Source organism: Molossus molossus, unplaced genomic scaffold, assembly GCF_014108415.1.
Source record: "Molossus molossus isolate mMolMol1 unplaced genomic scaffold, mMolMol1.p scaffold_m16_p_1, whole genome shotgun sequence".
Classification (NCBI taxonomy): domain Eukaryota; kingdom Metazoa; phylum Chordata; class Mammalia; order Chiroptera; family Molossidae; genus Molossus; species Molossus molossus.
In genome coordinates this window covers 157,931,873-158,001,824 of record NW_023425344.1, presented here as the reverse complement: position 1 = coordinate 158,001,824, position 69,952 = coordinate 157,931,873, and the positions used below count along the sequence as shown (strand labels likewise).

Sequence of the window (69,952 nt, the reverse complement as noted above, 5' to 3'; positions counted from 1 at the left end):
ACCTGCTGACACCTTGGTCTCAGACTTCCAGTCTCCAGAATGAGAGAATAAATTTCTGTTGTTTTAAGCACCTAGTTTGTGGTACTTATTTTCTCCCTCTATCCTCTCCCCAAATATGGTTAGATAGAAGCACTACTGAACACTCCCCAAGTGATACTTGGAAGGTCGGCCCTACCCTGTACTGCTGAAACTCTACACCTCCTGTCTCATTAGTCTCACATAATTTGCCCCTTCACTCTCCCCCAACAGCCTTACCAAAGTCCTATCTGCAGTTGGGCAGTATTTTCCATTCAATAAACAAAGGCATTTCCTTGCAACCAAGAATATAGAATGTGGAGAAAAGCCTACACAGATGAGACATCCTTATAAGACCTCCACATAATAAAGCAATCCCGGTAGAAGGAGAATATCAGGTCATTCTAGAGCTACTGGAAGATAAGTCACTCCCAATCCAGGAACTACACCCTGACAGGAAGCAAGAGTGGAGACTGAGGAGCAGGATTGAGCCTACAAGCACTCACTTCACCACTGGCAGCAACCACACATTAAACACGCATCACATGAACCCCTGAAATGGAAATAACAGTTGTTGTCTCTCCCGCAGCCTACCTGGAAAAGATAAGACTATCAAGGCTACGATGCTAGTTCTGAGGTGCACAAGATGATGGCCCAAGGAGTGGGCCAAACTAACAGATATTAGAGCAGTGGAGTGGTAGCCTCACCAAGTCAACAGGAGAAACTGTGCTGTGTCAAACTAATGAGAAGGGGCACTCTAGGACTTTCCCTCATCAAATACTAGCCTGGCATAGGAACGGTAAATGGAAACTAGAAATATCAGGGGGCTTCCAGTCAAGATGGCACAGTAGGTAAACACTGTACTCACCTCCTCCCATGACCACATCAAAATGACAACTAAACTACAGAACAACCATCATTGAGACCTGACTTTAGTCTAGCTGAATAGAACTCCTATAACTAAGAAGAAAGTACACAGAGACTGGTAGGAGGGGTAGAGACACAGAATGGTCTGGTCCCACACCCATGTGTGGTGGTTAAACATCAGGAGGGATATCTCAACTGTGGAGGTTCCCCTTGAGAAGCCAGGAGTCCCAGCCCCACACCAGGCTTCCACCCCTAGGTTCCAGTGCCAGAAAGAAAAGTCTCCATAACTTTTGGCTGTGAAATCCAGCTACATTGTGGCTGAGTGAGAGGGAGGGCTCCTGGAGTCCCAGGCAGTTCCTCTTAAAGAGCCAGCACACAAACTTACTCGCTGATGGACTCACTCACTCTGTACTCCAGTGCTAGGGTGGCAGCTCAAAAGGCACCAGGGAACAAAAATAAGTTAATAAAAATTGGAGAAAAGAAAGAAAGATAGCTAAAAAGATTTTTTAAAAAAAGGGCACCAGGGATACTCAGAAAGGAACTGAATTGTCTGGCTTCAGGGTGAGGGCTGGAGGGGCAGCTTTCTCCCAGACAAAAAGTGCTGGCAGGGGCCATAGTTCTTTGCTGAGCCCTCCCACTGCAGCCACAGGCAGACGCCATATCTCAGTCTCCAACAACCTGGCTAGCATTGTCCTGCCCACCATAGTTATTCTCTGGCACCCTGCATAGTTGAACTTACAGATCCACTCAAGTCACTTCCAGTGGTTTTTCCATACAAACAGCCTTTGGCTCATGCTGTGGACTTGCCTAAAATCTCAAAGTTTCATCTAAAAAAATGGTGGCAGAGTGAATGGAAGCTACACAGACCATCTCCCAGGACCAAACTGGAATTACAACAAAAATAAAGACAAATCATCAGGAAGGGGCAACCGAAAGGCATCTTGGAGGATCACATAACCAGGGACACTGACTCAATCCTGGTAGGCTTGCAAGGACGCGAGAGGGGGCTGGGAGCCCACGGTCTGCATTGGCCTGGGCTGGACCTGCTGCGACCTCAGCTGGGACCAGCGGCCTCAGCTGGAAGCTGCACCCTCGGCTGGGTCCTGTGGCCTTGGCTGGGTCCTGTGGCCTCGGCTGGGTCCTGGGACCTCGGCTAGGTGCTACACCCTCGGCTGGGTCCTGAGACCTCAGCTGGGTGCTACACCTTCGGCTGGGAGTTGCCCCAGCTTCTGCCGCCCTTAGCTGGGAGCAGTGCCCTCGGGTTTAAGTACCAGATGGCTCCACAGTGCAGAACCAGGACAGAGGCTAAATTGGCAGCAGCCACTCACCTTGGGCTCCGGCAGAGGGAGAGCAGCCCCTCTTTCAGAAATTCAACCACACCTGTGACCATTGAAATGCTAATTGAGGCCCATTAACAACCAGCATCTGCCCCAACCTATGGAAATCCTCTTACACTGACACCTGAGGGAGTTTTTCAGTCAACTCAGAAACCAAGGTTCTTCAGGTGACCGCTACTAATAGCCTCCGGGCAAAAAGCTAGAGTATAACTACCATTCCCTGGGCTAGCAACTCTAACCAGGAAAGTTAAGACTTGACAGTGGTGTTTCAAGTGGGTCCTCCCTGCCCAGGAGAGGGAGCCACAAACAGCAGAACACCAACACTCAAAGGGAAAATTAGGCAGACTCCAAAACCCACTGTGATAGCCAAAATGGTGAAAAACAGAAACAAAAGCTAAATGAAAGAACAAGAGACCTCTATCAAAGATGAGATAAATGAGGTGCAGTTAAGCAAGTAAACAGAACTAGAATTCAGAGCCATAATCTTGAGGAAGCTAAAGAGCATGTGTAAGGACACGAGCACCATGAGTAAAGACATAGAAATGTTGAAAAGCAACCAGTTCGAAATTAAAAACCACCAAGAAGAAATGAAGAATGACGTATCAGAAATAAAAAACACATTGGAAAGTCTAAATAGCAGAGTAGAGGAAGCTGAAGACTGGATTAGTGAATTAGAAGATAAGGTAGAAAAAAATCAACCAATCAGAAAACAAAAAGGAAAAAATAATTAAAAAACAGGAAAACAGCTTAAGAGAACTGTGGGACAACTGGAAACGTAATAACATTCGCATCACAGGAGTCCCCAAAGAAGAAGAAAATGAACAAGGGTTAGAGAATATATTTGAAGAAATAGTGACAGAAAACTTCCCTAATTTGGTGAAGGAAAAGGTATTCAAGTTCAAGAAGCACAGAGAGCCCCAGGTAAGAAGAACCCAAACAGGCCCACACCAAGACACATAGTAATCAAAGTGCCAAAAATTAAAGACAAAGAGAGAATCCTAAAGGCAGCAAGAGAGAAGCAACAGGTTACTTACAAAGGAAACCCCATAAGGCTCTCAGCTGACTTCTCAACAGAAACACTACAGGCCATAATGGAATGGCTTGAGGTAATCAAGGTCATGAAAAACAAGGATCTGAATCCAAGACTACTCTACCCAGCAAGGCTATCATTCAAAATAGAAGGTCAAATAAAGAGCTTATCAGACAAAAAAAAAAAAAAGGCTAAGGGAATACATTAGCACCAAACCAGCACTGCAAGAAATGTTAAAAGGACTGCTGTAATTAGCAGGAGAAATAGGAAGAAAAATATAACCACACTAAACAAAAATGGCAATAAATAAGTACAAATCAATAATCACCTTAAATGTAAATGGACTGAATGTTCCCATAAAAAGACACAGAGTGGCTGACTAGATAAGAAAGCATGACTCATCTATATGTTGTTTACAAGAGACCCACCTCAGAACAAAAGACTCACATAGGTTGAAAGTGAAGGGATGGAAAAAAATCGTCCAAGCAAACGGAAAGGAAAAAGAACCTAGGTTAGCAATACTCATATCTGATAAAATAGATTTCAAAATGAAGGCCATAACTAGAGACAAAGAAAGCGACTACATAATATCGAAAGGATCTATCCAACAGGAAGATATAACCTTGATAAACATATATGCACCCAATATAGGAGCACCAAAATATATTAAAAATCTTCTGGAGGAATTCAAATGAGAAATCGATAGCAATATAATCATAGCAGGGGACTTGAACACCCCACTGACATCACTGGATAGATTCTCTAGACAGAAAATTAGCAAGGAAACAGAAACTCTAAATGAAGCACTAGACCAAATGGATTTAATAGATATCTACAGAGAATTACACCCCAAAAATACAGAATTCACATTCTTCTCAAGTGCACATGGAACATTCTCAAAGATAGACCACATGTTAGGACACAAACTAAGTCTCTACAAGTTCAAGAAGACTGAAATCATATCAAGCATCTTCTCAGATCACAATGGCATGAAACTAGAAATCAGTTGCAACAAGAACATGGAAAGACATTTGAAAACATGGAAGCTAAATAGCATGTTATTAAACAATAAATGGGTTACCGAGAAGATCAAGGAAGAAATTAAAAACTTCCTGGAAACCAATGAAAATGAAGACACAACAACACAAAATCTATAGGATGCAGCAAAAGCAGTTCTGAGAGGGAAGTTCATAGCACTACAGGCCTACCTCAAGAAACAAGAAAAATCTCTAATAGACTATCGAACCTCATAACTTAAAGAACTAGAACGCAAACAAAAAGAAAACCCCAGAACAAGTAGAAGGAAGGAAATAGTAAAGATCAGAGCAGAAATAAATGACAGGAAGACCAAAAAAAAACAATTCAAAGGATCCATGAAACAAAGAGCTTGTTTTTGGAAAAAATTAACAAGATTAATGGACCCTTAGCTAGATCCATCAAGAAACAAAGAGAGAGAACCCAAATACACAAAATCAGAAATGAAAGAGGAGAAGTAACAACTGACACCACAGAAATACAAAAGATCGTTAACAACTACTATGAACAATTATATGGCATCAAATTCGACAATCTAATCGAAATGAACAAATTTCTAGAAACACAGTCTCCCAAAACTGGACCAGAAAGAGATAGAAAACTTGAACAGACCAATAACAACAGAAGAAATTGAAGATGTAATCAAGACACTCCCAGCAAACAAAAGCCCAGGCCTGGTTGGCTTCACGGGGAGTTTTACTGAACATTCAAAGAACTAACACCCATTCTCCTTGAATATTTCAAAAAAATTCAAAAAGAAGGAAGACTTCCAAACTCGTTTTATGAAGCCAGCATAATTCTAATTCCAAAACCAGAAAAAGACACTACAAAGAAAGAAAACTACAGGCCAATATCCCTGATGAACATAGATGCCAAAATCCTGAACAAAATACTAGCAAATCGGATCCAGCAATACACCAAAAAAATTATCCACCCTGACCAAGTGGGATTCATTCCAGGGATGCAAGGCTGGTACAATATTCACAAATCAATAAACATGATACACCACATAAATAAAATGAAGAAAAACCACATGATCATATCAATAGATGCCAAAAAAGCCTTCACAAAATCCAGCATCCTTTTCTGATAAAAACGCTCGGCAATGTGGGAATAGAGGAATCATATCTAGACATAATAAAGGCTATATGAAAGACCTACAGCCAACATCATACTCAATGAGCAAAAACTAAAAGCATTTTCCTTAAGAACAGGAACAAGACAGGGATGCCCACTTTCACCACTCTTATTTAACATAGTACTGGAAGTCTTAGCCACAGCAATCAGACAGGAAGAAAAATAAAAGTGATCCAAATTGGAAAGGAGGAAGTGAAACTGTCATTATTCCCAGATGACATGATACTGTATGTAGAAAACCCCAAAGACTCCATCAAAAATTTACTAGACTTAATAAATGAATTTGGAAAAGTAGCAGGATACAAAATTAACATCAAGAAATCAATGGCATTCTTATACACCAATGATGAACTCACAGAAAGAGAAACTAAGAAAACAATTTCACTTATCATCACGGCAAAAAAATTAAGATACCTAGGAATAAACTTAACAGAAGAAATAAAGGACCTATTTGCAGAAAACTACAGGTTATTGAAAAAAGTAATAGAGGAAGATATAAAAAAGTGGAAGCCCATACCCTGTCCATGGATTGGGAGTATTAACATCATTAAAATGTCCATATTACCCAAAGCAATCTATAGATTCAATGCAATCCCCATCAAAATACCAATAGCATACTTCACAGAATTAGAACAATTATTTCAAAAGTTCATATGGAGCCAAAAAAGGCCTCAAATAGCCACAGCAATCTTGAAAAAGAAGAACAAAGTTGGAGGGATAACAATACCAGATTTCAGGTTATACTACAAAGCCACTGTAATCAAAACAGCCTGGTACTGGCACAAGAACAGGCATATAGACCAGTGGAACAGAACAGAGAACCCAGAAATGGACCCAAGGCAATATGCTCAATTAATATTTGACAAAGGAGGCAAGAGCATACAGTGGAGTATGGACAGCCTCTTTAATAAATGGTGTTGGGAAAATTGGATAGCTACATGCCAAAAAAATGAAACTAGACCATCAACTTACACCCTACACGAGAATAAACTCAAAATGGATAAAAGACTTAAGTGACTTATGAATTCATAAATATCCTAAAAGAAACTGTAGGCAACAAAATTTCAGACATCATACGCAGCAGAATTTTCACTGATACATCACCTAACGCAACAGAAACAAAGGAGAAAATGAACACATGGGACTACATCAAACTCAAAAGCTTCTGCACAGCGAAAGATACAATCATCAAAACGGAAAGGCTACCCACTGTATGGGAGAGCATAATTGCCAAAGATATATCAGATAAGGGGTTAATTTCCAATATATACAGAGTGCTCATATAACTCCACGAAAGGAAGACAAAGAATCCAATTAAAAAATGGGCAGAGGAACTAAATAGACACCTCTCCAAACAGGGCATACAAATGGCTAAGAGACATATGAAGAAATGCTCAACATCACTAATCATCAGAGAGATGCAAATTAAAGCAACAATGAGGTATCACCTCACACCTGTCAGAATGGCCGCCATCAACAAATCATCAAACAACAAGTGTTGGTGAGGGTGTGGAGAAAAGGGGACTCTAGTACACTGCTGGTGGGAATGCAGACTGGTGCAGCCACTATGGAAAACAATATGGTGTTACCTCAAAAAATTAAAAATGGTACTTCCATTTGACCCAGTGATCCCACTTCTAGGAATATACCCTAAGAAGTCTGAGACACCAATCAAAAAGAATATATGTACCCCCATGTTTGTAGCAGCACTATTTACAATAGCTAAGATCTGGAAACAGCCCAAATGTCCATCAGTAGACGAATGGATAAAAAAGCTGTGGTACGCATACACAATGGAGTATTACACAGCTGTAAGAAAGAAAGATCTCTTATCCTTTGAGACTACATGGAGGGACCTGGAAAGTATCATCCTAAGTGAAACAAGCCAAACAGAAAAAGACAAGTATCATATGTTCTCACTTATTTGTGGAATATAATGAACATAACAGTCCGAAGAATGGGGTAGTCCCAGAGATGTGGAAGTGGGGTACAGACTGACAATCCCAAGAAGAGGGGATGGTGGGGAAGAGATAAACCACAGAACTTATATGCATGTATGCATGAACAGTGGACATGGACAACAAACTAGGGACAGGGCAGGGAGGGAGAGGGGAGGGGGGAATCAGTGGGGGAAAAGGAGAAACATCTGTAACAAAAATTAATTAATAAAAAATAAATAAATTTTAAAAAAATACATGTTCATAGAAAAAAACATGAATAATAAAATGGTAATAACTATGTATCTATCAACAATTACTTTAAATGTAAACAGATTCAGTGCTCCAAACAAAAGACATAGGGTGGCTGAATGGATAAGAAAACAAGACTGTTACATATACTGTCTACAAGAGACTCACTTCAAATGGAAAGACACACAGAGACTGAAAATAAAGGGACAAAAAAAGATATTTCATAATGAAAAAAAAAAAAAAAAAAAAAAACCTCAGGTAGCAATACTTATGTCTGACAAAATGGTAAAATACACTTTAAAATAACGGCTTTAAAAAGAGACAAAGAAGGACCCAGCAATTCCACTTCTGGATATTTCTTTCTTTATTTATTTATTTTAATCCTCACCCGAGGGCATTTTTTTCCATTCTTTGTTCAGATGGAGTGGGAGGGAGAGAGAGAGAAACATCATTGTGAAAGGGACACATCAAGCGGCTGCCACCCGCATGACACAACCAGGGCCGGGGACAAACTGCAATTGAGGTACGTGCCCTTAGCAGGAACCGAACGCAGGTCTCTCTGGACCATAGGCCGATGCTCTAACCGCTGAGCCAAACCAGTCAAGGCTACTTCTGGGTATTTAACTAAAGAAACCCAAAATTGAAAAAGACATATACATCCACATGTTCATTGCAGCATTATTTACAACAGCTAAGATATGGAAGTAACCTACAATGGAATAAGACTCAGCCATGAAAAAAAGATAAAATCTTGCCAGCTGCACCACTATGGATGGACCTACAGGGTATTGTGCTGAGTAAAATAAGTCAGACAGAGAAAAATGAATGCAATATGATTTCACTTATATGTGGAGTCCAAAAAGCCAAATAAACAAACAAAACAGAAACAAATTCATAGATACAGAGAATATTTTGATGGTTGCCAGATGGGGAGAGGGTTGGGGGAGTGGGTGAAAAAGGGGAAGGGATTAAAAAGTACAAATTGGTAGTTACAAAATAGTCATGGGAATGTAAAGTACAGCATAGGGAATATAGTCAATAACATTGTAATAACAATGTATGGGTCACACGGGTACTAGATTTATCAGGGTATTCACTTCATAGGATATATAAATGTCTAATCACTATGTTGCATACCTGAAACTAATAAATATTGTATGTCAACTGTAATTAAAAAATAAAAAACTATTTTTCAAGTGTTATTTGATTTCAGGTAAATGTTTTTAAAAATGAAATTAGAAATATCAGAAAGAAACCAAAAAAGCAAGATTGGGGGGTGAAGGGTGTTGCTTAAAAGCCTAGGATAGAAATGATGACACACAACCATGAGGCATCTTGTTCCCAAGCCAAAACTTGGGGTAATCACCTAGGACCTCTCCTCGGGATCCTCTGTCCACTGAGGGAACTGTGCAGAGCGCAGTAGTTCAAGAAACCAGTGTGTTCAGAGTTGAGGCAAGAGCAGAGTAAAATAAATCAGCTTATATCCTTGAAAATTACTTTACAGATGCTGAATGTAAGGTAGTAGCAGTTAAATTTAGGCTTTAAATTTAGAAAAACTCATTCAGGAACATCAACTACAGAAACAAGTAGAGGTCATCGCAAAGGCAAGCACAGAGTGAGCTCCAGCCTGCTTCAGGAAAACACGGCTGAGCCCATAGAGATGACCTATTCCTGCTCCATTGCACTGCTGTCTCAATCTGAAGCAAGGAGGTTTGAGCCTATGCCATCAATTGTCCCTTATCAGTGTATCTCTTACATGAGACTTTAACATTTACAAAAGCTTGTAGGTATTGCATCTCTACATGGCAACTTAAAGGTTAAAACAATTGTTATACACATGCTCCATCAAAAAAGACACAGGCTGTCCTGGCTGGGTTGGAGCATCATCCCATACACTGAAAGGCTGTAGGTTTGATTCTGGGTCAGGGCACATACCTAGGTTTCAGGTTCGATCCCCTGTTGGTGCATGGACGAGAGGCAACCAATTGATATTTCCCTTTCTCTCTCCCACCCCTCCTTTCTTTTCTCTAAAATTGGTAACCACATCCTTAGGGGAAGATTAAAACACACACACACAACCATTAATAAAAGATAAACTAAAGAAACAACCTCGCAACCTAAAGTTAAACGAATAGAAACAAGATGCTGTTCAAAGCAGGGCATAACTGAAGTCTATAAATCTGACTGATCAGTAATGTGCTTAGGGAAGTTTAGAGAATGTATAATCTCTCAGCACAAACAAATATATAACCTCAGTGTTAAATGGTCATATGGTAGCACAAGCTACAACACAATTAAAGGAATAAAACCAACGTTTATTAAGGACCAACCATATGGCATTTCACATTTAGCACCATACTCAATTCTCCAGAAACCCTATTTCATATCACTCTTCATATTTTACAGATGCTGAGAACTTAAGGAACTGTCCTAAGTCACACAGATAGTCAAGTGGCAGAAGCAGGATATAAGCTTGCCCCATCTAATGGCAAAGGTGGCTGCATGCCTCAAATATCAAAGTGAATAATGACACAGATAATAAATGGCTCAGGAACTCAGAAAAGGGATGATCCCTCTGCATTACGGTAGCTAAGGAAACATCATCATCATTAAAATGTTGGTTCTTTTACATCAAGTCCAATCCTTTCCTTTCCACTAACTGTGAATCCTCAACAAGACTCTATGCAACATCTACTTGAAGTATCTCAGCAAATAGGAAATCACTTAACTCCCCTGATCACACATTCATGTTGTAACAACTGATTCTTAGTAAATAATTCTTTATACAGACTCAACATCTGTTTGCCAAGATGCTATAGAACCCAATCTAGAGGCAACCTGGCCACAAACAATGTCTGAACTACATCACAAGACTGTTCAGCAAAGGTCTTACAGCCCATTGGCTTGGACCAGACACTGAGGCAACACCAGACACCTGAACCACGACTAACATCTTCCTCAAAACCAGATCCCTCTGCGACTCACCTTCACCAGGAAAATTAATTCCACATAATGCCTGCTACCTCATGTTACCCCTTCCAAATCAAATGTTACACTCATTCATCTGATTGGCAAAGTCTCGTTCACATGGCCCTTGACACAATAAAATCAGGGAAAGGAAATTTGTGGATTCTACCTTAGGAAGACAACAACCATAAGTGAGAATTCTCCTAGTACAGCAAGGGTGTTCAAAAGACTCTAAGGATCCACCACATACATGGCAAATGTCCACTGCAATCTATCATTTGGCTGCCCAACATAAGCATGCGCTCCTTTTCCATACTTAACATTTCCCAAAACAAAATTCTACATCTGTAAAGTGAATGGTATTTCCCAAGGTTGTTATGGCAAAGAAAACCTCAGATACTGATATCTGTGTGTACATATTCTTTGTCAGTAAAATCAGCCCGCTGCCAGAAGCAAACGTTTTTCTACATCTACATCCCCGTTGGCAACTTCTCTATTTCCCTTTGGTGGTAGAGCATAAAAGGTCCTTATCTTGAAATCAAGAAAGTCTAATTCTGAACCATCAGCCTGGATAGCAGATACATAAAATTGAAAAAATAATACCTACTTCACAGGATTGTGATGATGAACTATATCAAAGAGTTATGACAATAAATGATATGCATAGGCTCTTTAAAAAATGCTAATTCCAATCCCATTTGCTCTTGTGATAATGTGTATAAAGCCTTAAAATAGGGTATGTTCCCTTCCCCCTTTGCTCTCCTTGGATCTCTTCTTCTGCCAATGAACATTTGATTCAGAGGAAGCAAGAGGTCCAGATCAACATTTTTCAAATTACAGGCAATAATTCTTTTTTTTTTCTTTATTGATTTTTATAAAGGGAGAGAGAGAGAGAGAGAGAGAGAGAGAGAGAGAGAGAGAGAGAGAGAGAGAGAGAAACATTGATGAAAGAGAACATCGATTGGCTGCCTCCCACATGCCCCCCACTGGGGATCAGGCCCACATCCTGGGCGTGTGCCCTGACCAGGAATCAAACTGGCGAACTCTTGGTGCATGGGTCGACGCTCAACAACTGAGTCACACCAGCCAGGTCAGGTAATAATTCTTAAAGTGGATGCTGCTCACATTTTAACATGGAATGGAACTGTACACCATAAAGATATTGGTTTCTGAAATTTGTGACTCATTTGTATGTGTGTATGTTTGTGCTAATGTACACACACACATAACATGTACGGCATTGAGTCTCTTTGCAAAATAAATTTCCTACTATGAGCTATAGGCATAAAAGTGCATATGTTTCTGATGCTCAGTGTAACAAATCGCCCCTACCTATGTTTCTGATGGGCCTCTAACAAACTGCCCTCACTGGGAAAGACTTGATCCCCCGCCGCCCCATTCCAGATAAGGCACTCTGGTGGAGAGTTCATCCTGGAATCCAGGACTTCAGAGTTCTGGCCTCAACTTTACATCTAGCAAAACAAAGAGGAACTCTGGGGAAAACTGATCAAAAAGAGAGCCAGCTTAGAATGAGAGAAAAAAAACATGACCACTCAGTTCCTATGGTTACCAGCCCTGCCTTTTCCTCTCTTGCTGGGGTTATAAAGCCCAAGACTAGAAGGCAGAAGCAGCACCTGCTGTGAGCTGCCTCTCTGAGAAGATGGATCATCTTCCTCTTCCCCTGCTGTTCTTCCTCCTATGCTCCACATCTGAAGCTGGTGAGTCACAGGGTGCTTCCCTCTGGAAGTTTCAGGATTAGTTCCTAAAACAAATTTTTGTCTGAATATATCTGACTCTTAAACAGGAGAGGGGCAGGATCTCTCTTCAAGAGTCCAGAGTGACATTTCCACTTGCGATGTGCCCACCCATTTTCTGCAGCCTATGGTAGTTCCTAGGAACAAGGGACCCCATGTTGATTGGGGAAAAGTCCAGAGTAGTGGGAGGAAAAGGGGAATCTTCCCTAACATGTGTGATCATGGGTGTGAAGTCCTATGTTCTCTTCACCTTCTAAGCTTTGGGGCTACACATTACCTTATAATGTGGCCCTTTTGAGACACAGCTCATGGGCTGTGGAGAAGGTCAAGACAGGAACCTGGAGAGCTTGTCATGCAAGGTGACAGAGGAGGGTTGAGTCAGGGGTAGAAGGGGAGTGGGGGAGATCTGAAGTGAAAATGCCTGAACAGCCTCTGAGGTGGGTTGCCTATTGTGCCTGGAGGAAGATGTAGGAGGCTGTGACTGGGGAAAGTGGATGGATACCAGAGACACCTGAGAGGGAAGATGGGCAGAATACAGGGTGAGGATGAGATTCAAGAGAAGCCACTCTCAGCTTTGACCTAGCTTATGCATTCTCTGGAGAGAGTACCAATGCTCGTGTTCGGGCCTGTGGGTCTCTGTTCTAGGGGAGATCATCAAAGGCACAGAGTGCAAGCCTCACTCCCGCCCCTACATGGCTCACCTGGAAATTGTCAGTCACGAGAGTGCAGTGATGTACTGTGGTGGTTTTCTGATAAGACGGAACTTTGTGCTGACGGCTGCTCACTGTGCAGGAAGGTGAGAGAAGAGGGCCCTGTTTATCTCCAAATGGGAGATAAACATCCAGAGTTGCAACCAGGGATACACCCACAGGGGGGCTGAGGAGGGGTTCCTGGGTCTGGGTCACTTTAAGGAGAGGCGAGAGTTGGTCTAAGGAAATGATTCTCATAATTGAATGGATGCCCTGATCCTCAGTCACTGTGCACATAGCTCCTGGCTACAAAGGAATAGGAGACCCCATACAAGCATCCCCCCTCTAAAAGTAGCTCCCCCTCTCCCCAACCCCAACATATAAGATGCTCAACTCACTTCTCAGGGCCCCACCCAGTTCTCTGGGCCACTTCCTCCATGCTCTCTCCAGGAACACTGGCTCTTAATTCTCAGGGACCTGGACCCATCCTTTCCACGGGAGGCAGGAAACAGAGTCCACCTGAGACTCCACTACTTCTTCCTTTTCTCTGAGATCTCTTGTTCCAGAGGGCTGGCCCTCATATAGGGGTCCCTGAATTAAGAAGTGATAACCCTGTCCCCTAGGTCCTCCATGGCCTGCTCAGTCTGCCGGAATTTCTGAGAGTCCTGGAAATTGTCTCTGTTCCCTGGGAAAAGCCTTCCCTGAGTAAAACCTGGGCTCCCCCCCCCCAAATGCCACAGTGGCCCAGGAAAGGGGGAGTGGGTAGAGTCCTGTGACCTTCTGAGAGACTCCAGTCCCCTTATCTCAGAAAGGGTACATCTCAGGAGAAACCCCAAACTGTCACTCTTCTCCTTGATCTTCCTTCTCCCTCACAACAGGTCTATAATGGTCACCCTTGGAGCCCACAACATAACAAAAAAAGAAGACACATGGCAGAAGCTTGAGGTCACAAAACAATTCCCTCATCCAAAATTTAATTACAGTCTTGTTCATCACGACATCATGTTACTAAAGGTAACATCTTTCTTCCCCTTCTTCACTTCCTGTTCTTCTGCTTCTCCTTCAGGTCCCCATTGCCCTGGAATTTTCCCATACTGCCTCTGGACTGCACACCACCCCCATCTCCACCCTCTGAGCATGACTCTGTTGTGAAGCAGTGTGGGCTCTCCCTCCCTGGTTGCTTCCAACTGCATCCTAACCCTTCTCTAGCCCTGACAGCCCCTCGTTGCCTTCACAGTTGAAGGAGAAAGCCAAGCTGACCCTGGCTGTGGGGACACTCCCTCTTCCATCCCAGTTCAACTTCGCCCCACCTGGGAGAATGTGCCGGGCGGCTGGCTGGGGAATGACAGGCGTGTGGGAACCAGGCTCCGACACTCTGCAAGAGGTGAAGCTGAGACTCATGGATCCCCAGACCTGCAGATACTTCAAAACGTTTGACCACAATCGCCAGCTGTGTGTGGGCAATCCCAAGAAGAAAAAATCTGTATTTCAGGTAATCCTTAGACTAGGGCTCTTCTCCATAAATCACTGTTCAGGGTCCAGACATCTCATGGAATGAGATGGGGTCAGAAGATTGTCAGCCAATGACAGGGTTTGAGATCAAAGGGCTGAGGAAACTAGAACTGTCCCTCTGTGGATCCATTCTCCCATGACCCTGTGCAGTCTCTAACCATCCCTCTCAGTCTGCTAAACAGGACACATGGGATAAAAAGAAGGAAGAGAAGAAGGGACATCAAATCAAGATGTATAACTCCATGAGTAGCCAGGGCTCCTGGGCCTAACCCTAGGTCTGAACCCTAGGTTGGAACCCATTGGCAGGAATGGATGACTTCCCTGACTCACCTTCTCTCTCTCTCTCTTGGCCCCACAGGGAGACTCAGGGGGCCCTCTTCTGTGTGCTGGAGTGGCCCAAGGCATTGTCTCCTATGGAAAGATGAATGCAAAGCCCCCTGCTGTCTTCACCCGGATCTCCCATTACCGGCCCTGGATCAATAAGGTCCTGAAGGAGAATTAACTCTGGAGCCTGGGCCAGCCCAAAAGGAAATCTGAGCCAGGTTCTCTGTGCTACATACTCCAGAGGTGCCTCTGGTCCCTGCAAAAGTCGTGCCATACCTCTAATTCTCGAGAAGGTTCCTCTAGGTCACAAAACTCTCAATCAATCTCAATAAAGACTCAAGTTCCAGACATGTGTATCTCCTCCCTCTACTGCTCTCTTCTTCCTGCGCATAGCAGCCTGATGCCCAGCCCGGGCAGCCCATGAGCTTTGAAAGAGGTGAGTGTCTATGTGTGTGAGAGAGAGAGAGAAAGACAGAGAAAATAATGAAGAAAAAATAGAGAAAGAAAGAAGAAAAAGGGATTCCCTGAGAGACAGGATCTATATTTCCAACTTAAACAAAATTGCACCAGATCATTCCTTGACTTAATTATCAACCCTATACCAACATTTATCTTTAGTAATATTCAGAATCTCTAAGAACATTTTGAATTGCAAACAAGATGCACGATGTTTACAGCATTCCCGACTTCTCCCTCACTTTATGCCAGCTGCAACCCCCTCCACCACCAAGTTGTGACAGCCAAAAAAACGTCTCCAGGTATTGATAAATGTTGCCCAGGGGGTGGGGGTAGGGGAGCAGGAATCACCCTCGGCTGAGAACCACTAGTTTAGATATATGATATAGAAAAAGCAGTTAGTACCAAATAGGGTCCACTTCGATAAGAAAAAATCTACTATCTGTGGGGTTTTAATCTGAGATGTAGATTACCTCTCACTCGTTGCTGCAAAACAGATACCTGGGACAGATAAGAGGAGGGACAGAATCACAAGTTTTGCACAAGCAACACCCTGCCAGGAAGGGTTACACCCAAACCAGCAGGAAGTCAAAAGCCTGGAGCCTGCTCAGCACAAACTCTTGGGAGCTGAGGGACTGGCTGGAGGAGAGATAACAGGGCAGGACAGGGACAGACACACAGGAAAGAGCCTGCAATTTAGGGCACAATAAATCTCTTCCATCAAGTGAACTCTTTCTAGGAATTCGTCTTTAAGAAATAATCAGAGATATATACAAACAGTCATGAATAAAGAGATTAACTTAAAAGTCATGAATAAAGAATTTAACCTCAGCATTTTTTATTTATTTTCTTTTTCTTACTGATTTTATTTTTTTTGTTGTTGTTTTTTTTGTTTTTTATCCTCACCCGAGGACATTTTTCCATTTTTTGTACAGATAGAGTGGGAGGGAGAGAGAGGAAGAGAGAGAGAGAGAAACATCGACGTGAAGGGACACATCGAGTGGCTGCCACCGCACGACCAACCAGGGCCAGGGACAAACTGCAACCGAAGTACGTGCCCTTAGCGGGAACCGAACCCGGGTCTCTCCGGACCGCAGGCCGACGCTCTAACCGCTGAGCCAAGCCGGCCAGGGCTTTCTTACTGATTTTAGAGAGAGAGAAAGGGAGAGGGAGAGAGAGGTAGAAACATAGATGAGAAAGAACACAATTGGCTGCCTCCTGCATGGCCCCCACTGGGGATTGGGCCCACAACCTGGGCATGTGTCCCGACCAGGAATCGAACTTGGTGTATGGGTTGAAGCTCAACCACTGAGCCACATCAGCTGGACTAACCTCAGCATTTTTAACAATTAAAAAAATTCAATCCTATACATTCATCAATAGAAGGTAAAAACCATAGTCTTTGCATTCTCTATATAGTCTCTACGATCTTGGTGTTGTGAAGCACAGAAATAAAGAATAGTAAACCATATTTAAGAATAAAAAAAGAAACAAAAATTCTAGCCATGGAAAAATGTTTAGATGGTAAATTCATGTAACTGAATATTTTGAATTCATTCAATATTTATTTTCAGAAACATTTAATGTTGTGGGAAGATTCCATATAATGTCATGCTTTTTAAAAGCTATTTAAGCCCTGACCAGTTTTCCCAGTGGTTAGAGCATCGGCTGACAGACCACAGAGTCCTGGGTTGGGTTCCCACTAAGGGCATGTGCCTCAGTTACGGTTTGTCCCCAGCCCTGGTTGGGGTCGTGTGGGTGGCAACCACTCAATGTGTCTCTCTCACATCAATGTTTCTCTCTCTCTCTTCCTCCCTTTCTCTCTCCCGCTCTATCTGAAGATAAATGCAAACAAAACAAAAAAAAAAGGTATTTAAAAATTTACCACCGGTGTGACTCAGTGGATTGAGCATTATCTCATAGACTGAGAGGTCCCAGGTCCATTCCTGATCAGGGCACATGCCTGGGTTTCGGGCTTGATCCCTAGTAGGGACGTGCAGAAGGCAGCTAATTGATGTTTCTCTCCTACATCAATGTTTCTATCTCCTCTCCTTTCCTCTTTCTCTAAAAAAAGTCAATAAAAACATATTTTTTTAATTCAACCATTTTATTTTTTAATTAATTTATTTATTTTTGTTACAGATGTTTCTCCTTTTTCCCCCACTGACTCCCCCGCTCCCCGTCCCTCCCTGCCCTGTCTCAGCTTTGTTGTCCATGTCCACTGTTCATGCACACATGCATATAAGTTCTGTGGTTTATCTCTCCCCCACCACCCCCTCTTCTGGGGATTGTCAGTCTGTACCCCACTTCCATGTCTCTGGGACAATCCCATTCCTCAGACTGTTATGTTCATTATATTCCACAAATAAGTGAGATCATATGATACTTGTCTTTCTCGGTTTGGCTTGTTTCATTTAGGATAATACTTTCCAGGTCCCTCCATGTAGTCTCAAAGGATAAGAGATCTTTCTTTCTTACAGCTGCGTAATACTCCATTGTGTATATGTACCACTACTTTTTTATCCATTAGTCTACTGATGGACACTTGGGTTGTTTCCAGATCTTAGCTATTGTAATAGTGCTGCTACATACATGGGGGTACATATATTCTTACTGATTGGTGTTTCAGGCTTCATAGGGTATATTCCTAGAAGTGAATATACCCTATGGGTCAAATGGAAGTTCAATTTCTAACTTTTTGAGGTAACACCATATTGTTTTCCATAGTGGCTGCACCAGTCTGCATTCCCACCAGCAGTGTACTAGAGTCCCCTTTTCTCCACACCCTTGCCAACACTTGTTGTTTGATGATTTGTTGATGGCAGCCATTCTAACAGGTGTGAGGTGATACCTCATTGTTGTTTTAATTTGCATCTCTCTGATGATTAGTGATGTTGAGCATTTCTTAATATGTCTCTTAGCCATTTGTATGTCCTGTTTGGAGAGGTGTCTATTTAGTTCCTCTGCCCATTTTTTTTTTTTTTTATCCTCACCCGAGGACATTTTTCCATTTTTTGTACAGATAGAGTGGGAGGGAGAGAGAGGAAGGGAGAGAGAGAGAGAAACATCGACGTGAAGGGACACATCGAGTGGCTGCCACCCGCACGACCAACCAGGGCCGGGGACAAACTGCAACTGAAGTACATGCCCTTAGTGGGAACCGAACCCAGGTCTCTCCGGACCGCAGGCCGACCCTCTAACCGCTGAGCCAAACTGGCCAGGGCCCTCTGCCCATTTTTTTTGTTTGTTTTTTGTTTTTTTATCCTCACCCGAGGACATTTTTCCATTTTTTTGTACACATAGAGTGGGAGGGAGAGAGAAGAAGGGAGAGAGAGAGAAACATCGACGTGAAGGGACACATCGAGTGGCTGCCACCCGCACGACCAACCAGGGCCGGGGACAAACTGCAACCGAAGTACGTGCCCTTAGCGGGAACCAACCTGGGTCTCTCCAGACCTCAGGCTGACGCTCTAACCGCTGAGCCAAACTGGCCAGCCTCTGCCCATTTTTTAATTGGGTTCTTTGTCTTCCTTGTTGAGTTGTATGAGCACTCTGTATATATTGGAAATTAACCCCTTATCTGATATATCATTGGCAATTATGCTCTCCCATACAGTGGGTAGCCTTTCCGTTTTGATGATTGTATCTTTCGCTGTGCAGAAGCTTTTGAGTTTGATGTAGTCCCATGTGTTCATTTTCTCCTTTGTTTCTGTTGCCTTAGGGGATGTATCAGTGAAAATTCTGCTGCGTATGATGTCTGAAATATTGTTGCCTACATTTTCTTCTAGGCTTTTTATGGATTCATGAGTCACATTTAAGTCTTTTATCTATTTTGAGTTTATTCTTGTGTATGGTGTAAGTTGATGGTCTAGTTTCATTTTTTTGCATGTAGCTATCCAATTTTCCCAACACCATTTATTAAAGAAGCTGTACTTACTCCACTGTATGCTCTTGGCATCTTTGTCAAATATTAATTTGACATACATATTGCCTTGGGTCCATTTCTGGGTTCTCTGTTCTGTTCCACTGGTCTATATGCCTGTTCTTGTGCCAGTACCAGGCTGTTTTGATGACGGTGGCTTTGTAATATAACCTGAAATCTGGTAATGTGATCCCTCCAACTTTGTTCTCGTTTCAAGATTGCTGTGGCTACTCAAGGTCTTTTTTGGTTCCATATAAACTTTTTGAAATATTTGTTCTAGTTCTGTAAAGTATGCCGTTGGTATTTTGATGGGGAATGCACTGAATCTATAGATTGCTTAGGGTAGAATGGACATTTTAATGATGTTAATTCTTCCAATCCATGAACAAGGTATGTGCTTCCACTTTTTTAATAAAAATCTTTCTCTATTACTTTCTTCAATGACCTGTAGTTTTCTGAAAATAGGTCCTTTATTTCTTTGGTTAAGTTTATTCCTAGGTATCTTAATTTTTTTGCCATGATGATACGTGAAATTGTTTTCTTAGTTTCTCTTTCTGTGAGTTCATCATTGGTGTATAAGAATGCCATTGATTTCTTGACGTTAATTTTGTATCCTGCTACTTTTCCAAATTCATTTATTAAGTCTAGTAAATTTTTGATGGAGTCTTTTGGGTTTTCTACATACAGTATCATGTCATCTGGGAATAATGACAGTTTCACTTCCTCCTTTCCAATTTGGATCACTTTTATTTTTTCTTCCTGTTCGATTGCTGTGGATAAGACTTCCAGTACTATGTTAAATAAGAGTGGCGAAAGTGGGCATCCGTCTTGTTCCTGTTCTTAAGGGAAATGCTTTTAGTTTTTGCCCATTGAGTATGATGTTGGCTGTAGGCCTTTCATATATGGCTTTTATTATGTCTAGATATGATCCCTCTATTCCCACATTTCTGAGTGTTTTTATCACAAATGGATGCTGCATTTTGTCAAAGGCTTTTTCTGCATCTATTGATATGATCGTGTGGTTTTTATTCTTCATTTTATTTATGTGGTATATCACGTTTATTGATTTGTGAATATTGTACCAGCCTTGCATCCCTGGGATGAATCTCACGTGGTCATGGTGAATAATTTTTTTGGTGTATTGCTGGATCCGATTTGCTAGTATTTTGTTCAGGATTTTGACGTCTATGTTCATGAAGGATATTGGCCTGTAGTTTTCTTTTTTTGTAATGTCTTTTTCTGCTTTTGGAATTATAATTATGCTGGCTTCATAAACAGAGTTTGAAAGTATTCCTTCTTCTTGAATATTTTGAAATAGTTCGAGGAGAATAGGTGTTAGTTCTTCTTTGAATGTTCAGTAAAACTCCTCCTTGAAGCCATCCGGGCCTGGGCTTTTGTTTGCCAGGAGAGTCTTTATTACATCTTCAATTTCTTTGTTGTTATTGGTCTGTTCAAGTTTTCTATATCTTCCTGTCCCAGTTTTGGGAGACTATGTGTTTCTAGAAATTTGTCCATTTTCCTTAGATTGTCGAATTTGTTGCCATATAATTGTTCATAGTAGTTGTTAATGATCTTTTGTATTTCTGTGGTGTCACTTGTTACTTCTCTTTCATTTCTGATTTTGTGTATTTGGGTTCTCTCTCTTTGTTTCTTGATGAGTCTAGCTAAGGGTCCAGCAATCTTGTTTATCTTTTTGAAAAACCAGCTCTTTGTTTCATTGATTCTTTGAATTGTTTTTTTGGACTCTATGTCATTTATTTCTGCTCTGATCTTTACTATTTCCTTCCTTCTACTTGTTCTGGGGTTTTCTTTTTGTTTGCGTTCTAGTTGTTTAAGTTATGAGGTTAGATAGTCTATTAGAGATTTTTCTTGTTTCTTGAGGTAGGCCTGTAGTGCTATGAACTTCCCTCTCAGAACTGCTTTTGCTGCATCCCATAGATTTTGTGTTGTTGTGTCTTCATTTTCATTGGTTTCCAGGAAGTTTTTAATTTCTTCCTTGATCTCCTCGGAAACCCATTCATTGTTTAATAACATGCTATTTAGCTTCCATGTTTTCAAATGTCTTTCCATGTTCTTGTTGCAACTGTTTTCTAGTTTCATGCCATTGTGATCTGAGAAGATGCTTGATATGATTTCAATCTTATTGAACTGTAGAGACTTAGTTTGTGTCCTAACATGTGGGCTATCTTTGAGAATGTTCCATGTGCACTTGAGAAGAATGTGAATTCTGTAGTTTTAGGGTATAATTCTCTGTAGATATCTTTTAAATCCATTTGGTCTAGTGCTTCATTTAGAGTCTCTGTTTCCTTGCTAATTTTTTGTCTAGAAGATCCAGTGATGTCAGCGGGGTGTTGAAGTCCCCTGCTATGATTGTATTGCTATCAATTTCTCCTTTAAAGTCCTCCAGAAGATTTTTAATATATATTTGGTGCTCCTATATTGGGTGCATATATGTTTATCAAGGTTATATCTTCCTGTTGGATAGATTCTTTCAATATTATGTAGTTGCTTTCTTTGTCTCTAGTTATGGCCTTCATTTTGAAATCTATTTTATCAGATATGAGTATTGCTACCCCAGCTGTTTTTTCCTTTCCATTTGCTTGGAAGATTTTTTTCCATCCCTTCACTTTCAACCTATGTGAGTCTTTTGTTGTGAGGTGGGTCTCTTGTAAACAACATATAGATGAGTCATGCTTTCTTATCCAATCAGCTACTCTGTGTCTTTTTATGGGAGCATTCAATCCATTTATATTTAAGGTGATTATTGATATGTACTTATTTATTGCCATTTTTGTTTAGTGTGGTTATATTTTTCTTCCTATTTCTGCTGCTAATTACAGCAGTCCTTTTAACATTTTTTGCAGTGCTGGTTTGGTGCTAATGTATTCCCTTACCCTTTTTGTTTTTTGTTTGTTTGTTTGTTTGTTTGTTTTGTCTGATAAGCTCTCTATTTCACCTTCTATTTTGAATGATAGCCTTGCTGGGTAGAGTAGTCTTGGATTCAGATCCTTGTTTTTCATGACCTTGATTACCTCATGCCATTTCCTTCTGGCCTGTAGTGTTTCTGTTGAGAAGTCAGCTGAGAGCCTTATGGGGTTTTCTTTGTAGGTAACCTGTTGCTTCTCTCTTGCTGCTTTTAGGATTCTCTCTTTGTCTTTAATTTTTGGCACTTTGATTACTATGTGTCTTGGTGTGGGCCTGTTTGGTTTCTTCTTATTTGGGGCTCTCTGTGCTTCTTGAACTTGAATACCTTCTTCCTTCACCAAATTAGGGAAGTTTTCTGTCACTATTTCTTTAAATATACTCTCTAACCCTTGCTCATTTTCTTCTTCTTTGGGGACTCTTGTGATGCGAATGTTCTTACGTTTCCAGTTGTCCCACATTTCTCTTAAGCTGTTTTCCTGTTTTTTAATTATTTTTTCCTTTTGGTTTTCTGATTGGTTGATTTTTTCTACCCTATCTTCTAATTCACTGATTCGGTCCTCAGCTTCCTCTACTCTGCTATTTAGACTTTCCAATGTGTTCTTTATTTCTGATATGTCATTCTTGATTTCTTCTTGGTGGTTTTTAATTTCCGACTGGTTGATTTTCAACATTTCTATGTCTTTACTCATGGTGCTCATGTCCTTACACATGCTCTTGAGCTTCCTCAAGATCATGGCTCTGAATTCTAGTTCTGTTAACTTGCTTAACTTCACCTCATTTATCTCATCTTCGGTAAAGGTCTCTTTTCTTTCATTTGGCTTTTGTTTCTGTGTTTCACCATTTTGGCTATCACAGTGGGCTTTGGAGCCTGCCAAACTTTTCCTGTGGGTGTTGGTGTTCTGCTGTTTGTGGCTCCCTCTACTGGGTTTGGATGAGTCAGGGAGGACCTACGTTAAACACCACTGTCAAGTCTTACTTTCCTGGTTAGAGTTGCTAGCCCAGGAGTGGTACAGTTATCCTCTAGCTTTTTGCCTGGAGGCTATCAGTAGCAATTACCTGAAGAGCCTTGGCTTCTGAGTTGAATGAAAAACTCCCTCAGGTGCTCAGTATAAGGGGATTTCCCGAGGGTGGGGCAGATGCTGGTTGTCAATGGGCCTCAATTTGCATTTCAGTGGCCACCAGGTGGGGTTGAATCTCTGAGGGAGGGGCCGCCTCCTCTCCCCAGAGCTTTGGGAAGGAGTAAGATTACCACCATCCTGTATGGCCGCAACTCAGCAAAAGCTCAGCACCCTCCAGATCCCGAGTGTCCCCACACAAGTTTCAGTCCAGTCTGCGCTCCCTCTGCCGGAGCCCAAGGTGAGTGGCTGTGGCTATTTCAGCCTCTGTCCCGGCTCTGCGCTGTGGAGCCGCTTGGGAATTTAACCCGAGGGTGCCGCTCCCAGCTCAGGTCGCTGCTGACGGTAGGCTCCCAGCTAAGGCCGCTGCTCCCAACTAAGGCTGCTGCTGTCTGTGAGCTCCCAGCTAAGGCCGCCGCTCTCAGCCAGGGCCACTGCTCCCAGCTAAGTCCGCTGCTCACAGCCAAGGATGATGCTGTCTGTGGGCTCCCAGCTAAGGCCGCCGCTCACAGCCAGGGCCGTTGCTCCCAGCTAAATCCACTGCCGACCGTGGGCTCCAGCCCCCCTCTCTTGTCTCCGCAAGCCTACCAGGACTGAGTCAGTGTCCCTGGTTATGTGGTCTTCCAACCTGCTTTTCTGTTGCTTTTTCCTAACGATTTGTCTTTATTTTCATTTTAAGTCCAGTTTGGTCCTGGGAGATGGTCTGTGTAGCTTCCATTCACTCTGCCGCCATTTTTCAATTCCAATAAAAACATATTTAAAAAATAAAAACCTTCCTATAGTAGAATCTCAATTTTGTAAATGTATATTCTGTGCACGCATAGGAAAAAATAATGGAGAACACATAAACCAGAAAGACCTTCCCAGAAGGCTGTGGAACCAGAGCACACAGGACCTAGATCCCCAGGACAGGAAGTACAGGAGAGACCCATGACCCTCCAGACCCAGAGCTAGGGGAATCACTCATGGTAGTAGCTATAGGGACCCCCAAACTGGACGCTGTCAAATCCTGCCACCCACGGCCCAATGCCCTGATTCAGCTGAAGCTAAGGGAAGGAGAAAGAAGTAAATACTGCTCAAGTCAAGGCATGGTGTCTGAGTACTGACTACATGCCAAGACACAACTGTGTGCATAACCAATGGGGAGGGATCTGGGACAGTATGGGGGCTCTAGGCAGGACTGTTTTTTCCTGGGGAGACCCTGGACATTTCCTCTTCTCACTGTAACATATCCCATGACTGCATGTTCCACCTCAGTCCCCCAGGCCTGAGATGGATTAAGTAGAAGCTGACAGATCTCTGCCCAGATTATGCGATTTGTGGTTAAGACCATTATTTTCTGAGTCGATGTTTTTGATTAAATGATGAAAAGCTTCTGTCCTTACTCAACCTTTCAGTACTTTCAACTTATTTGGAGAGTTAAAGTGTTTGAAATATTTTGGTTTTGGTTTTGTAACATGGCTTTAGGGCTATCAGACACCATAGCTCCCAGAAGAGGAGTTGGCTGCATTACTTTGGATTGGTTTCCTCATCAATAGTTGCATCATCAGGCAGGGGTAGTCAGGAAGCTAAGATCTTTATTAGTTTTCATGATGCTTTTCCTGATGAAAATCTCTGATTTTCACCTCGCATATTGAGCTTATCTTTGCTAGACCTGCTGGTTCTGAAATGTGCATCACGACCAACTGCACGTTTTCCATTGCCAACCCCACCTCTGGCCTGTGAAACAATGGTGTCAACCGGTCCTTTGGGTCTTTACCCTCAAAGAGTCTGTCTGTCAGGTCCCAGCCCTGACAGATGGCACAATCACACAGGAGAATTTAGGAAAAGTCAGTGGAGGATTTGTTTGCAAAGGCGGCAGAGTTGCAGGAAACCAATAGGGGATAGTGATGCAAGAGTAGGAAGCCACCACTGTCTCTTGGTCATGAAGGGGCCTGGAGAAGAAGTGGTTTCTGAAATCCAGAAAAAGGGTTGAAGTTCTACCTCTACTGGCTCCAGCTATGGCTGCAGGAGGGGAGCTGTGGGACATGGTGGAGAAAGGACCCACAGGCAGGCCACCAATGGTCTGGCACAGAGAGATCGTGTGAATAAATTCTACTCTCTCCCTCTTTTCCTGCCCCCCCCCCCCCAGTGCTCCTTTGACCAATCCCCACTGCAAGCTGGAAAATAAGGGATGGGTTGAAGCAGCCCATAAGGTGGGCCCCAGAGCAGGGTGAAGAGTCAATCTGGAGAGGTAGGGCCTTTTCCAGCCTATGTCTAACCCCTCAGAGAACCTTCCATAGAATCCTTTGGCACGTTCTCTCCTCCATGTCTTTGGTTGAAAGTCCTAAAGCCATGTGTCACTCTCTACACAGAAGGCTCCTCAACTCTTCTTCTTCAAGGACAGGAGACAAAGGAAAAGGTTGCATCACCGAGGCTTAGATGCCCAAGCCCGTACTAAAGTAGCTTTTGGCACAGGAGCTGGGAACAGGCCCAGGAAGGCTACTGCTGTGATTCACCTCTACATGGGAGGCAAGAAGAGCTACTTTTTTCAGGCAAATCCCCCAAGAGGGAGACAGCTGGTCCTAGGTGACAGAGGCCACCAAGAGGGTCAGAGCTATTGCAGGAGCCAGAGCTGTATTTTTTTTTATCACTCCTAATACTCCCACCATCCCATCACAGAGAGGGAATGCATTCCCATGCTGGAACATGACACCAATCAAAGCTCAGCTAACAGCTTCGGGAGAACAAGGTGTTTGACATCTCTTCCGCTGTGCCTTGCCCTCTTTATTCAGCATTTATAAATAGTTTCTCTGGTCTTTCACTGCTCAATCTGCATCTGAGAGAACTGCTCACCTCAGGGCCTCCCACTACACTTGATCTGACCTTCAGGAAATATTTTTCCAACACTTTGCCAAAGAACCTGCAAAATATCCAGTACTTTTGAGGGCTCCTATACACAGAATCTGAGTTGATACTAATACTTAAGGATCCAAAATACTTAAGGATCCAAAATCATGGCCCATCTGTTAGAGTTGGGACTTGGCAGATGCCAAGTGAAAAATAGAGTGCTCACCTACATCCATCTAAAAATGGGTCATTTAGGGGCAGAGATGGGAGGAATGAGATAAACCAAAGAACTTATATGCATGTATGGGTAACCAATGGACATAGACAACAATGCTTGGTAGGGGGCGGGATAGGGAGGAGGGTGTCTGCAGGGGGAAAAGGAGAAACATCTGTAACAAAAATAAATTAAAATAATAATAATAATAATAATGTAGGTAGGTCATTTGGGTCCTTGACCCCCAGCCTCTGGTCAATTCTCTGATTCCTGGGTGAATACTTGAAATGTACACACAGTGCTTAGAAGCTGACAGACTAACAATGATTCTCTGATTTATGAAGTAAGGTCCATTTTGGTAGAAAAGCCTGCGCAGCTGCCTCCTGACCTCTGGCCAAATAGTAACTCAGAAACAATGCAACATCCTAGGTAAAATGGCTTAGCTTAGTGGCACCCTCAAAGATACAAAGCACAGCCTGGTCAGTGTGGCTTAGTGGTTGAGCATCAACCCATGCACCAAGAGGTCATTGGTTCAATTCCCAGAAAGGGCACATGCCCAGGTTGTGGGCCCGATCCCCAGTGCAGGGCATGCAGGAGGCGGCCATTGATATTCTCTCTCATCGATGTTTCCATCTCTCTCTCCCTCTCCTTTCCTCTCTCTCTAAAATCAATAAAGAAAAAAAATTAAAAAGAAAAAAGATGCAAAGCACACAGGGGATGGTGCCCTGGAAAGCCAGATCTACCATGGTAGATGACAATGGACTACTGTAAACTTCACCAATTGCGGCTGTTGATCTGCATGTCTTATCTTTGCAACCTAATAGGGCAGCAACCTAAACCAACAGATGTGTTTGCCAGGGGGTGGCGTGAGCTGGGAGTAGGAAGGTGTTAGAGGAGAAAAACAACTATTAATAATTACCCCAGGACCAATGGCAAAAATAGAAACTATAGTTGTCCCTATAAAAGTATTTTTTAATGTGCTTAACACTTAAATTGGTAGACTTGAGTAAACCTCCATAATGCAGAAGGGGGGCATCATCCAATCAGTTGAAGGCTTTAAGAGCAAAGACTGAGCCCTGGCCAGTTTGGCTCAGCGGTTAGAGCGTTGGCCTGCGGTCCAGAGAGACCCGGGTTCGGTTCCCGCTAAGGGCACGTACTTCGGTTGCAGTTTGTCCCTGGTCCTGGTTGGTCGTGCGGGTGGCAGCCACTCGATGTGTCCCTTCACGTCGATGTTTCTCTCTCTCTCTCTCCCTTCCTCTCTCTCCCTCCCACTCTATCTGTACAAAAAATGGAAAAATGTCCTCGGGTGAGGATAAAAAAAAAAAAAAAAAGAGCAAAGACTGAGGTTTCCTGAAGTAGAAGAAATTCTTCAAGATTGCAATATAGAAACCCTGCCTGAGTTTCCAGCCTGCATATTTCTCTATTTATATATCTATCTATATCTACATCTACATCTACATCTACATCTACATCTACATCTACATCTACATCTATATCTATACATATGTATTTTGTTGCTGTTGTTATCATTTGAAATGATCACTGCCTTGAAAAATCAGGGGCCAGATGAAATAAACTGCCTGTGGGACAGGAGTGATCAGATCATTTCAGAGGGAGGAGGGGAGCTGATACTGCTTGTGTCCTATACATAGTCCATCACTACTCTCCAAAAGGCATCTTACTCCAGTCACCCATAACTCTCGCCCTGAGAGCTCTCTCTGGTTGCAGAAGTATGCTCATCCAATATACACTGCAAACCAGAAATGGCTTCAACTCATGATGGATGGGAACTTGTTGATAAGACTGCTCTGGTGGGACAACTCTGAGACATGTTTATCGCCATCTCCCAATAGTCCCACACATGATAGAGCTCCAGTTGTCCACACGGGAAAGCTGCGCATTAACACACCCTGTATTTTTCCTTCTCTGTTTCACTTCTTCACGCCTCTGTTGATGCGTCCAGGAATCACGTCAAAATTAAACTTGTGCTCAAATCTTTGTATCAGGATCTGTTTCTGCAGGAACCTAATCTAAAATATTCCCAGACATCAGGATTTATTTAAAACTACTGGCCTTTTTGTCCGACACCTTATCGAGGCTGTAGTGGTAGCAGCTTCTCTTGGAGTTTCGTTCTGCCACCCAAGGACAAGAAGAAGAAAGATGCCAGAAAGTCGGTCAAGAAAGACAAAGATCCAGTGAACAAATCTGGGGCAAGGCCAAAAAGTAGAAGTGGTCTAAAGGCCAAGTTCAGGACAAGCTCAATAACCTAGTCCTGTTTGACAAAGCAACATATGACAAACTCTGTAAGGAAGTTCCCAACTATAAGCTTATAACCCCAGCTGTTGTCTCTGAGAAACTGAAGATCTGCAGTTCCTTGGCCAGTACAGCCCTTCAGAAACCCCCCCCCCTTTTTTTTGCAATTTTTATTAATTTATTTTTGTTACAGATGCTTCTTCTTTTTCCCCCCAGACACCCTCCTCCTCACCCCGCCTACTCCCCCCCACCCCAAGCATTGTCGTCTATGTCCATTGGTAACACATACTGTACATGCCTGTAAGTTCTTTGGTTTATCTCATCCATCCCCCAGGAGCTTCTTAATAAAGGACTTACTAGCCCTGGTCAGTTTTGCTCAGTGGTTAGAGCGTCAGCCCGGGAAGCAATAAGTCCTGGGTTCGATTCCAACCAAGGGCACATACCTCAGTTGTGGTTCATCCCCAGCCCTGGTTGGGGTCATGCAAGAGGCAACCAGTTGATGTGTCCCTCTCACGTCAATGTTTCTCTCTCCCTCCCTCCCACTCTATCTGGAGATAAATAGAAAAATATCCTTGGGTAAGGATTAAAAAGAATAATAATAAAATAAAGGACTTACTAAAGTAGTTTCAAAGCACAGAGCTCAAGTAATTTACACCAGAAACACCAAAGGTGGGGGTGCCCCAGCTGCTGGAGAAGATGCATGAACAATAGGTCCCACCAGCAGTACATTTTTAAAAATAAAACTTTGTTAAATCAAAAAACTAAAACTACTGTAACTAGCATAGTGGAATGTTGATTCAAAAGTGATCAATGAGAGCAACAAAACAGAATAGAGTCCAGAAACAGACACATTCACCCATGGACACTTGGTTTATGGAGGAACCACAGAGCAGTGAGAAAGAAGTCATTCAAGTACAACGGCCAAGGGAATATCCACGGGGAAAGATGAAATTTGACCCCTATCTCACAAAAATCAATTCCAGGTGATCCACACATGAAAGATAAAACAACAAAACTTCTAGATGATGTGACGGAGGAGTATCTTTATTACCTTGGGGTTTAGAAAGATTTCCTCAAGGCACACAAAAATCACTAGTCTTAAAGCAAGTTTCTCAACCTTGCACTACCAACATTTTGAACTGGATATTTATCTTGTTGTGGAGGACTGTCCTGGGCATTGTAGGCTATTTAACAGCATCCCCTCTACCAATAGTACAACCACCACCATCCCAGTTGCGACAACCAAATGTGTCTCCAAGTTATTGTCAAGTGTCCCCTGGGGTTCAATTGCCAAAATTTGGAGGGGGAAACAGACTTTAAATCTAAGTTAAACAACAAAAAATAGTCTAAGTATGTCCCAAATGTTACCTGGAAAATACATATATTAAAATTTTTTATTGTTTATCTAGTATTCACACTTAACAGGTGTCACGTGTTTTATCTTATAACCCTACCTGGGGAGCAAAATCTCCCCAGTTGAGAACTACTGTCTTAAAGGAAAAATGATTTGGTAAACTGGACTACAAGAAGGACTTCTAGTCATGAAAACATATCTTTAAGAGAGTGAAAAGGCAAGTCACAGAGTGAGAAACGATCCTTGTGTCACATATACCAACACAGGGTTCATATGCAGGATTTATAAGTAATGCCTATCAATCAATAAGAAAAAAATCAGACAACTCAATAAAATCATAGACAAGAGATTTGAACAGGAAATTCACAAAATAAGATATCCAAAAGGCCAATAAACATTTGAAAGCTATTCAACATCATTAGTAATAAGCATAATACAAATTAAAACCACAATACAATACCACTTCACACTCACCAGAATGGCTAATAAAAAAGGTTGATAATATCAAATATTGGCTAGGAAAGTGACAAGAACTCTCATACACGGCAGGAGGGAGAGTAAAAACGCACATATCCTATGACCTATCAATTCCACTCCTAGGAATATACACAAAAGACATATCTGCATCATAAAACATGAACAAGAATGCTCCTAACAGCCTAATGTTTAAAAACAACACAAAAGTCCATTAAGAGTAGAATGAAAACTAATCTTCACGGTATGGTAACACCACATGGGATACTACCCTCAATAAAAATTAACCTCGTCTGGCCGGTGTGGCTCAGTGGTTGGGCATCAACCCATGAACCAAGAGGTCGCCAGTTCGATTTCCAGTCAGGATACATGCCCAGGTTGTGGGCCCAATCCCCAGTGGGGGGCATGGAGGAGGCAGCCAGTCGATGTTCTATCTCATCAATGTTTCTATCTCTCTCTGCCTCTCACTTCCTCTCTCTCTATAATCAATAAAGGAAAAACATTTAAAAAATTAACCTAAATAAAAATATAACAACATGGATGAATCTCGCATAATATTGACAGGAGAAAAAAAGCCAGACTCAAAAGACCTATTGTGTCAGTCCATTTATATAGAAGCAGACAAGACCAATCTATGGTGTTAAAAGTCAAAATAGCAGTTACATTTGGTGCGGATGGAAGAGGCAGGAATTAAAGGAGACTCATAGCTTGGGTAATGGCAGGCTTCTGGGCGGGGGGCTGGTGCTGTTCTGTGCCTGACTGGGGTTGTGTTCACATGAGTTATATTCACTCTGATAACTCACTAAATTACGTTAATGTTACACTGCACTTCAAAGTTTGGGGATTTTGTTAAGCTGGTTTTAGTCCCCTTAAGTTTTTTTGTTATCTCATTTCTAGTTAACACCTAAATCTTGTTATTCAGCGACTTCTCTTTTTTTTTCTCATCCTGCTAGTTTTACTATATTTTTTTAAAGGGTATGTTTTTACCTGCAGCAGCCAGCCTCTTGGTTGATCACTAAGGAGGATTATTTTAAGTGCCTGCAAACATTAACCAAGGAATATTATTTCTTAATTTAGAGGGTTCTCTTTTTTTTTTTTTTTTTTTTTTTTGCAATTTTTATTATTTTTGTTACAGATATTTCTCCCTTCTCCCCCCTAGACACCCTCCTCCCAATCCTGCCTCCCCACCCCAGAATTGCTGTCTGTCCATTGGTTACCCATACATGTATATAAATTCTTTGGTTTATCTCATCCCTCCACCCAGCCCCCCTCTTCTGAGGTTTGTCAGTCTGAACCGCACTCTTTTCTATGTCTCTGGGTCTATTTTCTTCATCAGCTTATTTTGTTCATTATATTCCACAAATAAGTAAGATCATGTGCTATTTGTATTTCTCGGATTGGCTCATTTCACTTAGCATAATACTCTCCAGGTCCCTCCATGTCATCTCAAAGGACAAGACATCTCTCTTTCTTACAGCTGCATGGTATTCCACTGTGTATTTGTACCACAGTGGGTTTTTTTGTGGGGTGTTTTTTTTTTCCACTCATCTATTGATAGACACAGGTTGTCTCCAGATCTTAGCAATTGTAGTGCTGCTATGAACATAGGAGTGCATATATTCTTTCTGATTGGTATTTCAGGATTCTTAGGATATATTCCTAGAAGTGGGATCACTGGGTCAAATGGAAGTTCAATTTTTAATTTTTACTAATTTAAAAACCATATTGTTTTCCATAGTGGCTGTATCAGTCTGTATTCCCACCAGCAGTGTACTAGAGTCCCCTTTTCTCCACACCCTTGTTGGCATTTGTTGTTTGATGATTTGTTGATGGCAGCCATTCTGGCAGGTGTGAGGTGATACCTCATAGTCGTTTTAATTTGCATCTTTCTGATGATTAATGATGTTCAGCATTTTTTCATATATCTCTTGGCCATTTGTATGTCCTTTTTGGAGAGGTGTCTCTTTAGGTCCTCTGCCCATTTTTCAATTGGGTTCTTTATCTTCCTTATGTTCAGTTGTATGACTACTCTATATATTTGGGAAATTAACTCTTTATCTGATGTATCATTGGCAATTATGCTGTATAACATAGTGGGTTCCCTTTCTATTTTGATGCTTGTTTCTTTTGCTGTGCAGAAGCTTTTTAGTTTGATGTAGTCCTGTGTATTAATGTTTTCCTTTGTTTCTTTTGCCTCATATCAGTGAAAATTCTGTTGCACGTGATGTCTAAAATTTTGTTGCCTACATTTTCTTCTAGGATTTTTATGGATTCACAGGTCACACATTTAAGTCTTTTATCCATTTTGAGTTTATTCTTGTGTATAGTGTAAGTTGGTGGTCTAGTTTTATTTTTTTGCATGTAGCTGTCTAATTTTCCCAACACCATTTTTTAAAGAGGCTGTCTTTACTCCATTGTATGCTCTTGCCACTTTTGTCAAATATCAATTGAGCATAGTGTCCTGGGTCAATTTTTGGGTTCTCTGTTCTGTTCCATTGATCTATATGCCTGTTCTTGTGCCAATACCAGGCTGTTTTGATTACAATGGCTTTATAGTATAACCTGATATCCAGTATTGTGATCCCTCCTACTTTGTTCTTCTTTTGCAAAATTGCTGTGGCTATTCGAGGTCTTTTTTCGTTCCATATGAACTTTTGAAGTATTTGTTCTAGTTCTGTGAAATATGGTGTTGGTATTTTAATGGCAATTGCATTGAATCTATAGATTGCTTTGGGTAGTATGGACATTTTAATGATGTTAATTCTTCCAATTCATGAACAAGGTATATGTTTCCACTTTTTTATATCTTCCTCTGTTTCTTTTTTCAATGACCTGTAGTTTTATGCAAAAAAGGACTTCTGTGGTTAAGTTTATTCCTAGGTATCTTAATTTTGCTGCAATGGTAAATGGGATTTTTTTTTTTTCTGTGAGTTCATTGTTAATATAAGAATTATTGGGCCCTAGCCAGTTTGGCTCAGAGGTTAGAGCGTTGGCCTGTGGTCTGGAGAGACCTGGGTTTGGTTCCCGCTAAGGACATGTAACTTGGTTGCAGTTTGTCCCTGGCCCTGTTTGGGTCATGTGGGTGGCAACCACTCAACGTGTCCCTTTCACGTCAATGTTTCTCTCTCTCTCTCTCTCCCGCTCTATCTGAAGAAAGAATGGAAAAAATGTCCTTTGGTGAAGATTAAAAAAAAAAAGAATTATTGGTCAATTTCTTGATGTTAATTTTGTATCCTGCCACCTTGCCAAATTTGTTTATTAAATCTACTAGATTTTTTATGGAGTCTTTTGGGTTTTCTATGTACAATATCATGTCATCTGCAAATAATGACAATTTCACTTCCTCCTTTCCAATTTGGATCTCTTCTAATTTTTTCTTCATGTCTAATTACTGTGGCTAAGATTTCCAGTACTATGTTAAATAAGAGTGACAAAAGTAGGCATGCCTTTTTTTTTTTTTTGGTCTGGGAAGCTCTGTATTTCACCTTCTATTTTTAACGATAGCCTTGCTGGATGGAGTACTCTTGAATTCAGTTCCTTGTTTTTCATGACCTTGATTACCTCATGCCATTCCCTTCTGGCCTGTAGTGTTTCTGTTGAGAAGTCAGCTGCTAGCCTTATGGGTGTTCCTTTTTAGGTAACCTATTGCTTATCTCTTTCTGCCTTTAGGATTCTCTCTTTGTCTTTAATCTTTGGCATTTTAATTATTGTGTGTCTTGGTGTGAGCCTGTTTGGGTTCTTCTTACTTGGGGCTCTCTGTGCTTCTTGAAGTTGAATGCCTTCTTCCTTCACCAAGCTAGGGAAGTTTTCTGTCACTATTTCTTCAAATATATTCTCTAACCCTTGTTCTTTTTCTTCTTCTGGAACTCCTATAATGCAGATATTGTTACGTTTCATGTTGTACCACAGTTCTCCTAAGCAGTCTTCCTGTTTTTAATTGCTTTTTTCTTTTTGATTCTTTGGGTGAGTTTTCCTACAATGTCTTCTAATTCACTGATCTGGTTCTCGCCTTCCTCTATTCTGCTGGTTATTTCTTCCAATGTGTTCTTTATTTCTGCTATGTCATTCTTCATTTCCACTTGGTTGATTTTCAATGTTTCTATATCTTTACTCATGCTGTTGAGCTCTTTAATCATGCTGTTGAGTTTCCTCATTATCATCATTCTGAACTCTACCTCTGATAACTTGCTTAACCGCATTTCATTTATCTCTTCTTTGGTAACTTCTCGTTCTTTCATTTGGGATTTGTTTCTTTATTTCACCATTTTGGCTGTCTCAGTGGATTTTGGAGCTTGCCAAATTTTCCTTGTGGGTGTTGGTGTTCTGCTGGTTGTGGCTCCCTCTACTGGGTTTGAATGAATGTGGAAGGACCCACATTAAACACCACTATCAAGTCTTACTTTCCTGGGTAGATTTGTAAGCCCAGGAAAGTTTCAGTTATCCTCAGGCTTTCTGCCTGGAGGCTAATAGTCTCAATTACTTGATGAGACTTGGGTTGTAGCCCTCCACTGAATGAAAAAATATCTCAAGTGTTCAGGGTAATTAGGATTTCCAGAGGGTAGGGCAGATGTTTGCTGGCTGTTAATGAGCCTCAATTTGCCTGGCCGGGTGGTGTTAAATTCCTGAGGGAGAGGCTGTTGCTTCTACCTGGAGTTCTGAGAAGGGGCTCTTTGAGTAATATGGCTACTGTCCTGTAAAAGAGTGATTCAGCACAAAACTCCCATTGCCCTCCCAGCTCTCCAAGCTCCTGGGTCTCTCCACACCATTCCAGTACAGTCTGCCCTCCCTCTGCCAGAGCCCAAGGTGAGTGACTTTAGCTAACTTAGTGCTCTGTCCTAGCCCCCTGCTCTGTGGAACCAGCTTGGGATTTTAAAGCTGAGGGAGCTGCTCCTAGCTAAAGTAGCTGCTGTCTGTGGGCTACTTGCCTGCCCTCTCATGAATCTGGGCTCTATTTAGTGTCCTCTTTCTGACCCTGGTCCTCTCCAGCTGCTTTTCTGTTGGTTTTTCCCAACAACTTATCTTTATTTTAGTTGTAATTCTAGTTTGGTCCTGTGAGATGATCTGTAGAGCTTCCATTCACTTTGCCGTCACTTTGGAATCCAATTTACAGGGTTCTTATTGGTTTTTGCCTTTCAACATTCTATCTTTCCATTTTTTAATTAACTAACTTTCCTATTTTATTTGTTATCTTCCTCTTCTACAAGAATACTGGATTTTTTTTCCTGCTTTTATTTTTATTAGTCTTTATTTTATGCTGAATTTACTCCTGGGCCATAACTGTTTCATCGGTTTCTTCTAGGATATCTTTTTCTTCTATGCAACTTCCTCTTCTGGTTTAGGAGCAATCTGCTCTTTCTCAGTGGGGATCATCTCAATGTGGCAGGGAAAGCTCATGTATGGGTTAATATGCCCATGAGCTCAGTAAGTTCTATGCTGCATCTTGGGAGCTTTGTTTACCTGGATGTGATCAACGACCAGAGAATCTACATCTAAATCCTTCAGTTAAGCATTGCTCTTCGCATTTTTAAGCATGTGCAGCAAAAACTCAGCACTCTTTTTGGGCCACCGACCTGTGTTCAGCCCCACTCTTTCACCTGGGCACACCTACCAACTCCACCATTGTAACAATGGAAAGGTACACATTGCTTCTGTAAAGTGACATCCTTCAGATACTTAATGGCTTTTTTTAATATGCATACCTTTGATGGCCTGGGAAGTTTCATGAGTGTTCTTAAGTAAACATGAAGATTTGAACCTTTTGATTTGCATGATTTTGTGGCGTTTTCTGGATCAAGTGAATAGTGAACCATTTTCAGAAGTCACCTCTGGCTACTTTTGGGAACAGCAAGGATATTAGATGTAACTGGGTGTAAACATTATTACTAACAGAATTACAGCTAACACCTGGCCTGGTTTATGTTGCAATGCATTTGCACATCCCAAAATCTTAAGTGAAAACATCACTTCTAATTTTCACCCTAATAAAGCATTTTCCACCCTTTGTTTCCTCAAGTAATACAGTTTGTATTAAATCAACAGCTTCTCTAACCTCACATTTTACTCTTTGGACTGGTCAGTTGATCTACCATAGAGAGCACTCCACAGTTCATTCTTTAATCTATTCAACCTTGAGTAATAGAAGTTTTCTTTGCTTTTCACCGCCTCACCCACTTACTCAAGAATACCCCCCAAAAAATGTCAAATAGTTCTAGAAGGCCAATGAATAAATGAGTTTTATGTACCTGGTGATGATCTGTCTTCTAAAGCAACTTCCAAAAGTATATTGTGTCATAAAATCAGAGAACATTTTATTATATGTGAAGGTGATTCTGAAAATCACATGAGAATGTGACCTCCTCCCACAGATATTATATAAGTTTTTACTTTAAGATTATTTATGTCTTCCCCACATACAGGGCCTCTTCACTCCGATCTGCCTAACCATATCCCTCTTCTACTGTGGAATCATGTCCCACTGACCATCTTCCCATTGAGTCCCTGCTGATCAGATAAGCCCTCATACACTTGCTCATATGCCACTCAGCATTTCAAATCCCCTGCTTTATCATTCATAACCCAGCGATGAAATAGGAGAACCATTTCTCTCACTGTATTGGCTTGACTTTTCCTGCCTGCTATACTGGTTGGCCACAGGGAAAACAAACCCAGGAATGGGCATTTGTACAGCCCAAAGCCTGAACACTAGCAACAGTCCGCAGCCCGCAGCCCTCCCTTTGAGTGGGTAGGAAATGGAATTTCTGGGCTAGGGAGGCCTCTGGTGGTCTAAGAGCTGCTCATGCTGAACATTTCCCTTCGGCCTGACCAAAGACTAATGTCTCTCTTATCTCACTCTCTCGTCTATCTTTTCTCTCTCTACCTCTCTCTGTTTCCCTTCTCTCTCTCTCTCTCTCTCTCTCTCTCTCACCCACACCCACACACACACACACACACACACACACACACTCCAGCACACATACAGGGCACATAGGAGGACAATTCTTAGCTCATTTCTCACTGCTCTGGAAATCAAAAGCAGAGAGATATCAAAAGCATTTGGTCTTCACAGCAGATCCAGACCAAGAGCAGAATAAGATGGGGCTGATTGATACCTGAGGTGAGGAGGTATTAACTCCTGAGTAAAGCCCTACTGGGAATAGATGTCTGGATAGGGGTCTGACTAGAGAAGTTGGTATCTAGACGTTTTCATGGAGGGGAGAGAAGAGAAGGTGTAGCCCCAGGGCAAGAGCTGGCCTCTCCACGGAGGAAAAGACTTAGGGAATGCTGTTTTTATCGTCACAAACCCCAGGGTCAGAGACGACTATCTTAAAAAGGAGGAGTAGGGGGTTCAAGTTCTTTGTGTCTCCATGCTAGGATTTGGGTTGGTTTGTTGGTTCTACCATATTTTAATCGAAAACCATGTGAAATGATTATTTGAATAGCATTTAGCAAGTAACAACAAGAGCCTGAGAGAAGTTGCAAAAATCTGCCAAACAAAATGAAGCAAAGGGCATTCACACAGTTAGGGGTGGCAAGGGAGAAGGGCAGAGGTGCCTGGTACCAGCAAACCCCATCCCGCCCTGCCTCCGCCATGCAGAGGGGAGCAGCCAGGATCCCTCCCAGAGTCCTGGCTTCCTGTCCAGCCCAGTAGTGATGGCAGGACCACCCAGAGGAAGTGTGCTCAGCTCCTTTTACTGTTTCAGGAAACAGCTATGGAGGAAATGATCCCATTTTGATGAATGAAGTCCTTGCAATTGTTGCAGACTCAGGAGGGAACCTTGACTTTCTGAAGAACAAACCAACTACACTTGCCCCTACACCCAGATATGTAGACAGAAATTTCTCATGTCTTGTTGTCTGGCACAGATCTGAATATCAGGTGGACTGTGAGAGCTGCAAATAGTTTAACAAGTTTAGTAGTTAAAGGAGAGTCTGAAGAAGAGTAAGTTGACACACCCATCCCCAGAACCCAGAAGAAAAGAAGATTTCAAGGCATTTGAGGGGAAGCTGAGTACATACACTCTGGCAGATTCTGATCTGCACCAGCCTCCTTGGAGAGGAAGAAGTGGTTGCTGGGAACAGAGCACTGTCCCTATGTATACCCCCTCTCACAAGGGGCACAAAACTCTGGAAGGGATTCCCACCTCACCTCCATAAGGATATTGATGGACCTCCACCATCTTGAATCCATAATCTAAAGGCATCTAGTTTAGCAGAATCCCCTCTCCCTCTTCCCACTCCAAGCTCACTGGAAGAAAGAAAGAGCCAGGAAGGAAAGAGAGACTGTCAATAACTAGGGTGTGATGGAAGAAGAGAGAGTCCTTTTACACCTCAGAGACCTAGCTGAGATTCTACACTGGAGGGCAGTGACTGGGAATCCCCTTCACCCCTCATCCAACAGTAGACACATATCTCAAGTGTGGAGAACACTCCATACTTGACCACATTGGTTGGTTAGGAGATGAACACATGAGCCAAAGCAGTCCAAGGAGAGTCGAATTCTGAGATTTTTGCTGGGATTAGAAATCAAGAATCCATCCTTGCCATAAAGAGGGTAAATCGTCCTGAAAATGAAGACAAACTACAAAAAAAAAAGAGCTGATAACCAGAAAGATGTGGATTCCTAATGACATTAGGGCACCAGGACCCAGTCGTGCAGGAAGTGAATGTATACTTCCTCTGCAAGTATCTCAGTGCTTCCTCTTCTCGTGGCAGTATAACGAAACGAAAAAGATAAGCCTTAGCTTTGAATCTCAAAATAAAGTTATTTTATTCCATATATAAATAATAGCTTGGAAAGTAGGAGATTCACTTGCAAGAGCAAGGTTTTGTTGAGAGAAGAAAATAGTTCAGTGTTCTAACAAGCTGAATCTTGGAAGACTGAGAATTGAATTTGTTCTATAATCAACAAGTAGAAAAGAAAGAGGCAATGTTTCTTCAGAGCGGTTGCCCATCACACAGCTTTTCCTGGGCTTGGGGAAAGAGCTAGAAGAGATCTGGAGAGAACAAAACTGGATTATAAATGCTGCCTGTACTCTCTGAAAAGGAACCCGGCGAGGGAGGTAGGGATTGGTGCTCGACCCAGAGAAGCAGAAGGGTATGTGAAAACAGCAGGATTGTGCCACAATTCCCAGGCATTGCCAAGAGACTGCAAGCCTCTCAGAGAAGCCCTAATTGCCCCACACAGCTTGTGGTGCTTTTAATGTCCACAAATTCTTTGACACTCCTCCCTTTAAAAGTTAGAGCCAAGTTCTCCTCCCCATGGACTTAGTGACTCACTTCTAACAGATTATCGTAACAGTGACTGTATGTAACCTCTGAGACTAGGCTGGCCAGTAAAGGCACTGAGGCTTCCTCTCATTCTCACTTTCTTAGATCACTCTCTCCAGGGAAGCCAGCTGCCTTGTTGTAAAGACATCAAGCAGCCCTATGAAGAGGTCCGTGTGGCAAGAAATTGAGGTCTTCTTCTACCAACAACCAGCAAAGAAACATGGCCCCCTGCCAAAAGCCATTTGAGTGAGCCATCTTGGAAACAATCCTCCAAGTCTTCAGATAATTGCAGCTCTAACTGCTATCTTAACCATAACCTGAGAGACCATGAGTTACAACACCTAGCTAAGCTGTTCCCAGATTTCTAATCCACAGAAATCATATGAGATAATAAAATACTCTTATTTGAAACCACTAAGTTTTGAGATAATTTGTTAACAGCCAGATAGAACTAACGGTGCCAGACTGCAGCAAGGTACTGGGACGTCATGACTGTGCAGTTAATCAAGAGATGATCCTGAGGGGAGACTAACCAAGACCCATACATTCCATGCTGTTGACTTGAAGATAAGCCAAGTGTTCCTTGGTATCCCAGGGAAGATTCTGGAACACTGAGATCAAGGCAAGGACCATGAGTATCAAAAGCAGAAGGTATGATACCCAGAAGCATGAGTATCAGTATCAAAACACTATGCCCAAAGACCTGACCTAAACCGCTGTACCTTAGATGTCAGCAGGCAACATCTAAAGGCCCAATGTGCTGAGATTCTTCTGAGCAGGCATTGAGGACTAGAGGACAGTGCCTGGACCAAAGGCCTCCTACGTCCAGGTAAATAGCTGAGAGAAGGAAAGGGGGAGAGGAATATGGCACACTGAACAACTAAGAATTTACTCAGAGAAACTGAGTTAACTAAGAAATTTAAACTAGAAATGATAAAGTTACTTGGGTTGGGTGAGTTTAAATTTATTCCACTACCAAGGAAATATGTTCATGAGTAATTTATGTTCAACCATAAAAAATAAAGTTATGTTTCTGCACATATGAGATCTGACTATAAATGTTAAATCCACTATATACTTTTATTATGAAATATTTCAGACATATAAGAATACAAAGAAAAACAAAGTGAATGAATGCTCATGTACCTACCACCACCAAGCTTAAGAAATAAGAAATCAAAGTCCCCTGTGTACTCTTCCCTGGTCTCATTCCCACTCTACCCCCTCCAGGAAATCCTGAGTTTTCTCATTTTCATTCCTATGCATTCCTTTTAACTTCAACTACAAATCTACTTATGTCCTCAGTAAAAAAAATCAGTATGGCCCTGGCCAGTTTGGCTTAGCAGTTAGAGCATCAGCCCGCAGACCAGAGAGGCCTGGGTTCGGTTCCCACTAAGGGCACAGCCCTCGGTTGCAGTTTGTCCCCCGCCCCGCTTGGGGTCGTGTGGGTGGCACCCACTCGATGTGTCTCTCTCACATCAGTGTTCAAAATCTCTCTCTTTCTTCCTCCCTTTCTCCCTCACACTCTATCTGAAGATGAATGGAAAAAAAAAGTATGATTTTGCTTATTTTAATCTTTAAATAAATAATATCATATTGTAAATACTTTTCTGCAACTTCCTTTTGCTTCATATTATAGTTGTAAGATTCATCCATGTTGAAATTTGTAATTCCAATCTAGTTAACTTAATTTCTTAGTTTGTATAAATATATTATGGTTACTGATTATTCCTATTATCTTATTTGGAACTTTCTTGTTTTATTTATGCTTTTTTTTAATGGTGATTTTTTAAATTGATTAAATTCTTTTCTAATATGCAATAGTTGTCCTTTATTTCCTTTTTATTCTCATCCAAGGATATGTTTCTCATTGATTTTGGAAAGGGAGAAAGAGAAAACATCCATTGGCTGCCTCACTCATGAACCCCAACCAGGAATCGAACCCAAAACCTGGGCATGTGCCCTGACCAGGAATCAAACCCACAACACTTTGGTGCATGGGATGACACTCCAACCACTGAGCCACACAAGCCAAGGCTAATTTTTTAAATGTATATTTAACTGTTTAATAGTATTCAGTATTGTTATCCTTTTCCCAACATTTCAGCTCCAGTCACATACTTCATTATTGGTGACTAATATTTCAGTTCTGTTTTCATTTTTACCCACAAATTAAATATTATTGTTGTTGCTTTATATGGTCAATATTTGTTTATAGTTACTCATTGTTTACCGACATTTTGATCATTATTCTCTTAATCTCCCGTCTTCCTTCTGAGGTCATTTTCTTTTTTCCTGACAGTTTAGAAGTCTGATGATGGTAAACTCTCATTTTTGCTTATCTAAAAGTCCTTGTTTTACCTTCATTCTTGAATGTATTTGTTGGTAAACAATTCTAGGTTGGCAATTATTTTTCTCATTATTTGAGTTACTATTGTATTGTACTACTGGCTTATATTGTTGTAGTTGAGGTGTCAGTTGTCCATTTAATTGATATTTCTTTATAGATAATGTTTTCTTTCCACATGCTTTTAAAATCTCTTTGTTTTATAGTTTTATTATGATATGACTAGGCATAAAGTTATTTATTCTACTTGAAATTTATTTTGCTTACTAAATCTGAGTATTCATATCTTTCATTAATTTGGGTAATTAATCAGCTATTACCTCTTCTCTATCCCCTTCTCTGTCTCTTCTCTTCTGGGATGCCAACCAAAAGAGGCAGAATCTCTCACTTTATCTTCCTTGTCTCTTCTTTCATATTTTCTACCTCTTTGTCTCTCTGTGCTGCATTATAAGTAATTTCTTCATATCTAATCTTCTCTTAACCAAGGATAAATCTACTCCCTGCTGCTTAAACTCATTCAGTTAGTTTTTAAATTTCAATCATTATGTTTTTCATTTTTAGGAATTTGAATTCGTTCTTTATCAATTCTGCTGAAATTTTTTTTATAGCATCTTGTCTCTCATGTTTTTAATGTCTCCTCTTTCAAACATTTTAGAGTTGTTAGTTTTATATTCTATACCTCAAAATTCTAGTGTCTGAAATCCTTTTGGGTCTAACTCTGCTGTGTGTTGTTTCTGTTGACTCCTCCCCAGAGTGGTTTGTTTTCCTGTGTTTTATAATTCTGGATCGTATGCTCATGCTTGGCAGGATTTTATCTATTGGGATCCTGTGAAACCTAGGTTTTACATTTGCTCCTATGTGGAACACTTAATTTAAATTCTTGGCTTAGGGCTTCCTAGATCAAGCAGGTGACAGTGAATTCAAACTCAAAAACTGTATAAGGGCAGGCCAATAGATACAACTTCTCAGAAAAGACTAATTTTTTTACAACCAATCCTACCCAAGAGCCAAGCCTACAGCAACAAGTTTCCTGATCATGTTCTTTGATACTAAGTGAGTTTTTAAATTCACTTTTTCCCTAAGGACATAGTCCACCAAGAACTTTATGCAGAGGTCTCAGTGCCAATCTTGCTTGGGTCCCAGGCATCATCTCCTGTCACCCAAGCCTCTGGGGTAACTGAAACTGACAAACAACCACAAAGTAGCCTCAATTCCAAGGTACACTTTGTTTTTGGTCTCTGGAAATATTTTATTTTCTAGCTAGTTCAGCAATCTATTTAAATGGAGATGTGTTCAATTTATCCAGTATATCCAGAAACTTTGCAATTGAAGTTTTTTAGGATGTATCTGCCACCATAGTGTTCTTCCCACACAAGTTTTTGGTGTGTTTTTTTTTTTTGAAAGATAGAAACATGGATGTGAGAGAGAAACATCAATCCGATTCCTCCTGCAAGCCCCCTAATTGGGAATCCAGCCTGCAACCTGGGCATGTGCCCTGCTGGGGAATCGAATGGGGACCTCTCAGTCCATGGACACTCAATCCACTAAGCCACACCGGCCAGGCTTGCCACAAGTTCTTAAAAGATCATTTAGTTTGCAATTTGCTAAACAGTTAGGAGAGGAAAAACAAGCAGAAGCAGGAAAACCTATTAGGAAACAACTGCAGACATTTAGACAAAAGTTTCGATAATAACTTGAAGACCAGAGTGGTGGTGGTAGAGATAGAGAAATAGATGGGCAATATTTAATAAGTAAAATCATCAGGGTTTCAGACATTCAAGAACAGATGTTTAGTGGTTAGTTTTTATAGGAGCCAGGGGCCCCGAGGAGACATTCAAGTTGCATAGGTTTAGCAAGTCTTTGAAAAACTGGTAATAGAATTCACAGACAGAGATGCTTGGGAGAAAGTGCATAGTGGGGAGAAAGGTCCTCGGACCCAGCTTTGAGAAACCAACATTTTAAAACCTTGGAGGAGGTGAAGCAAACAACAAAGGCTGAAAAGAGCTAGGAGAAAACCCCAGAAGAGAGTGTGGCTATCACCGAGGCCAAGAGACCAGCATTTCCAAAGGGAGGGAGGAGTCCGCACATGTCCAGTGATAACAAAGTTCAAGAAAAATGACTGAAAACTAGGCATTCGTGTCAGTGGCACATGAGAAACTGGTGATCTTGGCGAGAGAGGCACTGAATGGTCAATCAGACAGCAGTGAACTGGAAGTAGAAAATGGACACCACTCATTTGAGAAGTTTGGCGATGAAGGTGAAGACAGAGAGAGGACCTCAGCGGAGGAAAAATGGGGCTGGAGAGGGGTTACTTTGAGACTTCAGTGTGTAAATGCCGACAGAAGGGGCCAGAACAAAGAGGAAAAAATATATATGGCCGGGTAAAAAGAAACCCATTGCAACGGTGGGTGGGTTACTGACTGGCAAACTGAGCGGACCTTGAGAATCTAGCGCTTTGAGTAGCTCGGGGTTTCCGTCAAGGGTGTTTTCCCGCCCCCTCCCCTTCTTTCCGGGCCCCAGGGTCTATCCCGCCACCACGCTTCGGACCCTTCACCGAGCTTCCCCTCCTCCACCGCCCCACACGCTCAGCACACACTCAGCACACACTCAGCACACACCCAGTCCCACGCCTCGCAATGAAGTACGTGTAGGTACCGCCTCTGCTGTGAATTCTTCCGGGTCCGCAGGCAGGGCCACGCCCAGCCTCCATCCCGCCCACTTCCCAGTAGGCGCGCGTTTCCCTAAAGACGCATGCGCGAGGGGGGGGGCTGCGGATCTCGCGCTGGTTGCTATGAGGGTGCTCGTGGGTGAGGGAGGGCAGAGCGGGAGAGTCGGGGGCGGCTGTATGGAAAGAAGATTGAGCCGGAGCTTGAGCGCTAGGTGGACCCTGAGGGAGGGCACTGTCTGGTGCATCGACCACCGGGCCTTGGGCTCCTAACCGGAGAAGCCGAATCTCCCTAAACCCTGTGACCTGTGTCACCTGTGTATCACGGGGACGGGGCGGAGAAAGAGAAGTCTGAGGTCGAAAGGGATGGCACCAGAAGAGGGGGCCACGTGCGGGACGGAAGGCACCCCCTGGAGGATAAACACCTTGTGTTTTCTGATCAGGTGGCGGGACGGGCTTCATTGGGACAGCCCTCACCCAGCTGCTGAAAGCCAGAGGCCACGAAGTGACACTGGTCTCCCGAAAGCCCGGGCCGGGCCGGATCACGTGGGTACGTCCACCCCCTGCAAGCAGGGGGTGGGGGGCCCCCCGACTGGGCGGCGCGGGCGAGGTGGGCACTGTGCGCTTTCTCTGACAGGATGAGCTGGCTACGTCGGGGCTGCCCCGCTGCGATGCCGCCGTCAACCTGGCTGGAGAGAACATCCTTAACCCTCTCCGAAGGTCAGTCGGTGCTGGGCCCTAAAACGGATATCCTTCAGCGCAGGAGAGGGAATGACTCTGGTGAGACCCTCTGAGATGTGAAGAATGGAGCTCCCCGATCCCGGATTACTCACCCCGCCCCCTCCTCCAAACCCACCCTCACTTCCACCCACTCAGCCAGGTGACTGGCCTTTACTTATCATTCAGGATGCCCAAAAAGGATATGCCTTTTCCCTCTACAGGAGAGATGGACAATTTCACCAAGCCGCAGTACAAGTTTTACTAGAAATGGGTTTGGACAGGCCTCAGGGAATACATACATGCATGTATGTATTCAGCAGCTTACTTCCCATTTCTCCTGCAGGTGGAATGAAGCCTTCCAAAAAGAGGTTCTCAGCAGCCGCTTGGAGACCACCCAGCTGCTGGCTAGAGCCATCAGCAAGGCCCCACAACCCCTCGGAGCCTGGGTCTTAGTCACAGGTGTAGGTAGGCCCCAAATCACCAACCCCTGACATTAACCAGGGGAAGGGAGTACACAGTGAGGGGGGTAGCTCCGGCCCTTATAGTATACATGCCCAGAGGTCTTCTTCCTAGGCCCTTGATCCACGCATGTTTCTCCTGACCTATGTGTACTTTCACTGAGAAACAGGGACCCTCAGAGAAAGAGGGTGGAGTGGTACTGCTCCCAGTGCAAGGAAAAAATCCCCGTACTCCCAAGTCCATTGCTTCTCACAGCACAGTCCTTTAGGAACAGAATTCTGATTCTTGTATTTCACCTCTGGCCATTTAATCCTCATAAGAACCCTATGAGGTAGGTACTATTATTCCCATTTTAAAGGTGCAAAAATTCTGCACAGTGAGCTTATGTAACTTGTCTAAAGTCAGTCAGCTTGGCACCGATATCTTTATTCTTAACCACTACACCCTAGCAGCTGCTCAACTTAACCCTGCAGCTAAAGGTACTACTCCAGGGCAGTAACAAGTCAGCTAATAGAGAAGCTCAAGGGGAAAATACCCATGGCTTCATCCCATGGGGAGATCCCAAGGGCCAAGGAGAGTAAGGCCAAGGGAGACCTTCAGTGCAAAGGAACAGGCAGGACCCGGGACAGCCAGGGCAAACAAGCACTGTTCCGGCAGCTTACTACCAGCCCAGCCTGACTGCTGAGTATGATGAGGACAGCCCAGGAGGGGATTTTGACTTTTTCTCCAACCTTGTAACCAAATGGGAAGCTGCAGCCAGGCTTCCTGGAGATTCTACACGCCAGGTGGTGGTGCGCTCTGGTGAGAACAAGGGGCCTGTGTGTCAAGCAGGGTGAAACATCTCTGGGCTTGGGGAGTTGGGGGGATAAGGGGAGCTAAGCTTACTGAGTATGTATTCTACCTCTTCTGGCCAACCTGCAGATGGGAGGATGGGAAGTCCCAACAAGAGCCATACCCTTGGACTGCTAGAGCTAAGCCAGAATGGGAAGAGTGAGGAAGGGGCAATGAGGAACAGTGGGGCTTGCCAGGAGGCTGAGGGGCCTCCCTGTACCATCCTTCTTGCCTCCTCTAGGGGTTGTGCTGGGCCGTGGGGGTGGTGCCATTGGTCATATGCTGCTGCCCTTCCGCCTGGGCCTGGGGGGCCCCATCGGCTCCGGCCAACAATTCTTCCCCTGGATTCATATTGGGGACCTGGCAGGGATCCTGGCCCATGCCCTTGAAGCAAGCCACGTGCAGGGTGTCCTCAATGGAGTGTCTCCAGCCTCTACCACTACAAATGCTGAGTTTGCTCAGGCCTTGGGCACAGCCCTAGGCCGCCCAGCCTTCATCCCTCTCCCTAGCACTGTTGTGCAAGCTGTCTTTGGAAGAGAACGTGCCATCATGCTGCTGGAGGGCCAGAAGGTGGTCCCACGGCGGACACTGGCCACTGGCTACCAATACTCCTTCCCAGAGCTGGGGGCCGCCTTGAAAGAAATCATAGCCTAAGTGGGGAGGTTCATGGCAGGGCCTAAGGCCTGTCCCTCTCAACAGAAGCTTCCCAGTTAGAGACTGTGAATAGGATCAGGTACTCCTTTACCTGAGATGTGGAACCACCCAGTTTTAGGGATTCCTCTCCCTGTCCTCTTATTATTCTGTTGCTGCATTTTATTTAATTGACTGTCCACTGTTTGAAGGTTGCAATTTCATCAAGTTGGGACCTTAACCTCTTCAACTCCTGTAAAAGAATTTCCAAGTTTAGTTTCCTTGTATGTCCCATTCCTGCCCCATTTCTCTTTTGCTGTATAGTGAATGCTCTATAGTTAAGACAATAAAGATAAATTATCTCATTAGCTTTAGCTCATCTCTTTGACCTAGATTCTGCCTGAATTTATTTCAAGGAATGTCACCCTAAATGACTCCCCTATGTGGGGTTTTGAAAGTTCGAATGGGCTACATCTCCCTTTTTGTTCCCTCCATTGCCAAGAGGTAGAAACAAATTTGGGGCATGAGGTTATGATAGAGTTAGAGACAAGACAAGAGAAGTGATGATCCAAATTTCCAGTGGGTTCTGTGGTCATCCTGCATACTTGTGCACATGGTATCATTAGGATACCACCAGAGGAAGAGATGACCAAGTCTAGGACAGCCTTCAGTCTGTCAGTGAATGGCAGTGAATTAATAAAGTGATCACACACTGGTCCCAGTTCATCAAGCTGCAGGAGTAAGCCAACACCCCTGTAGGAGGCTTAGGACTGGCCTAACATCTGATGGAGCCCACTTCAGTCAACAAGAGTCCCAGGCACAAAGGGACAGGAAGATACCTCTGGCCTACTGCATACCCACCATCACTGAAAGTGAAAAGGGCAAGGAACATACCAAAAACTACAACTCCATTAGGGGTAAAAATCCCAAATGTTCATTTAGGACCCTCTCCCTTTTTTTTTAAATCTTCACCCAAGGATATTTTTCCATTTATCTTTAGATAGTGTGAGGGAGAGAGAGACACACCAATTGGTTGCCTCCCGCACGACCCTGACCACAACCTGGACTGAACCGCAACCAAGGTACATGCCCTTGATGGGAATGGAACCTGCACCTCTTTGGTCCACAGGCTGACGCTTTAACCACTAAGCCAAACCGGCCAGGGCAGGACCCCCTTTTTATTTTTTACCTACCCTGATATCTACCACAAATTGACCAATAGTTCCTCTAGCCCCCCGAGTTGGGCCATTAACCAGTCTCCTTTCTTCCAAGGGGACTTTGTCACTGTCACCTCTAATTAACCAGTCTCCTTTCTTCCAAGGGGACTTTGTCACCGTCACCTCCTTAGCTAGCCTCTCTCCCACACACCTGTCCCCAGTCTAAGTCAGTAAGGTCTAGTGATATACTTCACCAACAGGGACGAGTAGCAGAGACACTTGGACCCAGAGACCCTCTCCATCACTCAGCTCCCACCAGTTGCTGGAATGAAGAACTCAGGTGGCAGTCCTCAGCTCCCCATGCTGCTCAGGGAGCAGAAGCCAGAGCCTGAAAAGGATCATGTTCAGGGACTTGCTGCAGGGTCCAGATAACACAGAACCCTGTGGCACCTGTCCCTCTTCTTTATCTGGTCTTGGGCTCTTTAGGAAGTTGACTGACCCTAAATTGTTGCTAGGGAAATGACCAGCCTCACAGGCAGGAGTACAGAAGAGTGTATAGGGATATAAAGGAAGGACTAGTAAACTGTCCGGAAGGAATGCGCTACCTTGGAGGTAATCCATTCCCTGGCACAGGAGGACTTCAAGCAGATACAGGACAATGACCTGTAGGATTCAGGGCGGAGAGAATGTTCTGATGGGACAGCAGTTGGTCTGATTCTCCCTATTCTGATTCTTCAGTGTTCATTTTCTAGATAATTGGTTCACCTAGATACAATCTCTTTAACCCCACCCCCACCCCCATATACACACACACAAAGCAGAAGTCAGCCTCACTTTATGCAACATATGTGTTCCTTAGAGAAAAGGCTAGGGTCAGATCACATTAACATTGTCATTGCAGAGCATGGCTTCCAACAGTTTGGTGAATGCGCAACACCACAGCAAGTGCATTGAACGGGACTTTCTGACACATTCGTTAATCTGTAAACAAACACTTGAATGCAACAGGAGAGCTGCCATTTAGAGGAACCCTGAGAGTATTTTGGTAATGCAAACAGTCACCCCTAACTAACTGTTTTGTAAATGTGGATTTGGGGGTTGCCCAAAGGAACGCAGCCATTATAGGGCACATCATGAGGATGCAGTGTTAAAGTCTAGGGCACAGGCCCTGGGGACAGAGGACCCTTAGTTCTCTGAAAGTGAGGTTTTGGTTTGGAAGCCTGTGTGGCCACAGACAGACACACCTGAGACTTGGTACAAGTACTTTTCCTCCAAAGAGCCCTCTTCCATGTTCTCATTAATCCCAACAGGCATTTTTACATCTGATTTACAGGCAGAAGTAAAGACCAAGTAGCTCAATCAAGGTCACAGACAGGCACAGCTGAGACCAGAAGCCAAGTCTCCTCCTACCTTCCTTACCAGCTCCCTGCTGCCCCACTGTGACCCAGACCCCATCACACTAGCCTTTCCAGGGTCCAGCATTCCCTTTTCAAGGTTCTCAGGGGCCCTACCAGCCCTGGAAAGTATCCTGTACTCTGGCTATCCAGAGCAGCAGCCGAGGGTAGGAGGGGCTCAGCTTCCTTGCCATCTGTCTTCATTCCCCTCCGGCCCATCCCAGCCTCCATCCTCAACTCAGCTTCAAGGAGGAGCTGCAGTCCCAATCTCCAGGACCCATCTTTTCCAGCAGCCCCAACTCCCTATAGAAACCCTGTGCTAAGGCAAGGTTGAGGAGTTAAGGCTGAACAGAACCCCTTGAGAGCTGGTTGAGGCCCTGATTCAAGAGGAGATCAGGTCACTTTATGGACCTGTCCCCAAAGTGCCCCAGGCAAGAGCATTCCCCACTTTCGAATGCTCTTCCTCAGTGCTTCTCACCCAACACACCAACTCAGAGTGGGTCTGGGTCAGGGTTTGAGCATCACAGGGACCCTCACAGAAGGGACTAAGCTAGGCAAGGCTGGAGCTGATGGGGTGGCAGCCACTGGGGCAGGTGAGGCTCAAAAGTTGAGACTGAGCAGGGCCTCAGAGAGCTGGTTGATGTCCCGGCAGTATGGTTCCCGCTGTAGGATGAAGTCCACCTTGTGATCCTGGCCCCAAAATACCTCCAGCAGCTGGCGCCGGAGCCTCTCTGTTTCCCGGGTCTTCCGAATGCCACCATTGCCTTTTTCCTCCTCTTCTCTCCCCTGCTGCTGATTACCATGTTCTGCAAAGCCCCTGGAAGAATGCTGAGCCTTAGAAGACCCCTGTGTCCTGGGAAGCAACAGAGGGAAAAGAAGAGGTGATGTGCACCCTGGGGAGAAGTTAAGCCTGGCCCTCCCATTACTCCATTGCTGCCAACTGCCCTGCCTATTCCTGGCTCTGAAGTTCCCCAAGCTGGCCACTGAGTGGCAGTATCAACCCACTTCTGAAGGGGAGATGGAGCTCCTTTGAAACCACAAGGTGAACCCTGCCATTATAATCTAGTTCTAGCCTAATAAATTAATCACTTACTTAATGGTCCAGCAGAGGGCGTTCTGAATACAAGTGGCTATAAGTAAAAGCAACCATGTTCCAAACAACTCCAGCAAACACTGATAGCAGAAACAGGAAGCAGGAGCTTCCCTCCCAGACTGGAGGATCTATGACCGGATTTCCAGTGAAGTAGTTAAAGGCAACCTAAACCACTACAGAATTACGCTGGCCCAGACTGACGTCACACTTCCTCCAAGTCTCCAGGCCCACACGGGCCCCTACAGAAAGGAGGCTGGGGCCAGGAGCAGCCTAGGTGAGTCTAGAGCGTTACCTGACTGGCTTCTTCAGGAACTCATCCAGCATGGGACCATTTCGCCCCAATGGGTCATCAGGGACCATGAAGAGGTTTCCCACAAAGGTGAAAGGCAGCAGGCTGGATGGGGACAGAAAATGTAAAGGTCACAGAGGGGCCCCTGCTCACCTCCCAAATAGCGGAGGCCAACTCCACCACAGCTATCAGCTATCATCCTCCAAACCAGTGTCAAGCCCCTTCCCAGAGTCCTCACCCGGTGCACAGCAGAACTGGTTTTAGAGAAAGGTCTGAGTCCAAGCCCTTTTCTCAGGGGATGCCCCCTCACCGCTCTCTGATGATTGCCATCCACTTCTCAGACTCCTCCGCCAGGTCCCGGAACTGGTCGTTAGAGACAATGATCCCGTCGGTCTCCTCAGCCAACTTCACCATGAACCTGTCTCAAAAACCATGGCAGCATTCTGGAATTCTCCAAAGCTTCAACCCCAAAGAGCACTATCGACTCACATGACCCATGTCTGGTGATGGAGATCTGCCACCCCTTACCTTGACCCAGCCACCAGGGGACTGACTGGATACAGCTGCCATGGCTCAGAGAGAAAATAAAGACAAATCCAACATGGAATCCCAAGAACATCCCCTCCACTCACCACAATCCTCCACCCAACATTTTGTGTTTAGTTAGTAAGGCAGTAAGATCTAGCCCTGGTTCTTTCTTCCACTCTACAATCAGTCACAAATCCATCAATAATCCGTCAAAAATGTATCACGTTTTTCCTCTGAAAAGCCTTCCATTCTGTCCCCTTCCTTTCCAGTCCCACCATTACCACCTTAGCTATTCAGACATTGCAACTGAGATACAGATAAGGGGGTCCCCTACCCCCTGCCATTTACTACCCTCCAGTCTCTCCTGCCCTCCCCCAAGAGAACACGTTCTTCAGCTACACAAATCTCTTCCATACCTGCCCTTTATCTACTGAATAAAGTCCACATACCCAGGCCTGGCAGCTAAACCCCTCTAGAACCAAGATCCAGCCACCTTTATGGCCTTTACTCTCCCAGTATTCCCAAAGTCACTCTCAACTGGTGCCAAAATCAATGATCAGATTACATCCTGTTCTTCAAACATGCTCTGACTTGTTTCTCAAATTATTCCCTCCTCTGGAAGGTGATCCTAAACCTCACTGATGAACACACAGGGTATAACTTTTTTGAAAAAAAGAGATGCCATCTTTTTCCTTTCTGTTCTAGGCCCAGGTGGCTACCTTCGAAGTGGGCAAGTTTATGAAACCCAGGAAAGTGCTGCTGGTCCTGGCCAGACGCTACTCCGAACACAAAGCAGTCATTGTCAAGAACACTGTGATGGCACCTCAGACCGCCCCTACAGCCATGCTCTGGTGGCTGGAATTGACCGCTATCCCCGCAAAGTGACAGCTGCCATGGGCAAGAAGAAAATTGCCAAAAGGTCAAAGATCAAGTTTTGTGTGATAGTTTAGAACTACAATCACCTTATGCCCACAAAATACTCTGTGGATATCCCCTTGGACAAAACTGTCGTCAACAAAGATGTCTTCAGAGACCTGCTCTGAAACGCAAGGCCAGGCAGGAGGCCAAGGTCGAGTTCGAAGAGAGATACAAGACCAGCAAGAACAAATGGTTTTCCAGAAGCTGTTCTTTTAGATCTTTTTTTGTTTCAGTCATTAAAAATTCAAAAAATAAAAATGCCTGGGCCTCACTTGAGTACTCCTGATTCCACAGAACTAGGGGCAGACTCATGAAGAGGTGGGTCAGGATCTTTTTAAACAAGTTTAGAAACCAAGAGATCTGGCTCATCCCATATCCTTCTCTATCATCGAAAAACACAAATCTCCCTTCGCACAAAACCCCATCAAGAAGTGAGCTCCCTTTCCTCCAAGTTCCTGAAGTGTTTGATTTAGTTTCTTTTGGCTTTTCAAAATCAAATTCCCAGCACCCCCACCTCCTTCTGCAAGCCCCACACCAAGCACTCAGTTGGCAGTCGGTATCTGAAAGACAGTGTGGCATACAGGGGACTAGTAATCAGGGTTAGGTGTGACAGATGTCTGGTTCTGAGTTTCTGTCTGGGAGACAAATTAAGGAGATGTACAACTGTTTATGGTGTCATATAATATACAAAAGAAAAAAGGTATTTTCAGACTAAGCATATTTATCATTATTACGTTGTTTAGCTGTATTCACCCAGTAGGCCTATGCTGTGCGCCACTGTTAGTCACTGTAAACTCCAAATTCACATTGTGCTGTCAGCCTACCAGGACCTACACAACTATACAAACACATGGCTTTAAAATTCCTAACAACTGACTTGACTTTCAGTTTCAGTTCCCTGTCAATGCTGGTATGGAAAGAAGGTGCCATATACCTGTGAAACCTAGACACAAAACAAACACATCAGGAGACAGTGAACTGCCTTTTTGTAGAATCTCATTTACTTATTAGGAACAAAAAATTAAATGCTTGAAAAAATAAAACATATAATCACTGTGGTTTGGAAATTAGTTTTTTATTTAAAACTAAAAAACTGAGATAATAAAGAACTGTGGTTCTAAACATTTTTAAATGGTTAATTAGCTTTTAAAGTCTGCCCATTTCGCCCTGGCCAGTGTTGCTCAGTGGTAAAGCATCAGCCTGTACACAGAAGGGTTGCAGATTAGATTCCTGGTCAAGGGCACATACCTGGGTTGCAGGTTCAACCCCCAGCCCCAGTTGGGATGTGTGCAGGAGGCAACCAATTGATGTGTCTCTCTCACATTGATGTTTTTCTCTCTCTCTCTCTCTTTTTCTCTCTCTCTCCCCCTCCCTCCCTTCCACTCTATCTAAAAATCAATGGAAAGATATCTTTGAGTGAGGATTAAATAATTAATTAATTAATGGGAAAATATCCTCAAGTGAGGATTAATAAAATTATTATATATATATATGTGTGTGTGTGTGTGTGTGTGTATATTTGTCCATTTCCCACACTGTTTATGTACACTGAGAATCGAATGTGTCCTGTGTTCTTCATTTAAACCATCTGGCAACTTTATTTTTTTGTTGTTTAATCCTCACCCGAGGATATCTTTACATTTATCTTCAGACAGAATGGGAGGGGGAGGGGGAGAGAAAGAAACATCGATGTGAGGGAGACACATCACTTGGTTGCCACCCACACAACCCCATCAGGGGACAGGGACAAACCACAACCGAGGTATGTGCCCTTGGCCAGAATCAAACCCGGGACTCTTTGGTCCGTAGGCCGACACTCTGTTGAACCAAACCAGCCAGGGCCATCTGGCAACTTTAAATTATCATTTTTCCTGTGCCACTTAGTAGGCTTTGCCAAGAGAGTTAACCACTCTTAGCCTCTGCTCCATTTCTGTATTAGAGAGATAAGACCTCTGCCACACGACTGGGTTCATGAACAGTTAAGAAACATCACTGTATTCTTGCCTAGCACCTTGAGTGAGAAAAGCACATAACCTTTCTTCTTTTGAGTCACAAGGATCTTGAATGAATGGAAGAGGACTGTGAGACAAGAGGTTAATTCACTACGAGGCGGGCGCACAGTCAGAGCCGTGCAACTTGGGCTCCAAGTCACATCATCTCATTCTAGGTCCAGTGATCTCCTAATTACACTGTGTTTTATTTATGTTTTGTTTTGTGTTATCATGCATGGATTGTATTTCTACATCTGACTTGTTATTTTGAACATTTACTCTAGTTTTTCCAGAATGTTGGGGGAATTTCTCTGCATGTTTGGAAATTTAGATTGTAAGAAGGTATTTGTCGCCCTGGCCTGTTTGGCTCAGCGGTTAGAGCGTCGGCCTGCGGTCCTGAGAGAACCGGGTTCGGTTCCCGCTAAGGGCGCGTACCTCGGCTGCACTTTGTCCCCGGCCCTGGTCGGTTGTGCGGGTGGCAGCCACTCGATGTGTTCCTTTCACATCGATGTTTCTCTCTCTCTCTCTCTCTGTTTCTCTCTCTCCCTCCCACTCTACCTGAACAAAAAATGGAAAAATGTCCTCGGGTGAGGATAAAAAAATAAAAATAAAAAATAAAAATAAAAAAAGAAGGTATTTGTCAGCTATCCATGTCATAAGCTTTCCCATCTTTCCATTAAAGTGGTATTTTCTAGCCAGTAGGCACTATATAAATACAAAGCATTGTTTAGTTTGATGAATAAAAAATGAATGATGAATGAACAAATACAGTTGTCTACCGTCCATCTCATCTCACCTGTGGGGCAGATTTACCTGCCCAGTCATAGAGGCACACAGCGGAATAACTGGCCCTTTGCCCAATACCCAGGCTTAGAAACAGTGCAAAGGGTCAGGAGCTTCTGGCTGTCCCTCGCTCTCCCAATGGGCTCCTTGAATAGGGGCCTGGGGCAGGAGAGAAGCAAGTACCTGTCATCATAGGAGGAGATCCTCTTTCCATCCATGACTCGGGAGGGAGTGAGGGAGAGCAGGCTGAGGGAGTAGAGCTTTTGCAGGTAGTGACCCTCTAGAAACAGAGGAGAACAACATGGTTATCCTCAAGGCAGAAGCAGCGTCTATCCTAGGACACAAAAGACCAGCCCCAACTCACCTCTGACCCTGGCATCCCTACTGAAGCGCCACTGAGGCACAAAGACAGTTATGTCCCGGTGGCCACGGTCCCAGAAGTACTGCACGGCAATGGCAATGCCCCGGCTGGAGAAGTAGTGCTGGAGGCCGTGCCTGCAGTGGGAACGGGTCAGCACTCTGGGGCCCCAGAGGAGGGCCTGACAGCCTGGCTAAAGGGTTCACCTCTCAGCACATGTCCCCAGGTGAACAAAACTGCCCATCTCAACCCCCTCCCCAGGACCCTCAGCCCCACCTGGTACTCACACCATGGCCACGTTGCTGCCATCAATGACAATATGGCGGAGGTCTGGCTGGCCAGGTACATTGGCAAGGCACAGGGTAAAAGGGTCCTGTAGGGCCTCCTGGAAACGCTGTGTGCCAGTCACCAGGTTGCCCCCCCGGGTGCCTCGTTTCCATGGAGACCCCCGACCTCGAACCACAACCTGCTGCTTGTCTCCCCTGTCTCCTCGGTCTCCACAGTGCCATGGGGGTTCAGGTGCAGGTGGGGGGCTAGGCACTCTGGGAGGTGAGGCTTCCCCATTGTGGAGTCGCTGGAGGAGAGAGGCTCCCCGGAGCTGAGCTGCCCTATGACAGGGGCCCTGGGCACTAGGAGGCTCACCCTGGATACAGAACCCTTCTCTTTCCTGAGGCCCCCCCTCCTTCCCCAGGGCCTTCTTCTTCAGGAGCCCTTCTTGCCTTGCCTCTCCTCCCCGTGACTGTGACCTGAAGACCACTTCTTTCTCCCAGGCCTCTTCCCCAGGCAGCTCCTTCGCTCCCAAATCCATCTCCCTGGGACGACCCTGCTTCCCTCCCTCCCTCTCCATAGCAGGTCTCTCTCCCCTTGGCTCTGGCCACCTTGTAGGTCCGGTCTCCAGGGACCCCCTGCCTTCATTCAGGGGAGCTCTGACTCCCTGGTGCTGAACACCCAGCAGGTCTGGGCTCCCCCCCTCCCAGGAGGGAAGCACTTGGACCCCCTGCCCCCTGGATGTCTCCTGCACCAGGCTCAGCAGTTCCTCCTGGACGGCCAGGGGCAGCTGCAGCAGGGCTTCTCTGTGGGCATCCCCCCGGGGCTGCAGCAGGGCAGAGAAGTCTCTCAGCACTCCAGCACACTGAGAGGCTCCAGGAGACAGCCCTGGCCGAAAGTCCCAGCTCAGCCGCTCCACCAGCTCCTCCACTCGGCTCTGAGCCATGACGAAGGCCTCCGTCAGGCCACTGATCATCAGTGAGCCAGGCGCCCCAGGCACCAGGTGGGCTGATGTGCTCCAGGCCAGGCAATCAAGGAAGAAGCCCTGGGCCCCCAGGAAGATGCAGTGCAGTTTGGGTGGGTAGTGGATTTCATCCTGCAGCTCTGGGCTACAGAGACCCTTCAGGTACTCCTGGGAGAAAAAAGGGGTGAAGGTAGAGAAAAGGGAGACTGCTGGAATCCTAAGTGGCCCAGTAGCCTCCTCGGGCTCACTGCTCTCCCCTGAGCTCCAGGATGCCTGGGCAGAGCAATGAAGCCCCACAGATCATGACAAAGGTCGGGGTTAAAAGGGGATCAAGTATCTCGCTTCCTTCCCATTCCAGCTGACAGCTGTGGTTAGTATCTCCATTTAGAACTTGAATGACTTTAAGATATAATTATAATTAATTGGTTACAAGACTGTCTCTCTAAATATTTATGTGTGCGTTGTGTTTTGTGTATTTCTATCAGAATGATTGCCATTTCCTATGTTTACTGAACTCATGCTTTATCTCACTCATGATAAGCCTAGTGAGGTGGTTATTGCTATTATTTGCATTTAATAGAAAAAGAAACTGAGACTCACGCCACAGGGCTGGTAGGTAGTAGAGCTATACTGGAACCCAGGCCTGGCCTCCCTACAGTGAATTCCTTGATGAGGCCTGCTTGCCCAACAGGATTTTTTCTACTCTCCCAACGAGCACACTCTAATTTGAACTGAATCACTTGTCTCCAAGCCCTGGCAGAAGCTAGGTCATCACAGCAGAAATGAAACAAAAACTCCAAGAAAATACAAAGTTGGGGACTCTCTCACAGCTCAGGACCACTGAGGTCGCCCATGTAACAAACAGTAGTGGAGATTCTTCCCAGCTTCTCCTCTCCCCTGCTTCTGAGTGGGGGAGGAAGTCATTATTCCCGGAAGGGTCAGAGAGGGGCGTTCACCTTGGCTCTGCTGGCGTTCTCCTTGGGACCCTCCAGCTGCAGCCAGATGTGAGGGTTCTCTGGGCAGTCCTTCGGGAGGACGCTCATCCTCACGCGGAAGATGCGCTCCACATGGGGTTGCTGCTCCCCCACCTTGTCCTCGGCCTCCGCAGACACCGCAAAGCGGTCAGGGGACGGAGAGCCAGACCCCCAGGTAGGCATGGCTGCTTGGCCACCCAGACCTGCAAGTAAGAAAGGCGGCTCAGAGCCTCGCTGACCCCTCAACCCAAATCTGGGTCTCCCGGGCAATATCAGCCACCAACAGGTTGCACCTAGTTACAAATACTGTAAACAACCCAGGAGATCCTGGGCCATCTTGGGGGTAGGAGGAGAATGTCAGGGGCACGGGCCTTCTCTCCAAAGAGGACGTCATGGATAAACAAGGCTGTCTCTCTGGGATGGGCGTCTGGCCTTTGTAAAAGGATGACCACAGCCCTCAGCAGGAAGGGGCAGTGGGGCGGGGGAGCTCCAGCTCCGTCAGGGGCAAGAGTGGAGGGGACGAGAGAGTCCCTCTCCTCGGGGACTCGGCGATCCCTGGGTCGAAGACGTCCTCTTTAAAATGGATCCTCACCAGGGCTTGAACAGCGCTGTCCTCTGGAGTCCCTCGTCTGCCATTTCCCAGGTTCTAGCTACCCTCACCCCTCCCCCTCCTTCCGCCGTCCGCTGCCACCCCCTCTAGATTGCGCCACACACCCCACCCGGGCCCAGGGGCCGGACCGAGCCCCGCCCACAGCCTCCGGCGGCCGCCGCCCCCGGCCACGCTCCGCACGGAGGCCTCCGATCCGCGGCCCGGGCGCCCTACCCGCCTTGGCCGCCCGCTGCGTCCTCGCCCGCCGGTGCCTCTAGGTGCCCGTGGGCCCCAACTTCCCCGCGCCCCCGCTCCCGGCCCAGGGGAGAAAGGCGGGGGACTCCAATCTGGGCGGGCCTTCCCGGATTTCTCACCCAACTGAGTCCTCTCTTCACATCTCGAACTGTTTTTTTGAGTCACTTCCTGGCCGGAGGCGGAGTCAGCCGGGCCCCTCCGGGGACTGGGCCTGCACAGCGCCCCGGCGCGCGCCCGCCCCGGCCCCCGCCCCGCCAGGCTCCGCCCCCGGCCCGCCAGGCCCCGCCCCGCGCCCGGCCTCGGCCCCGCCCACTGCCCGCGTTCTCCGGGTCTCCCTACGCCTCCAGAAGCCTCTGAGTTCTTGCTGTTCTCCGTAGTTCCCAGGAAAAAGGAACCACTCAGGGAGAGTTGGAGGTGAAGAGAGCCTTCAAGGAACTAATCCAGTTCCTCCGGATGAAGTTATTGGAAGGCCACGGAGGAAAAGGGACTGGCCCAGTGACACAAGATAGTGACACTGGTGGCCCAAGCACGTTCCCACCAAAACAACTGTGGGAAAAAGACAAGGACTTTCCTTACTAACAATGGAGACGATGCCCCTGCGAGTGCTGTACACCTGTGAGGGGTTTTGGAGAGGGGAGGAATGAGGAGGAAAAGGGCCGATGGAACTGTCTCTTGCACATATGCACACTCACACACACCCACGTTCTCTGTGGTCCCAGCTCCAGCCTTCACTGCTCTCCGGAGGGGCTGTCCTGGGGTTCTGGCTGTAGCCCTCCCGTCTGGCTGCTTCATCTCTCCTCTCCCTCCCAGAGCCCGACTGCTGTCATTTTGTGCCCTGCCAAGGAGGAGGGAACTGCTGTGACAGCAGGAGTGAGAGGCAGGACAGAGTTGTGGGGCACAGAGAGGTATGGAGAGGGAGATGCTGAGATCAGGTGACAGCAAGACGGAGAGAGAGGACTGAGGAGCAGAGTGAGGGGTGTTGTGAGTCCGGGGCAGATCGGAAACCAAAAGGAGCAGAAAGGGGGACAAGAAGACAGGAGGACTTGTGGGTCAGAGTCACTCAGCCATGCTGGGAGCAAAGCAACTCTGGCTACCAGGGCTCACATTCAAAACCGGGTTGCCCTTGGCCCTGACGCTTCTGGCCCTGGGGACTGGACGGGCTCAGGAGGGGGCAGAGCCTGTCCTCCTGGAGGGTGAGTGCCTGGTGGTCTGTGAGCCTGGCAGAGCTGCTGCAGGGGGGCCTGGGGGAGCAGCTCTGGGAGAAGCGCCCCCAGGAAGAGTGGCGTTTGCTGCAGTTCGAAGCCACCACCATGAGCCAGCAGGGGAGACCGGCAACGGCACCAGTGGGGCCATCTACTTTGACCAGGTAACCCCCTACCCTGCAAGGACCTGGAATAAATACAAGCCCACTCTGCTGTGAAGGAAACAGCTGCTGCTGTGGCCAGTTGCCCTTCTGCCCCACTGCCCATCTCCCTTTCCTTCGCTCCTACCCATACCCCTCCTTGCTCTTTCTCTCTTTCTTTTGACTCCATGCATTCCTCCTGTTGGCAGCTACTTGCCACCCCTTATTTCCTTACTCACTGCCCATACACCAACCCTGTGGTTTCCCTGAGCCCCAGGGGTCCTCAGCCCACTCAGTAGAGTCTGCTTTCCCCCAGGTCTTGGTGAATGAAGGCGGTGGCTTTGATCGGGCCTCAGGTTCCTTTGTGGCCCCTGTCCGGGGTGTCTACAGCTTCCGGTTCCATGTGGTGAAGGTGTACAATCGCCAAACCGTCCAGGTGACCTGAGCACTGGGCCCCATACTTGTCCAGGCTTGGGTTAGGGGAAGAATAAGTGGAGCCTAACTGACTCCTGGGAAGACCCTCCATTGCCCTGTGCCCTGGGGGTCCAGGAGCAAGGGGGGAAAAGGCCTGCCTAACAGAGAGTGGAGGAACTGCAGAGTCTAACACTGGCCACCCCTCAGCCCTCCCAGGAGAGTGCACTGAACTTCAGGTTCCAAAGTGTCCCCCTGGGGCTGGGGAGGTGAGGGGTAGCCTCAGAAAAGTGAGGTCCTAGGACAAGGGCTGGGGAGAGATGCTAACTGGTCTCCCTTCCCAGGTGAGCCTGATGCTGAACACATGGCCTGTCATCTCAGCATTTGCCAATGACCCTGATGTGACCCGGGAGGCAGCCACCAGCTCTGTGCTACTGCCCCTGGACCCCGGAGACCGAGTATCTCTGCGCCTACGTCGGGGGAACCTGCTGGGTGGCTGGAAATATTCAAGCTTCTCTGGCTTCCTCATCTTCCCACTCTGAGGGCTCAAGCCTTTCAAGGACTGGGGATCTAACCCCTGACCTCTGCCCTCTCCTGCCCTAGAAGTAAAATCTTTGGGGCAGGAGAGAGGCTACCTCTGGCTGCCTGTATTCCACCTTCTTGCATGGGACCCTGTGCCAAACACCCAAGGTGGTGAGTAGAGCTATGGTATCTCGAGACCTGGCCCCTCTTAAGCACCCTCTTCTCAAATGCCCTCACAGCCTCTCATTGCATCTTATGTCTGCAATCCCTACGATCAGGGCAGGATTTGGCAGGTAAAGAGTCCTGTAATACTTTGCAGACGCTGCTATTCCTTTCCCCACCCCACCCCACCCCCAGCTTCTAGCTCAGTGTTACTTGGAAACAGGTGGCATAGGTGAGCCTGACAGGCCCCCACAAGGGCCCAGATGGACCAGCCTCAGCATACCCTGCAGGCTCCTTCCTGTGAGGAGTGCCAGCATCACGGATCTCTGCCAACACAGTCAGGAGCTGAGCCAGCACCATATGGACTGGGGCAGGAGGCTCAGCCACCAGTAGAAGTGTGGGGAGGGTACCTGAGCAGCCCAGAGCCTATGGCTGGTAGGAAAGGAAGGGAACATGTGACCAGCCTAGACAAGGTACACATTTTTCATGTACATTGGGGCAGCTAGCCAGCAGTGAACCTGGGTGTTTATCTGTACAGGTCCCAAGTGGACTCTGGCTCTCACCTCTCCACCTAAGACATGAGTTGTGTGTGTGTGTTTGCTCTGGCTCAGAGCAGATTTACAGCGCTTCCTTGGGCAGCTGTAGCTGGGGGTAGAAGGTCACATGTGGGCAAGTGTAGATCGGAAACCAAAAGGAGCAGAAAGGGAAACAAGAAGGCATGGAACACACAGTGACCATAGCAACCTTCTAAAAATGCTCCACCTTTGTAGTCTGACCTTCAATCACTCCATGTTCTGACCACCACTTCTTCCCTCCCAGCTCTATCTAGTACTGAACCTGTTCTAGACTGTCCCCCAACCTCTCTTCTTTCTCCTAATCTGTGCTGTTTTGTCCTCCTCCTTAAACGTCCTTTGCCTTGGTTTCAGTGTTCATCCCTTCAACCACTCTCCTGCCAGTATTATAAACTCTTGCACCAGGCTGTTCCCATTGGCCTAGCATGGATGACTCTATCGATGAAGTAACTAGACAATGATAGTTGATGAGTCACTAGAGGCTCACTAGAGATAAAAGATGCCATTACAGTTTGGATCAGGGATTACAGGATATGTTATAGAGAAAATAAATATAAAACTATATGTTAGAGTCAAATAAAAATGAATTTTTTTTTATCCTCACCCAAGGACTTTTTTTTCCCATTTTTTTGTTCGGATAGAGTGGGAGGGAGAGAGAGGAAGAGAGAGAGGGAGAGAGAAACATCAATGTGAAAGGGACACATTGAGTGGCTGCCACCCGCATGACCCCAACGAGGGCCAGGGACAAACTGCAACTGAGGTACGCGCCCTTAGCGGGAACAGAACCCGTGTCTCTCTGGACCGCAGGCCAACGCTCTACCACTGAGCCAAACCGGCCAGGGCATAAAAATGGATTTTGTAATGCTTGAGTTAAATAGAAAATACCAATGTGAACTTGTGGTTTTCAAAAGAAATATTTTTTTCAAATTTTATCACTAAAGTAGCATAGAAACAACATAAGGAAAAAATCTGATATGCATTCTTAGCACCTGGATCTTTGCCTCAAATACAGTTCACCTTTAAAAGAACTCAGGGTTCTTTGGAGAATAGCTCCATATCGTAACTGTAGGCCTGAAACATTGTTGAAGACAATAAGCAAGGATGTTTAGGGTACAGCTGAGAAGGCAAAAGAACCAATTTTTTAATAGGTTTCTATTGAATTTTTTCAGAAAGAGGAAGGGGGAGAGAGAGAGAAATATCAATGTGAGAAAGAAACATCAATTGGCTGCCTCCTGCATGCCTCCTACTGGGGATCAAGCTGGACACTCGGGCATGTGCCCTGACCAGGAATTGAACCAGGACTTCTCAGTTCATGGGACAATGCTCAATCCTCTGAGCCACACTGGCCAGGCAAAGGAACCAATTTTAAAAGACTCCCACCTGACATTCTGTGACAATTTGATCATCAAAAGGAAAATAATATAGTTAATTAGAACAAGGTGAATTTTTTTAAATTTAGGACTCTAGTGATATTCCAAAAGGAAAAAGTCACTATAAAGCATGCAAAAAGGTAGTTAATATACTGAGTGAAGACTGACTATAATGGGATATTTTTAGTTTGTTTTAATAAGTTGAAGAGTATAAATATAGTAGGTAGTTTAACTATTCATAAGGTACATTTACTTTTCTTTATCTGTATAAGTAGGGAGGGGTACATAGAGAGAGCTGTGAGTAATTCCAGAGAAAGATTGGAACTGTACCAAGAATGAAAGAGACTGATCGACCATATGGTCATATATTACAACTAGTAAGAAAGAAAGCTCAACAGTGTGTTACAAGATGATGAATTAGTAAAGTGTCCAAAAGATAACAGCTCACTGTTCAAACTTGATCCTTTATCTCTTGGGAAAGGGAGCATCTATGTTACCCAACTAATTATAATGTCAGAGTAAAAGTAGGCCCAAAATAAAAATGGCTTAAACAACATAGAAGATTATTTCTGTCTCACATGGAAGAATCTGCAAATAGAGTCCTGGGATAAATGGCAGTTCTTCTGGATTTGTGGATTCAATTCCAAAGCAAGTGTGCGTGTGGGGCGGGGGGGGGGGGTTCCCATTAAACCCTGAGCAATTCTCAGACACCAGCAGGATATCCAAGAATTCGACTCAATTCAACACAATTCTGACACTACCTACCTGAATTTTGCATCAAAATTCACAGGTTGCCCAGCTGGTGTGGCTCAGTGGCTGAGTGTCGACCCATGCACCAAGAGATTGCAGGTTCGATTTCCGGTCAGGGCATATGCCCAGGTTGTGGACCAAATCCCCAGTGGGGAGCATGCAGGAGGCAGCCAATCGATGTTCTCTCTCATCGATGTTTCTATCTCTCTCTTCCTCCCTCTCTCTCTAAAATCAACAAAGAAAAATATTTTTTAAAAATTCCACAGGTTAAGAATTCAGTCCTATAGCACCACCCTGTTTTACTTCAGACCCTCGCTGAAAGCCCAGGCTGTTATCTGTACTTCTAACCAACTGCCTATAGACTGGAGATTTCAATGACCCACCCTCCTTGGCAACTCAGTTCAGACACCAGTCTCAAGTCCAGGTTGTTACCTGTGCCTCTGATTAACTGGCTGGGTTCCAGTGTTAAACAAAAAGCTTTGAACTTCCACCCTGGCCGGTGTGGCTCAGTTGGGTGTTGTCCAGTGCACCAAAAGGTTGCTGGTTCGATTCCTGGTCAGGTCACATATCCAGTTTCGGACTCAATCTCCAGTAGGGGACATGCGGGGGGGGGGGGGGGCAGCTGATTAATGTTTGGCTCTCACATCAATGTTTCTCTCCCTCTCTCTTCCTCTCTCTCTAAAAATCAATAAAAAAAATACTTTAAAAAAACTTTTAACTTCCATGGCTGAGATTTTTAAAAGAAAGGATTTATCAGGTCATTACTAGCAAAAAAGAAGGCCAGTCTTGAGGTATGGAGTCTAAACCACTACATGGCTAAGTGGAAAAGATAACATGCCTGACATCCAGGAGTTTTGCAAGTGTTTTTGTACATCAATATTGGGGTGGGGGGGCTCTAAGCTATTCTGAAAGAATTTGCATTAGCTATAGACAAAGGGGATGGGGGAAGGTGAGGCAGGGCTAGTTCTGGGATGGGCGCAACAGAATCCATAAAGCTCATGTGCAAATAAGAAGAGACTCCTGGGGTTCAATGGTGCCCCGCTATTCTTTCTTGGATAATCACAGAAATAGCCACCTGGAAATTATTTCTAAATTCCAACAGATATGCAAGAATGTGAGCAGTCTTTTGTCGTACAGCAATTAACAGGCTAACTGTTCTGTCTCTTTCTCTCTCTGTGCTGTGGTTTTAATTTAGAACATCTCAGAAGTTTTTCTCTTGTCAGCACCAACCTCCTCCTTGGGTTCAATTAATTTGCTAGAGAGGCTCACAGAACTCAGAGAAATATGTTATTTACTTCCTAGATCACCAGTTTATTATAAAAAAGACTCAAGAGCCCTGGCCTGACAGCTCAGTTGGTTAGAGCATCGTGCTGATACGAGGTTTTGTGTTCTACCCCCAGTTACGGCACATGCAAGAATCAACCAATGGCCCTGGCCAGTTTGCCTCAGCAGTTAGAGCATCGGCCTGCCGTCCAGAGAGACCTGGGTTCGGTTTCTGCTAAGGGCGCATACCTCGGTTGCAGTTTGTCCCCAGCCCTGGTTGGTCGTGTGGGTGGCAGCCACTCGATGTGTCCCTTTCACGTCGATGTTTCTTTCTCTCTCTCTTCCTTTCTCTCCCTCCCACTCTATCTGTACAAAATATGGAAAAATGTCCTCGGGTGAGGATAAAAAAAAAAAAGAATCAACCAATGAATGCATAAATAAGTGAAACAACAAATTGATGTTCTTCTCTCCCTCTCACTCTCCCCCTCCCTCTCTACCTTCCACTATATCTAAAAATCAGTGGAAAAATAAAGAAATAAAAAGCCTCAGGAACAGCCAGATGGAAGATGCACAGGGCCAGGTGTGGGGAAGGGCGCAGAGCGTCCATGCCCTCTCCAGGTGCCGCTCTCCCCAAATCTCCATGTGCTCACCAACACGAAAGCTCTCTGAACCCTGTCTTGTTGTTTGTTTGTTTTTGTGTGTTAAGGCTTCATTATATAGGCATGATTAATTAAACCATTGGCAATTGATCCAACTTTCAGCCCCTCGCCTCTCCCTGGAGGTGGGGGTGGGGTGGGGGGACCGAAAGTTCCAACCATCATTTAGTCGACTCCATTGGCAACCAGCCCCCATCCATAAGTGCTTTCCAAAAGTCACTTCGTTAAATAACAGAAGACACCTTTTTCACTCTCAGTACTTAAGGAAGTCTAAGGGTTTTAGGAGCTGTGAGACAAGAATTGTGGAAGAAGACCAAATATATGTGAGAGCAAGTATATATTTCTTATAAATCACAATATGACAGCAGTTTTGTGAGCATCACAGCCCAGTTTCCGTTCTTGCTGTTTCCTGTCTTTAGCATATCACCTCCTGACAAGATGGTTCCTTGAGCTCTAACCATTACAGGAGCCTTAGAACCCCAGGAAGGAGGAAAGAAGAAAGGTGACACCCCTTTCCTTTAAAGATCTTCCTCCGAGTGCACCTAACATTTCTGATTGTATTTTATTGGCTAGAATTTAGTCACAACTATCCACACCAAACCAGAGAGTGAGAGAGAGAGAGACTGGGAAATAGTTTATTCCAGACGGCCAGCCTCAGCTAAAACTCAGGAGTTTTATCAATAAGGAAGAAGAGGAGATTTCATACCAGGAAAAACAACTAGAAGTTTTTAAAAATGCAAATGAGCTAGATAAATTTGTAAATAATGTTAGTAAAGTTACTGTATTAGTTTTCTATTGCTGTGTAAGAAATTGCCACAAAACATAGTGGCTTCACACAACACCCATTTATCTCCCAGTTTCTGTGGGGCAGAAGTCCAGTAGGGCATGATGGGAATCTCTGCTCACCAGTTTCATCAAGTCGAGAGCAAGATGTAGGCAAGACGCCGTCCTTACTGAAGTGGGAGAATCTACTTTTAAGCTCATTCAGAATTCAGTTCCTTATAGTTGAAGGGGAGCAGAGTTTGCAGCCCCAAAATATGCCTGTTTGGGATATTGATTATTTTAGGCTGGTTAATTTTAAGAACTAGCAGACTTGGGAGATGCTCTGAAAACCAAGTAGAAGGTACCCTCTGTAAAGAACATTTACATTTATAAGGGAAATCCCCCCCTTTAAGGGTGATTATCTAACTGTACCAAACCTACCTTCACTATCAATGGAGAAGGCCCTGGACTGAAATCTGTGTGATCACTTTACCCTTGTTCATTGGGCTTTTTCTGGTAACCTCCCATAACCGACTCTCCATGGCCAACATCTTTGCTTTTGGCTGATGGTGGTATTACAAGGTGATGGTCTCCACCATTTGGCAAGTTAACTCCGTGCTCCTAGGTCTGTCCCATGGACACAGGAGGTATACATGTGATTAAACTTCAATTTGTTTTTCTCCTGCTAATCTGTCTCAGGTTAATTTGATTATTGGTGCAGCCAGAAGAACATTAAGGTAAAAAATAAATTGTCCGCCCTGGCCGGTTTGGCTCAGCGGTTAGAGCATCGGCCTGCGGTCTGGAGAGACCCGGGTTCGGTTCCCACTAAGGGCATGTACCTCGGTTGCAGTTTGTCCCCGGCCCTGGTTGGTCGTGTGGGTGGCAGCCACTCGATGTGTCCCTTTCACGTCGATGTTTCTCTCTCTCTCTTCTTCTCTCTCCCTCCCACTCTATCTGTACAAAAAATGGAAAAGTGTCCTCGGGTGAGGATAAAATAAATAAATAAATAAATTTTCCTCACCAACATGGTTGTAGGACCGAGGCTCTGGCCCCTTTCATCTTTGAGCCGACAATGTCAGGTCAAGTCCTTCTCACAGTTTACATCTCTCTGACCTACCCTTCTGCCACATGTCTGACGTCAGTGGAGAAAGTTCTCTGATTTTAAGGACTCATGTGATTAGATTGGCCCCACCCAGATAATCGAGGATAATCTATTTTAAGGCCCATAACCTGAACCACATATTAAAAAGTTTCTTTTGCCATGAAATATAACATACTCAGGGTTTCCAGGGATGTGGGCATGGACATCTGTGTATCATAGTCACTAAACTTAAAGATGACATTCATTTAAAGGAAAGGCATCCAGTTACAATACACTAAATGCATGAAAGTTCCCATGATAAACAAGATAAGTTCAGGTTTCAATCGTCTTAGGTAAACCATGCCCAGCCGGTGTGGCTCAGTGGTTGAGTGTCGACCCATGCACCAAGAGGTTGCCTGTTCGATTCCCAGTCAGGGCACATGCCCAGGTTGTGGGCCAAATCCCCAGTGGGGGGCATGCAGGAGGCAGCCAATGGATGTTCTCTCTCATCGATGTTTCTATTCCTCTCTCTCTAATCAATAAAGAAAAAAAAGTTTTTTAATTAAAAAAAAAAAAAAGGTAAACCAGTTCCAAGGCCCCAACCAAGAATTCATAATTTCTTTTTATTTTTTGAATTTTTGGAAGTGTTTGAGCCAAACCAATAACATGCTGGAAAGCATTCTCAAATGCTCTGGAGAAACAGTTTTGCAGTTTCTTTATACATAATATTCTTTGGGATATCCAAATTCAAAACTTGGTCTCAGCTGAGATAGTGTCTATCTCTAGTCTACAAACCAATTTTTATAATGGGTTTAAATGTCAACGTGATACATTTTATAATCCTTGTAGGATATATGCGCTTTACCAAAATGTTCGATGCTTTTAGAGAAGCTGGCGTACTATACTGGTGATTCTGTCCAAAAATGGAGGAGAATTTAAGTTTGCAGTAAATGTTTAAATAATTTGATTTGTAAAATGTGTTGACTTTGATTTGCTGGTTATATAAATCATGTTTAAATGCTTAGATAATCTTTGCTTAAATGGATGTATGAAGTAAACAGATTAAACAATAAATAAAGCACAGATGGTGATTAGTGTTCCCCTCCAGGTACAAAAAGCTTCTCAGACTCAAAGGATTCTAAAAATAGGATTCAACTGCCCTGCTTTCCCTACACCCATGCCCTGGCAGCTGCTTACTACAGAGAAAAGTCCCACCACGGCAGGATTCGCTGTGGATCTAAATCCATGGTCTCTGGCCACCCTGTCTTCAATCCTCCAAGCAATTCTTCTGTGGTGTCCTTTGCCAGCCTCTTTCCTCACCCTCCCCAGAATCCAACGGAAGCCTCTTGTTTTCTCCTTAAATCCTTTACCCCAGCAACTTCGCCCCCACTGTCAGCGGCAGATGGCCTCCTCTTTTACTTCACAGTGAAAAAAAGCAGAAACTCCAGGCAGGAACCCTTCCCACCACCACATCTGGAAACTCACCGTCCTCATCTCGGCTTCTCCCGAGCTGGCTCAGCAGCAGGTGTGTCCCTCCTCTTGTCAACGCGGCAATCTTCATCCTCCAGCCGTGGATCCCATCTCTTCCAAACATACCCTCCTTTTCCTCTCACCTCTCCAAATGTCCAACTTCTCCCTCTTACTTATTTCCTCCCTTCAGTTAAATAGACTCAAGTCTCCTAAACTTCAGAGAGAAAGAAATGGGTGTGCACATGGTTGTTGATAGACAGTTATTCTCGGTTCTATATGCCCCCAAAGCAGATTGGCATCGTTCTCCTCCTCTTTAGAGCCCAATATCTGTGCTCACCAGTTGCTCACCTCTTAAGTCCACTATGGCCTCCACAGCTCCACCTAAACTGTGCCCAGCTAGTCATTCGCTATATCCATGTCACTTCAGTCAATGAACACTTCCTGGTCCTTCTGTTACTCAATCTGTCCCTCACATTTGACCCTGTTAGCTACACCCTCTTTCTAGAAGCTCTCTCTAACCTGACTTCCCTGACTGTGAGCTCTCTGGGCTTTCCCTCCGCCCCTCTGTCCAAGCCTCAGGTTTTTTTTTTTCAGGTTCCTCTACTTCTGCCTGTCTCTTTTTTCTTTTTCTTTTTTTTTTTTAATCCTCACCCGAGGACGTTTTTCCATATTTTGTTCAGATAGAGTGGGAAGGAGAGAGAGAGAGAGAGAAAC

The 69,952-nt window shown here is 44.6% G+C and overlaps 4 protein-coding genes and 2 pseudogenes across 11 annotated transcripts; 5 read left to right on the top strand and 1 right to left on the bottom strand.

The window, feature by feature from the left end:
- Positions 1-12,212: 12,212 nt before the first annotated feature.
- Positions 12,213-15,197, top strand: LOC118637047 (chymase-like). The gene is made up of 5 exons (XM_036272496.1): positions 12,213-12,295; positions 12,977-13,127; positions 13,899-14,034; positions 14,258-14,512; positions 14,891-15,197. Exons 1-5 carry the CDS (start codon positions 12,238-12,240, stop codon positions 15,032-15,034), a joined length of 744 nt encoding a protein of 247 aa, XP_036128389.1. The 5' UTR covers positions 12,213-12,237; the 3' UTR covers positions 15,035-15,197.
- Positions 15,198-27,061: 11,864 nt separating this feature from the next.
- On the top strand, positions 27,062-29,274 carry LOC118617125 (annotated as a pseudogene).
- Positions 29,275-44,796: 15,522 nt separating this feature from the next.
- Positions 44,797-47,682, top strand: SDR39U1 (short chain dehydrogenase/reductase family 39U member 1). 2 transcript variants are annotated; one of them, XM_036270017.1, is made up of 6 exons: positions 44,797-44,819; positions 45,121-45,227; positions 45,315-45,397; positions 45,741-45,862; positions 46,514-46,657; positions 46,929-47,682. In XM_036270017.1, the coding sequence occupies exons 1-6, from the start codon at positions 44,804-44,806 to the stop codon at positions 47,339-47,341; spliced, it is 885 nt and encodes a 294-aa protein (XP_036125910.1). In that variant the 5' UTR covers positions 44,797-44,803; the 3' UTR covers positions 47,342-47,682. The 2 variants fall into 2 exon arrangements, with proteins under 2 accessions (XP_036125910.1, XP_036126387.1); XM_036270494.1 differs by lacking the exons at positions 44,797-44,819; positions 45,121-45,227; positions 45,741-45,862 and having other exon boundaries at positions 45,316-45,397; positions 46,929-47,356.
- On the bottom strand, positions 47,466-59,074 carry KHNYN (KH and NYN domain containing). Of its 7 annotated transcripts, XR_004960044.1 has the most exons (11): positions 58,997-59,074; positions 58,016-58,236; positions 56,116-57,227; positions 55,835-55,965; positions 55,654-55,750; positions 51,561-51,668; positions 51,254-51,355; positions 50,574-50,721; positions 49,080-49,137; positions 48,729-48,862; positions 47,474-47,570 (listed from the first exon to the last, which is right to left on the bottom strand). XR_004960044.1 is itself a non-coding variant. In XM_036266927.1 (10 exons), exons 2-10 carry the CDS (start codon positions 58,214-58,216, stop codon positions 47,542-47,544), a joined length of 1,986 nt encoding a protein of 661 aa, XP_036122820.1. In that variant the 5' UTR covers positions 58,217-58,236; positions 58,997-59,074; the 3' UTR covers positions 47,466-47,541. The 7 variants fall into 7 exon arrangements, 5 of the variants coding, with proteins under 5 accessions (XP_036122820.1, XP_036123528.1, XP_036121949.1 ...); XM_036266927.1 differs by lacking the exon at positions 48,729-48,862 and having other exon boundaries at positions 47,466-47,570; XM_036266056.1 differs by lacking the exon at positions 47,474-47,570 and having other exon boundaries at positions 48,468-48,862.
- LOC118639764 lies at positions 52,511-53,010 on the top strand (annotated as a pseudogene).
- Positions 59,075-59,920: 846 nt separating the features above from the next.
- On the top strand, positions 59,921-64,098 carry CBLN3 (cerebellin 3 precursor). Its single transcript, XM_036273677.1, has 4 exons — positions 59,921-60,243; positions 60,536-60,655; positions 60,975-61,323; positions 64,047-64,098. The coding sequence occupies exons 1-3, from the start codon at positions 59,944-59,946 to the stop codon at positions 61,170-61,172; spliced, it is 618 nt and encodes a 205-aa protein (XP_036129570.1). The 5' UTR covers positions 59,921-59,943; the 3' UTR covers positions 61,173-61,323; positions 64,047-64,098.
- Positions 64,099-69,952: the final 5,854 nt, after the last annotated feature.

Bases quoted from the DNA above. Each gene is read 5' to 3' on its own strand.
- KHNYN (XM_036264945.1), bottom strand. From the start codon at position 58,216: ATGCCTACCTGGGGGTCTGGCTCTCCGTCCCCTGACCGCTTTGCGGTG. The intron at 55,751-55,834 runs GTGAGTTGGGGC...CTCTGTTTCTAG, and splicing joins TAGGGATGCCAGGGTCAGAG to AGGGTCACTACCTGCAAAAG. The intron at 50,722-51,253 runs GTAACGCTCTAG...GTTGCTTCCCAG, and splicing joins TTCCTGAAGAAGCCAGTCAG to GACACAGGGGTCTTCTAAGG.
- SDR39U1 (XM_036270017.1), top strand. The intron at 45,228-45,314 runs GTACGTCCACCC...TTTCTCTGACAG, and splicing joins GGCCGGGCCGGATCACGTGG to GATGAGCTGGCTACGTCGGG. The intron at 45,863-46,513 runs GTAGGCCCCAAA...CTGTTCCGGCAG, and splicing joins GGTCTTAGTCACAGGTGTAG to CTTACTACCAGCCCAGCCTG.
- LOC118637047 (XM_036272496.1), top strand. From the start codon at position 12,238: ATGGATCATCTTCCTCTTCCCCTGCTGTTCTTCCTCCTATGCTCCACA. The intron at 13,128-13,898 runs GTGAGAGAAGAG...CCCTCACAACAG, and splicing joins GCTGCTCACTGTGCAGGAAG to GTCTATAATGGTCACCCTTG. The intron at 14,513-14,890 runs GTAATCCTTAGA...TTGGCCCCACAG, and splicing joins AGAAAAAATCTGTATTTCAG to GGAGACTCAGGGGGCCCTCT.
- CBLN3 (XM_036273677.1), top strand. From the start codon at position 59,944: ATGCTGGGAGCAAAGCAACTCTGGCTACCAGGGCTCACATTCAAAACC. The intron at 60,244-60,535 runs GTAACCCCCTAC...GCTTTCCCCCAG, and splicing joins GGGCCATCTACTTTGACCAG to GTCTTGGTGAATGAAGGCGG. The intron at 60,656-60,974 runs GTGACCTGAGCA...CTCCCTTCCCAG, and splicing joins ACAATCGCCAAACCGTCCAG to GTGAGCCTGATGCTGAACAC.